The sequence below is a fragment of the Arvicanthis niloticus genome, chromosome 4 (genome assembly GCF_011762505.2).
Source record: "Arvicanthis niloticus isolate mArvNil1 chromosome 4, mArvNil1.pat.X, whole genome shotgun sequence".
Lineage (NCBI taxonomy): Eukaryota > Metazoa > Chordata > Mammalia > Rodentia > Muridae > Arvicanthis > Arvicanthis niloticus.
In genome coordinates, this window is record NC_047661.1 from 131937716 (window position 1) to 132009804 (window position 72089).

Consider the following 72089-nt stretch of genomic DNA (forward strand, 5'->3'; position numbering starts at 1 on the left):
ATGTTGTTTATATACCTTATTGTAAAATTCAGGCTTACTGACTCCAGACAAGGTTGCATCTGGACCTCACATCTATAAACATTCTTTCCAGTACCTTGTTTTTCCAGAATTAGTTTTCTTTCAATCTTTCCAATATGCTGGCTTCCTTCTAGTACTCACCCTTCTCTTTATACACACATGACATTTTCTTAAAATGCTTAAACATTTGAAATCATTCCTTCTTTTTCTATGTTCACAGAAGGATGAGCAGAAGGCCCACACTTCCTCTTTGACCCTTTTGAACATAGGAGTAGATGTCCTTGTCAACAGCACCCATAATACAGTAAGTGTCTGTTCCTGCTAATATGATCACAGTCACCCATGTCCACAGCCCTCTTGGAACCTCTCATTTTATTTCACATCGTGGGATCTGAAAGATGCAATGGGTTAGTTCACTGCTGTAAAACACACTCACAACTGAAACCTGAGTCTTCCCTGTTTGCCTTCTCTTTTTTCCTCACTAATCCAAGAAAGCTGGAGATTTATTTTAATGTTTACATAGTTTTGTCATTTTCAGAATGTCTTATCATTAGAATCAAACAGTGTATTACTCTTTCAGACTAGATTCTATCATCTTGTTATATGAATTCCTGTTCCTTCTCTGTCTTTTCATGGCTTAATCAATCATTTGTATTTAACAGCATATTCCCATTGCGTTAGATTCACAACAGTATATATCTGTCTGCTGAAGAAAGTTTTGAATTACTTAGGTTTATATTTCTGAAATATTCAGTCACTGTCACCCCTGCATCTTGAAATTATCCAGCTCAAGTCAGCTTCTTGCTTCCCAGTCTAAGTGAGGCCTCCCTGCACCACACTTGGAGCACTGAGATACTACCCGTAGTCCCATGGGAAAGAACTTCCTCACTGAAGCTGCTACTAGTTGCAAGTCTGGCAATCCCAGCTCAATAACTCAGGTAAAGTTAAAAGGAGAGAGGCGACTCCATCATGTTTTCCTCTGACCTCCACATTCATCACACATCCTCCTGCACATATACACACAGACAGACACACATACCACATGAAATCACAAGAGCAAATTAAATATATTTGGAAAAAAATTGTTATTTAATAGTTATGAAAAACAGAAAATGTTGCTCCTATTAAAAGGTAATATTTTTTATGGGCTGAATACATTGTATATTGTTTTGAGCAGGTTCAAATGTACCCATCCTTACAAATATTTATCATATCTTCATTAAAAAAACATTCTAGAATAGTTTTTTTCTGCCTACTCTACAGTGGATATTCCTACACCCATACATGGCAATGTCAAGTTGACTCGGGAGTGTAAAACTAAGTAAAAGGGACATGAATTTGTGAGGGTGGAGTTTGTGAGAACTGTGAGGAGTTAGAAGACAGGGACAGTCTAGGACTGGATCCAATCAAAATACATTATACATGTATATAAAATTATAAATAAGAAATTTAAAAGAGAAAAAGTAAAATAAAAAGTTGTTTCTTTGTACATTTTGGAGTTCTGTGTATACAAAGAACTCAAGAAATTAGACTCCAGAAAAGCCAATAACTCAATAAAAAAAATGAGGTACAGAGCTAAACAGAGAATTCTCAACTGAGAAAACCCCAATAGCTTAGAAGCACTTAAAGAAATGTTCAACATACTTAATAACCAGGGAAATGCAAACCAAAACAACTCTGAGATTCTACCTTAAAACAATTATAATGATTAAGATAAAAAAACTCAAGCAATAGCACATGCTCATGAGGATGTTGAAAAAGAGGAACACTCCTTCATTGCTGGTAGAATTGCAAACTGGTACAACCCCTCTGGAAATCAATCTGGCTGTTCCTCAGAAAATTGGAAATAGTTCTACCTGAAGACCCAGCTATACCACTCCTGGTCATTTACCCAAATGATGCTCTACCATATCAGAAGAGCACATGTTCCACTTTGTTTGTATCAGCCTTTTTTCTAATAGACAGAAGCTGGAAAAAAACCCAGATGTCTCTAGGCCACAGAATGGAACAGAAAATGTGGTTCGTTTACACAATGGAAATTTACTCAGCTATTAAAAATGAGGACATCATGAATTTTGCAGGCAAATGGGTGGAAGTAGAAAATATCATCTTGAGTGAGGTAATCCAGACCCCAAAGGACATATATAGTATGTACGCACTTATACGTAGATATTAACCAAAAAGTTCAGAATACCCATGATACAACTCACAGACCATATGAAACATAACAAAAAGGAACAAGTGTACATACTTCAATCCCACTAAGGTGAACAAAATAATCAGCAGAAGTAAAGGGAGAGAAGGACCTGGGTGAGAGAGGGAAGGGGGAAGAAAAAAAGGGGGAACAAAATCAGGTATGACTGGGAGACAGAAGAGAAGCCCAGAGGGTCAGAAGAATGAACAAAACTATGTAGCAGTGTGGGGTGAGGCTGGAGGAACCTCTAGAAAGTCCCAGACACCAGGGATGTGAGAGGCTCCCAAGACCCAATGGGAATGACCTTAGCTGAAATCCCCAACAGTGGGGAGATGAAATCAAAAGAGACAACCTCCAGTAGACAGACATGGCCCCTATTTGCGACACTGGGCCATCTACCCATCTTCAAAATTCTTGACCTGGAATTCTTCCTGATAAAGGAAATGCAGGGAAAAAATGGAGCAGAGACTGAAGGAAATGTCATACAGAAACCAGTCCAACTTGGGATGCATCCCATGTATAGGCACCAAACCCAGACACTGTTACTGATGCAGTGTTGTCCTTGTAGACAGAAGACTAGCATGATTTTCCTCTGAGAGGATCTACCAGCAACTGACTGAAACAGATGCAGATACTTATAGCCAAGAATTGGACTGAGGTCAGGACCTCTATGGAAGGGTGAGGGGAAGGAGTCAAGGAACTGAAGAGAATTGTAACCCCAGAGAAAGAACAATAGTATGAACTAATTCAGACTCCTCAGAACTTCCAGAGGCAAAGCCACCAACCAAAAAATATACATGAGCTGTTATGTTGCCTCCGCTACAGATGTAGCAGAGGACTGTTTTGTCTGGCCTTAATGGGAAAGGATGTGCTTAATACTGTAGAAACTTGATGCCCCAGGAAAGGGGACTTTGGGGAGTGAGGTAAGAGTTAGGGGTGTGAGGGAGCATTCTCTCAGAAGCAAAGAGGAGGAAGGATGTAGTGAAGAACTCATGGAGGTGGCACCAGGAAGAAGGTACCATTTGGAATATATAACAATTAATAAAATAATTAATTAATAACTAATAATTAATAAAATAACCTGGCCACCAGACAGAAAAGGTGATAAGGTTGAGTGAGCCTAATCCTTGTGAAACTCAGAACTGAGAATGTCCAGAGTGTCTAACTCTATTTACTCTAGAATATATAACCAGGACACCCACTATGAAGATCATGACTATCAGTAGAGAAAACACCTGAAGTCTTTCCCCCATGCAAATAGAGAACTACTAGCATATCAAACTGAGCCAATGGGAAGTGTCTACCCTGGATCTCACCCTATTTCCAAAATGTTTATAAAGTCTATCCACACAGAATGAAGTACACAATTTATTTCACTGAGAATCTTCTAAGAGTGGTTGTTTACTGTGATGTAACTCTTTGGAGAAGAGTTTTCTCTCCTAAGGCATTCATTGCTGGACCTTAAACCTACCTGGAGGGCTGGGCTCATGCCCCTGCTGCCACTGCCTGCTGTCATTCACTACTGCCACCATCCCTGCCACTGGCATTGGCACTGCTACAGTAGCAGGTAAGACCTGGGACCTGCCCTTCATGGGCTTCCTTTCTGAGGGCTGTAACACTTTCACCATTTTCAGCCAGGCCAGAGACACAGAAAATGTGGGTTCCATGGAGAATGACATGAGGAGGAGAAGGAGAAACTGCAATTGGGATAATGGCCCAGCCTGAGACCCACTCCATGGCCAAGCACCAATCTCTGACATCTTCAATGACACTCTAGCATTTAATGAGAGAGTCTAGTATAACAGTTCTCTGATAGGCTCCACCTAGCAGCTGACTGAAGCAGATGAAAGCACCCACAGCCAAGCATTGGGTGGACCTTGGGGTCTCTTATGGAAGACTTGGGGGGAAGGTCCTGAAGAGAATATGAACTCCAAAGAAAGAGCAATAGAATCAACTAATCTGGACCTTTAGGAGCTCTTAGATACTGAGCCATCAACCAAAGTATGTACACAGATTGCACCAACGCCCACTTGCCCCCACCACACATATGTAACAGATGTGCAGCTCAGTCTCCATGTGAGTCTTCTAACAACTGGACTCTCAGATGTCCATAAAGCTGTTTCCTGTGTTGATAATCTGTTCCCCAACAGGGCTGCCTTGTCTAGCCTCAATAGGAGACAATTTGCCTAACACTGCAGAGATATGACGATTTGATATTAGTTGGTATATCTAGGTTGGGTATTGGGTTACACCTCTGATTGTAAGGGCATCTTGTTATTGATCATTACCAAATATATAAGCCTTTAATTTATCTTTAAACATTAGAATCTCAATTTTTCTACTTGGCCTGCATGTTTGGTGGGATGATCTGAGCAATGCCCAGCCTTGCAGAGATAGCATGGAAGATTGGCAGAGCCTTCTCCCATGCTGGCATGTTGTGGGTGGCAGGGCTGGTGATTCTGGCTGGCCGTTTCTAGCTACAGTACACACGTGGCCTCATGGCCTCAGAACATGGCTTGACCGCTGGTTGTTTTTAAATAATTACTTCAACAGAAGAGATTTGTTACAAAAATGGAGGCATTGATAAATATCCCTCCAATTTTATGGACAAGCCATAAAATAGGAGATGCTCCTGATAAAGAAATTTTAAAATGTTATCAAAGGCAGTGACAGATTGTCCACACTTTAGGATGTAGCAGAGTCTGACTTTTCAATTTTATCTTGGAGATCATTGCTGAAAAACCACCAAGAGCCTTACCATTAAGGTTCTTGACTGACAAAACCTATTTAAATTGAACAATGATCTATGACAAAAGAAAAATTACAGGCACTAGAACAGCTATTCCAAGAGCAGCTAGAGGCTCAATATATAGAAGAACCCACCAGCCCTTGGGATTCTCCTGTATTTGTCATTAAAAGAAAATATGGGAAATGGAGGATGTTGACAAATCTGAGGGAAATTTATAAAATCATCCAGCCAATGTTTTTTTTACAGCCTGGAATCCCATTGCCTTCCTTGTTATCTAAGGAATGGTGATATCATTCACCATTCACTATCATAGTGATTATTTTATACTTCCTTTACAACAATATGATAAAGGTTTACTTCACAGTGCCCAGATCTAACTACTCTATGCCAATAAAAATGTACCATTAGAGAGTTCTACCATATGAGATATTGGATAGTTGAATAGTCTTATGCCATTTTTTTGAGATAGGGTTTCTCTGTATAGCTCTGGCTGTCCTAGAACTCACTCTGTAGACCAGGCTGGCCTTGAACTCAGATATCCACCTGCCTCTGACTCTCAAGTGCTGGGATTATAGGAGTGAGCCACCACTGCCTGGCTTTTATGCCAATGTTTTATAAAACAGTCATAGAAAATAATTCATAAGCATTTTCCTCGATTCATAATTTGTCTTTATATAGATGATATTTTGCTGGCTGATTCAAATGAAAGTAACTTAGGAAAAATATTTAATGAAGCAAATAGAATTTTGCTTTGTTGGAGATTACAAATCATACCTAGAAATACAAAAAGAGGAGGTAAGTCTGTAAAATTTTGACTACAAAAAGTACAAATCAGGAAAAACCAATTAAGAACTCTGAATGATTTTCAAAAATTGCTGGGAGACTATCAATGGCTAAGGCCCATAACTGGATTGACTACTCAAGAGCTAAGTAATTTATTTCAAACTTTACAATTTGATAAAGACTTAAATAGTCCAAGAAAATTTTCCAAGGCTAAACAGAAATTGGCTCTGGTAGGAAAAACAAAACACTTTAAAATGCATACATAGATTGTCTTGATCCAAAAATCACTTGTATTTTAGTTATCTTGCCTTTTAATCATTCTCCCACAGGAATGCTTATGAGGAGGTTTGTATCGCATGGATTTTTATAGCACACAAACATAGTAAAAAATGAAAACTAAATTAGAAGAGGTTTCTGAACTGATTCTGAAAGGAAAAATTAGACTTTGTCAATTAGTTGGAGTAGATCCATCTGAGATTGTGAGATTACCTTTTACTAATGCTGAGATTGCATTATTATGGACAAAATATAAACACTGGCAAAAATATTGCAAATAATTTTTGGCAGAAATTAATAACAAATACTCAATAACAAATGGCTTCAGTTTATAGAAAGAACTAATTGGATTTTCCCTCATATAATAAAAGAGAGTTTAATTATTTCCTGCAGGAAGTAACCCTAAAGGTATTCAAAGAAATAAAATTTGGCAAATGAATGTGTTTCAGTTTGCAGAGATTGGAAAATTAAAATTTGTAAACTATTCCATAGATATGTATTCAGGGTTTCAATGTGCAACTGATTTAAGTTCTGAAAAAGCTGATCCTAGAATTACATATTTATTAGAAGTTATGGCAATTATGGGATACATGTACAAATTAAGATTGACAATTCTCCAGCATATGTCTCTAGTAAAATGAAGCAATTGTATATGTTATAATATAAAGCATATTACAGGTATACCACATAATCCTACAGGAGAGCTGTTACAGAGAGATCCAAGCATGCTTTAAAAGATATGTTTAACAAATAGAAAGGGATAATGCTTTATTTACTTTAAATTTCTGAATACTAACAAAACCAACAGCTGCTGAGAGACATTGGATTATGGGGAAAACTGCTGAACTAAATTAGCCTGTTTATATGAAGGATGTCCTAAATTCAAAATGAAGGGGAAGAAATATATTATGTGGGGGAGAGGTTTTGTATTTGTTTTCACATGAATGGAAAATTGGATTCCTTTTAAATTGATAAAAATCAGAATTAAAATGTATAGACCTGCTGAAGATCCTCACTGGATACATGAAATAAATCAAGGCCAACAAACCTGATAGCTATTTGATGATGTTTCTATATGGGAACATCTCTGAAACTGATTGAGATATGAAAATCTCTCAACTAGAATTTCAGCTAAACAAAGCCAATCAATCTTGTTGGCTATAGAATCCCCAGGACTTATCATGCCATCCTTTCAAATGGTATAAGTAAAAATTGTACAATCCAAAGTAACATAAAGAAAGACAGAAGCCTTACCTGTTCAGAGAGCAGAAAATCATCTTTAACTGATCTATTCACACTGCACATTCCATGAATATGCTATTGTAGAAATGTGCATTACTTGTGAAAGTTTATATGGTTACAGACACTAATGATGCCCATGCAATCCTGACAAGATTCAGACTCAAGGATGCTGAGAAGGATGCTGAAATGCTGAGACACATTCCAGAATCCTGCTTAATCCTGTCTCAGACAACCTTAATGCTGTTTCCTCAAAAATTTGCACCTAGGATAATTTCTAAATGGCTAGCTAGGTTTCCCAGCATGACGAACTGTTTAGCGAAGACTTCATTTAAGCTCTGAACTTTCTCAGGATACAGAGAGAGACTGGACAGCACATGTCACAACTAGCTTTCTTAAGACTAACCCCTATCCAAATTTTTATAAGGTTCCCAAAAGAAAAAATCAACAAAAATCAATTAAAAGAGAGGAACACCCCATTCCCAAAAGGAGGAACAGATGGTTTTTTGGTCATTCAATGGGTTATAGATATTTGTTGTCATTCAGTGTGGGTGTTTGCAGGTTGTTAGGTAGTCTTGATGAAGGAGGAGACAACATATACAAGGTGAGACTCAGGAATTTTTTTTCTCTATCCTTTCTTTCTTATGTAGGGGAAGAAGAGATCTTGAAAAGAAAAAAAGAGGGATATAGGAATAATATAGAAATAATAGGAAATGAGGGTAGATTATTGAATTTACACTTAAACTAAAGAGCATTCTATAAGTCAGTAATCTTACATTGGTTTGAATCTCCATGTATTGATGTAACATTTAAGATTATATTTGGATACATTAGTATAAATTTTTGTGTATTTATATAAAATTAAGGTTATTCTTTCATTGGTATTTTGATGAGATTACAATAAAGCTGTGGATGCTGTGGTAGTATAGCATTTTAACATTGATGATTCCTCCAAGTAATGCAAACAGTCATTTTCCTGACACATGTCTTCCTTTATCATATTCCTCACTGATCAGGAATCATATCCTTCTATTAAATTTAATTGTGAAATATTTCACTGTTTGAAGCAACTATAATCCAGATATTTTTAATTCCATCTTAGGAAATTTGCTATTTATATATTGAATTAGGGTTTTTTTTTTTCATTTCGAAATTTCAACATTTAAAACTGACAGTATGATGAGAAAGGAAGAAGGAAGCAAATCCTATCTGTGCCTATATCCATGACAAAGAATCATACTCACAAATTCTAGTAAATTAAGTCAAGAAGCATACTAAAGATGATAGCTTATTGTGGTAAAAAGTTGTGTTTATCTCAGCAATGCAAGGATGGTGCAACATACAAATCAACAGACACAGAATCCACACAAACAGAATGAGGAGTACAACCCTATAAATATCTCAGTATATGACATAAGAATACATTTGAGAAAATCCAGCAACCCCTTAAAATAGCCACAATTAGTAATTTACAGAATGTACCTAAGGAAGTTCACTTACAATGACTCAATAAAGAGCATGGTGTACAGTGAGAAAGCTAAAGCTGTCTGTCTAGGGATAGGATTGGAAGAGGATTTAGCTTTCAGTTCTTCCTCTTGGATCTGGAGGCAAACCTCAAAGCTATCATGAGGCAAAGATGAGTGTTTGATAATTTGAAAAGACATCAAAGTGTCAATATGTGCAGATGGTGTGATTTTATATGCAGAAAACAACAAACAAGTCACAAACTGACATAACTAGTAAACTGTTTCATCAAAGTTGCAGTTCTAAACTTTATATCTATTTGACTTAGAAACTTCTAATATTTGAACACAGGTGTTTTTTTTTTTTAACCTATTAAAATTTATCTAAACATTTTTTATGCAATGCGGAGCTTAAGCCTCATGTCAGTTTCAGCTGAGATCCAAATCCATGTTAAGAAATCCTACTTGATAAACAGTACTTCTGTCACTGATAAAAATCTTGTAAGAATTATTCTCAATCATGCCATTGTGCTCAGTAGATTATTTGTGGTCTTGGTAAACCTCACTGAGCTGGTAATTCCACCTCACTGAGATAAATGTATCCAAATAACTGTAGATACATTTTGAAATTGTTTAATAAGAACAGTGGCACAGAGAAGAATATCAAACAGGAATGAAACTCTGACTATTCCACCATCTGAATTCCCTAGATGAATAGAGGAGACTTTCAAACACTTTCTGAGGAGTAGTGGCCTCCCTAAGTGAGTTTCTGAGAACTGGGATTCTCGCACCCTCCCTGTTTTGCACCCCTTGGTTTCCTCATCTCATTCTTTTCATACCAGGAATTGAACCCAACCTCCACCAAGTACTCATTCATTCATTTCATCTTTTTGCTGAAATGTAAAATCAGTTTTCAAAATTGAAATAAATTTCAAATCATTTGACTCTAGACTCTAATCACATTCATAGTTCTGTGGTAGGTTTCAAGATGTAAAATTTAAAAAAAAATGTTTTATTAAGACAAATCAGACTTGATTAAGTAAACACCCTGAGCCTAGTCAATTAATGTATTGTTGGATAGAACTTTCAGATATAAAATTTTGTTTGGAAATGTTAATAACAGGATTATAAGAAATACCTTACTAGTCATAAAATAAATGAAACTGACATGGGATCTAACCATTCCTTTATAGAGTCTTTACGTGCATTGTGGCAACCTATGTTAGTACCTTTATCTCAGCTATTTCCAAGTAAATTGGTCTTGGGTTTAGCCTTTAAAATTTTGAAGTGTGGAGTCAAAAAGTCCAATGATGAATTAATTAATGCCCATACATAGCATTCACCATTAGACCTGAAGCTAAAGTGTCTGCTACCACTCCAGTGTTTTCAGCCTTAACCAGGAAAGTATAGATCTAAATTGTAAACAGATAGCCAGTATGCCATTTCAAGCTCTTAGACAGGTATCAGCCTCTAGATGTATACTTTGGAGGGAACTTTGGCAGAAAATTAAAATTTCAATCCAAAGATTTAGGTTTAGATTAAGTTAGACAATTTAAAAATGACTCAACCTCAAGAAATGACAACTGTCTAAGACAACATTGATTTCTTCAAGTAATAAGGCAATAGCAATATTGTCTGCTCCATCTCAACAAAAAGGAAGAAAGAAGTCCCAAAATGTCTGTTAAACCACAAAATAATTATTTTGCAAACAAAAAGGAAATTTTTCTAATAGCATGTTATTTCTTCTTGTTTATGCCAGCATTGTTTTGATCCTTCTTTGTTGAGAATCTTCTGATCACAGAATGTTGGTGTTTTCAAATACAGCTCAGCCTTCCCTCAACCAACAAGCAACACTAAGGCCTGACTCCTGCTCCAACCTTTAGTGCCCCTTTGTGGTATCATCCAAACAACTGTGTCACTGAGAGCTTCATGACTCTATATTTATTCCTAGATTTCAAAGGGAGGAGGTGACATTTGCTAGACATTTGTTAAAACATTTATGCGTGAACCATTGTCTTACCTTTATGACAAACCACTAAGAAATCACAGGAGTTACAGTAGATATTTCAGATGATGAACCTGAAGTTTGGCCCTCAACCAATTGACACATTTATTCACATTTTTATGTGACTGACAAATGATTCTTGGCCTAACATACAGCAATGTTAAAGGATTGAGAGTTCTGTTGAAAGACACTTGGGACTAAATAAGAATGTCTAGTGTAAATATGCTTGGTTAAAATGTTCTGTTTACTCAGTCTATTTATTTTAGCTGTCTCAAAAAGTCTAATAGCAATTATGAAAGACATTACTATGGAACTAAATCTTACCCTTTCCATTCGTATTTGAAAACAGTATGAAATTGTGAATTAAATTTAAAACCCAATAGCAATGGCCTACGGGAGGGAGTGTCCCCCAAACCAAAGGCTACTGGAGACATACTAGTTTAGGTACTTTAAAATATGTATATAATATTTGTGCATACATGTACAAATGTTTTAAATAAAATATTTGAATAAAATAAATAAAAATTTAATTTTAGTATTTGCAGTATCAATGCTACTCCTAAGGGTCATAGGCTCTTTTACAACAATCCAACTGCCAGGCCTGAGAAATGTTTCTTTGAATCACTGGTCAGAGGACTCTAAGACACATACAAAACATGGCAGCCATTACCACTGCCCTTGTTTTCCCCCAGAACTTACAGATAAGATTATGTTGTTGAAGAGACCACATACTTTGGACACAGAACTTGGAGGAAACTAACTGGAACTGACCTAGACCAGAAGGTGGTATGCAAATTGCCAAGGGAAAAAAGCAATTAAAAGCCCTACCCAGAGGTGATGCCTTTGAGTCAAAACAATGACCACTGTGGCAAAAGTTCTCAAGGGAGTAATAGTGACCCTTCTTTCTTAAGGCAACTAACTAGACTTAAGGCCTGAACAATTGGAAGAAACTCATACCTTTTTCTGCAAACCTGGCAAACCACCTGTGTCTGGTGGTATTATTGACCTAAAAGAACTTATTTCAGTATCATTATGAATCATATAATTCCTATCTGTATTCTAATTTTCCTTCTTTATTTTCAAAGAAGATCATAATTCTCACCTATTATTAAGGGAACTTCTTTTTGATTCAGAGACCACCAGAGAAATTTACAACTTATCAAAACCCACAGAACAACTAACCATGGGTTCCAACATTCAAAACAATTTTTATATCAACAGTGTAAAGAAAATGACAGAAGAGGGGGTAGGAATATTGTAAGAGTCAGAAGAACAGGATACTTGATACAAGATGGTATTTTCTACATGGGATGAGGAATTTGTAGCTATCAAAGATCAACAATACAGTTGGCTGGGCAAGTTCTACATGATGGTAACTCCAGTGGACATGCCAGTGTAGATAGAGATAGACTCATGAAGCTTAACCCCTAGATTAAGAGCTACAGCAAATAAATGGCCTCTGAGACTATCAGAGGGATTGTCAGTCCTCTTCAGGATTCAGATTCTTACTTGTTCATCCAATCCTAAGTGTTCAGCTTTAAAACATAAGAGCAACACTAAGTGTACTCAGCAGGTTGTATTTATATATACACCTGTGTGTGTGTGTGTGTGTGTGTGTGTGTGTGTACAATGTACACATGGCAATAGAACATGTCATGAAGATGAAAGGGAGTAAAGAGAACACAGGAAAGCTTAGGGAAGATAAGTGATAGAAAATATCCATGTAAAATTTCCAGAAATTAATAATGCAATATATGTGAAACTTGATTTTTTTCCAGAAGTATTTGAGGTAATTATTTCTTTTATTCCATTTCTACTGAATCAACATAAGAAAATATTAAAAATTTGTGAAGGAACACTTAACTAATGCATTGAAGATAATAGGATTTCTCTAAAATAAAAATAAACCGGATGTTAATATACTAGACATTATATGAATGCAGGCCATGTCCTGACCACACTTGATAACTCACATGACCCTGTAGAGAATGTACGCACAGCTCTATTTTGTTTTTTGAAAATGTCTAAGGATAGGCATAAAAATGCCAACGTGTGCTTCTGCCTTTAGAAATACTCTCTCAGTATCATGTTTTTCTCAAAATTTTCGACACTAAGAACCTACATATCTTTAAAAAAAAATTCACAATAGATATGTCTAACAAATAGAATATTCCAATATTCTACAGAATTGCATCAGAATTTAACTGTGTTTCAGCTAAAAATAGATATTAATCACTGTATTGTAGAACTCAGCAATACAGAGACCATAATTAGAAAGTCACTTGATGTTAGAAAGTAGTACATTGTTTTATTCAAAAATGCCAAATAAAATAGAATAAAAGCCTATGATAAACTGAATGCTAGTTTAGAAATCATAACATGCACTGCACTGATCATGTACAGGTGTTGGATACTAGGTGAAAGTCAGACTCAAATCAAAGCCCACATTTGAGAATGAATGATATAATGTCAGAGTGAGTGATATGGTGTGAGACTGAGTGATGCAGTATGAGAGTGAGTGATTCAGTTTGAAAGTGAGTGATGCTGTATGAGAGTGAGTGATGCAGTGTGAGACTGACTGATGCAGTGTGAGAGTGAGAGTTTGAGAGTGAGTGATGCAGTGTGAGACTGACTGATGCAGTGTGAGACTGACTGATGCAGTGTGAGAGTGAGTGAGAGAATTTAAGAGTGACTGATGCAATATGACAGTGAGTGATGCAGTATGAGAGTGAGTGATGCAGTGTGAGAGTGAGTGATGCAGTATGAGGAAGAGTGATGCAGTGTAAGAGTGAGTGATGCAGTATGAGGAAGAGTGATGCAGTATGAGAGTGAGTGATGCAGTATGAGGAAGAGGGATGCAGTATGAGAGTGAGTGATGCAGTGTGAGAGTAAGAGTTTGAGAGTGAGTGATGCAGTGTGAGACTGACTGATGCAGTGTGAGAGTGAGTGAGAGAATTTAAGAGTGAGTAATGCAATATGACAGTGAGTGATGCAGTGTGAGAGTGAGTGATGCAGTGTGATAGTGAGTGATGCAGTGTGAGAGTGAGCGATGCAGTATGAGGAAGAGTGATGCAGTGTGAGAGTGAGTGATGCAGTATGAGAGTGATGCAGTATGAGGAAGAGTGATGCAGTATGAGAGTGAGTGATGCAGTGTGAGAGTAAGAGTTTGAGAGTGAGTGATGCAGTGTGAGACTGACTGATGCAGTGTGAGAGTGAGTGAGAGAATTTAAGAGTGACTGATGCAATATGACAATGAGTGATGCAGTGTGAGAGTGGATGATGCAGTATGAGAGTGAGTGATGCAGTGTGAGAGTGAGTGATGCAGTATGAGAGTGAGTGATGCAGTGTGAGACTGACTGATGCAGTGTGAGAGTGAGTGAGAGAATTTAAGAGTGAGTGATGCAGTGTGAGAGTGAGTGATGCAGTGTGAGAGTGAGTGATGCAGTGTGAGAGTGAGTGATGCAGTGTGAGACTGACTGATGCAGTGTGAGAGTGAGTGAGAGAATTTAAGAGTGAGTGATGCAATATGAGAGTGAGTGATGCAGTGTGAGTGTGAGTGATGCAGTATGAGAGTGAATGATGCAGTGTGAGAGTAAGAGTTTGAGAGTGAGTGATGCAGTGTGAGACTGACTGATGCAGTGTGAGACTGACTGATGCAGTGTGAGAGTGAGTGAGAGAATTTAAGAGTGAGTGATGCAATATGAGAGTGAGTGATGCAGTGTGAGAGTGAGTGATGCAGTATGAGAGTGAGTGATGTAGTGTGAGAGTGAGTGATGCAGTATGAGAGTGAGTGATGTAGTGTGAGAGTGAGTGATGCAGTATGAGGAAGAGTGATGCAGTGTGAGAGTGAGTGATGCAGTATGAGGAAGAGTGATGCAGTGTGAGAGTGAGTGATGCAGTATGAGGAAGAGTGATGCAGTGTGAGAGTGAGTGATGCAGTATGAGGAAGAGTGATGCAGTATGAGAGTGAGTGATGCAGTATGAGACTGACTGATGCAGTATGAGACTGACTGATGCAATGTGAGAGTGAGTGAGAGAATTTAAGAGTGACTGATGCAATATGACAGTGAGTGATGCAGTGTGAGAGTGAGTGATGCAGTATGAGAGTGAGTGATGCAGTGTGAGAGTGAGTGATGCAGTATGAGGAAGAGTGATGCAGTGTGAGAGTGAGTGATGCAGTATGAGGAAGAGTGATGCAGTGTGAGAGTGAGTGATGCAGTATGAGAGTGAGTGATGCAGTGTGAGACTGACTGATGCAGTGTGAGAGTGAGTGAGAGAATTTAAGAGTGAGTGATGCAGTGTGAGAGTGAGTGATGCAGTGTGAGAGTGAGTGATACAGTATGAGAGTGAGTGATGCAGTGTGAGACTGACTGATGCAGTGTGAGAGTGAGTGATGCAGTATGAGAGTGAGTGATGCAGTGTGAGACTGACTGATGCAGTGTGAGAGTGAGTGAGAGAATTTAAGAGTGAGTGATGCAGTGTGAGAGTGAGTGATGCAGTGTGAGAGTGAGTGATGCAGTGTGAGACTGACTGATGCAGTGTGAGAGTGAGTGATGCAGTATGAGGAAGACTGAAGCAGTGCGAGAGTGAGTGATGCAGTGTGAGAGAGTTTGAGAGTGAGTGATGCAGTATGAGGAAGAGTGATGCAGTATGAGAGTAAGTGATGCAGTGTGAGAGTGAATGTCTCTACAGAAATGTTATTTCTTCATGTTTGGTTGATGGCCTGTTGCTAAATGGCTTGTGTGTGATAGCCATTCCCCTCCCAGAGTTTTTTAATGTCACAGTTTTAAACATGTGTGGTCGCTTCATAGTATTCAAGACACTATGAAGACAGAGAGACTCATTGTCATGAGCACTAAGATGACAGAAAATGTTATCTGGAGTAGTCAGGCAAAACTTCAAGAGGCTGAGGCCATAGGTAATTCTTGTTTGATTATGTGAGAGAGTGGGAGTTAATATTTCAACATGTGAAGTCATATGGCCGTGAAAACAGGTGCATCTCAGTATGTTTAGTATCTAATATGAAAAAAATAATTTACTGTCACGCCCACTCGACCAGCAAGGAAGACGCAAGCAACTGGATCCTTCTCAACAGCCTTTATTGTAGAACCACTCTTTTAGTTTTCAGGGAGAGACCTCGAATGCCCAGGGTGAACTGCTTATATACCCTCAGCCCTGGGCGGGGAAAAGCGTGTGGAGGTGCACGATTGGTCATAATTGCAGTACCTCACTAGCATACTGCATTAGCATACCCCGCTCAGGAGGGGGTGATTGGTCAGGATCTCAGGATCATAGTACGCCATTAGCATACCCTGCTCAATTGGATTGTGGTACCTCATTAGCATACCCCGTTCAGGAGGGGTTTGCTACAAAATTGAGTTGACGCATGTGCAGTGCACTAGTAGCTCAGGCAGGCGCCATCTTGGTCAGCCGAGTCGGGTCAGCTGCCGCGCCGTCTTGGCCAGCCGAGTCTGGTCGGTGGCCTACAATTTACATTTTTAAAAATAAAAATCACTGACTCAAATTACCACAAAACACAAAACTTCCTATAATTTACACCGTAATTATTCTGTTTAAGGTATAGCGGTAATCTAAGAATAGTTTGTACCTCTTTATTTATTGTGAAATTATTGGTAGCTATGTGAGTCCTATGGGGTCACAATAATACTGAATACATATTCTCAGAAGAATAAATACTTCAAAACTCTTCACTTATGAGAACATTTTCACCTATAACAGAGGTTCTCAACCTGTAGGTTGCAACTCCTTTCACAGGGGCCACCTAAGACCATTAGAAAACAGATATTTACATTATAATTCATAACAGTAGCAAAATTACAGTAATGAAGTAGTTACAAAAATAATTTTATGGTTGAGTGTCATCACATCATGAAGAACTGTAAAAAAGTGTCACAGCACTTAGGAATCCTGGAAATCGCTGTGGTCCTGTAAAGACAGTGGAATATCTACTTATTCACATATAAGATGCATATCTGAAAATGTCTAATTTCCACTTCTCTCTCTGTGATAACACACATACTCTCACATTTTCACACACACATACTCATACATGAGCACACACAATACTCCTGAACAGAAACATAATTACATTTAAAAATAGTTATTTTAGTTGATTTATCATAAAACTTTAAACACTATCTGTGCTATATTCTACTTCATTTGACAAGAAATATTCCTTTTACTTTAAGCAAATACATTTCTTTGGTTTGGGCATCATTATTTTTCTGTTCATTTCTATTTAACTGGAAAAGGTGGAGCACAAACAAATGGCTGATTGAGTGTAAATACTGCTGTCATGTTATAATTCCACAGATATTTTTCTCCCTGATGGGTGAATCCAGATGTGTCCCAAACACTGTCACAAACCACAGAAAGGTTAAAGATCCTGCAATTTCTGTGTTGGGCCCTCTGTCAAGTCATGTTTACTGTCACTGAAAGGTTAGACTGGGAAGGAATGGAGGAAGGTTGAGTGAGCTGTACATGTGCCTGGGAAGTGAAAGCCCTAGCATGCCCCAGTTCTCAGCATTAATAGCCAGACAGATTCTCTGTCTGCTGTCACTTTCAGTTTCTCTAAACACATGGAGTTTTTAGGTTTGAATCTTAGACAAACATTCTCATTCTGGTACTAAGATACAAATCACTTGTAGATAAGTTTCCATGGCAGGTGGGCATTTCTCAATCTCACTATCTACAAACCTTTCTGATATAACAGTTATGCTGCATGCTTTTATAAGAATGGTTATAGTGGGGAAAGGGGCAGTCAGAAACTATGAAACTGATCTGACTCTTGTTTCCAGGTAAACATATATTGAATAGATATTTCCAAACACAAACCAAAACAATGGTAGTTTGCCATCTCATGCCTTGGTTAAGATTTGCAAAAAGAAGAAGGTGAAAGTACCCCCATATAGGCAACAAAGGCATATTTCTGTAGTCTTCAGACACATGACGTCTTTGATCAAGCTGAAGACCTCCTTACATGATTGAACAAAGCACATGGTGATGCTGAGCATCTCAGCAGTTTTAAGTATCTCCCCCATGCTTATTTTATATACAGTCTCATTGTGTGGCCCTGGCTGACCTGGAACCTATTAAGTAGCCAAGGATGACTTCAAACTTGCACCATCTTTGGCCTCTGAGTGCTGGGATTATAGACATGGCCACCAAGCCTCACTAGTCTTAAATAAATGTTAAGACTGCCTGAGAAAAGTTAGTTGCAAATGACTTGAGACAGGAATCAAGATTCTTTTTCTAAAGTTATGAATGATTATTTATAAGGTTTATGCTTTGTGCATTGACAATTTCATTCATGCATATATTACATTCTGATTAGCCTCCCCCTCCCTGTCTTATGTCTCTTTCATCCTTCTCAATCCTCCTCCTCTGTACCAGATTTTTAATTCTATGTGAGTGACTGACCTTTGTTGATGTAAACAAGCTTATGCTCCGCTACTCCCTTTGAAAGTTGGGTACATTCTTTCTAAATATCTGCACATAATACCCCTATGTGAATTCTCTTTACACTTTCCTGAGACTTCAAAAACCTTCCTATGTCAATCAGTATTGTAGATATCCACTTTATTCTGGATTTGACCTTTTTAAGGCACAGTGCTGGGTACCTTTCAAAGGGCTTATAAGCACGGCTCCATGCTAGATGCAGAGGTTATACTGCCACTGAGAGGAAAACAGTCTATGAGAGTTAAGTCTGAACTGACAAGAGAAACATGGCTTAGATACATTTCCATCATGGACCTGGAGGTTTAATGGCACAAAAGGAGGTGTCATCAAGGATTCTCATTTTTATATGAATGACCAGAAGAACAGAAAAGGAACAAGGACTCACAACTTCTGCAGCAAAGTGGGTGAGAGTTTCTTTATTATCTCATCTTAGGACCAGAGAAAGCAGCATTTATTCACTGACACCCACAAAAAATCAGATCTGCTGCTACCTGACCTCTTTACCTGCAGAAGGGAGCCAACCACTAAAGAAATCAGCATGACTTGTTAAAACATACCCCCATGTTCCAGTGTGGGTTGGATCTGCAGTGAGGTTAAAATACTGCCACCATTGACCTTTGACTCTGAAGTTCAGTTGAATCTTTTTCTTGTATAAATGGCCTTTGACATACAGTCCCAGACCAGCAGCAAGAATGTCACATGGATATATGTGGGAAGGATTCATCTCACTTTGGAGTTCTTTAGGCAGTCCCAAGGTACAAGCCAAAAATTTTAATGTGTTATCTGCTGATTCTGATGGAAGCTAATTTCTGTGAACCACTGTGAGAGAACAAGAGTAAAAACAGGGATTCTGCCTTAACTCAACATAGTGCCTGGAAGTTTGCAAAAAAGAAAATGCAAAATAATTTTAATAATACATTCTGTTAATTGAGTGTTGGTTCTCTGCCAATCTAATTTGTGAAGTCCCATTGTTTTGTCTGATAGCTGAAGACACTGAGTGGACAGTATCTAAGTACTCTGTTTACATAACAGGCTCATGACTGACATGTGAGTCCTTCTAGCTTTAGAACACAATGGGCTCCTGAGAGCTGCTCATCAGACCTCCTTCGGCTTGCTGCATATGAGATAGTTGAGGATGAAGCCAAAAAAATGCCTGGATCGTCTGGATGGTTCTCTTCTCCACTTTGCCCTCAGCACGAGGTACAGGAATACCCACACTTCAAATGAAGTAGCTTTTCTGGGAGAACCCCAGTAGCTCATCACCTATCATTCCATTTTTTATATCATTAAACAAGCTCAAAAATAAAAGGCCAGTACTCCGTGCTTAGACATCTTACAAAGAGCATCCTATGAAAAGTTGAAAGGAATAGTTGATTATTTACTTAGGAAATGGTGTGTCCACTCAGTAATATTACAAGTCCATGGTGCAAAGATTGACAGGCAAGTTCGAATATGTCACTGTTGCAGTTAGGATGCCTTTTGGGGGGTCATCCTGTTCAACGGGAACATGATGTCCATTTTAGCTGCAACCTACTGTCTGAGAAGGTTCAAACATGTAGCTCTTTGAGCCTATGAAAGTAACCAAGTGCAAGCCAATCAACTTCAGCTCCTCGGAATTATGCTAGCTTGAACCAGGAAGTGCATCAAGCACATGCTAGATCTACTTCCTGCTGCAGGCTTCGGCATTTGAAAATACAGCCTGGGATTAAATCCTTAAGCTACAATTTACTAGTTGGGCAAATATTATCAAGCCACATAGTTTGTGTGAGTTCCTGTTGTGGCCCTCTCCACTCCAAGCTTGGCGGCCACTGTTTCCCTGCCCAAGCTGCCGCTCCAGTCTGTGGGTCAGGGTCAAGAGAGAGGGGGGGGGGATTAAGGGGAAGAGATGTGAAGAATGGAGACAAGACAGAGGTTCTGATCAAGTCTCTAGTCTCCTTTGTTGAAGGGAAATCTGGGGTATTTATACGCTTTTGCCACGTGCCTTGTAGGTGAGTGGATATCACGTGCCTTACAGGTGTGGATATAATGTAAGCCTTACAGGCGTGTATAATGTGGATAGCACGTGCACCGTGCGCCTTGCAGGCTTGGATACCACGTGTGTGCGCCTTACAGGCATGTATGGTGTGGATAGCACGTGGAGAGCACGTGGATAGCACGTGAACCGCATGCCTTGCAGGCATGGATACCACATGCGCCTTGCAGCTGGGGGCAGTAAACAGCAAAACAAAATATGTTGGATATCAGAGTGTGCTTCAGCTGTTGTAGGCTGTTGAAAAACAAGTCTCATGTCAGGGTATATGGCTGAAGATGGCTGCAAAGCTGGTAGCCGCTTTCTGCTAAAAGTCGGCTCCCAACAAGTTCCATTCCTCCACTTGTCAAATGAAATATTCTCACATTTTTAACAACCTCTGCTAGGTTGCACAATCCATCATCCCCATACCTCTGCAGTTTGGATTTTTACTCAGAGATGACCCATGGCCTCTGGATAGTTAATGTCATAAAGATTATACACCCGAAGTGGTACTTTTCACTCTGAAGGCTCAGTCTTGTTGTTGCTGCAGCCTTGTAATTCTATATCTGGCCTTACAGTAGACTTATACTCGACTTATAGAAGTAGCTCTATGGTTAGATGCAATGTCAGGTCTAAGTCATTGTGGGGAAATGACCAGAAACACAGTGAAGGCTTTATCCTAGCCCCTGCTGATGTGGTTGGCACTCCTCCCTCATCTCCTTTTTTCCTTCATTTCCCGCTGAATATTGTCTTTGTCCCTCTCTTCAGAACATTTTATAACAAGCTCTTTTTCTTTAGGTTGTCAAGTTGGATATTCTAGGTTTCAATCTTGGTTCCAAAATAATTAATTCTATGACTAAAGAAGTTACTTAAGCTTTGAACCTTAGCTCTTGACAGGCTAGCCTTGATAGTAGTGGTATCTGTTAGTATTCTGTCTAAACTCCACCTCCCCAGTTACCTGGCAACAGCTAGGTATGCTCCTCCCCACAGTTACCTGGCAACCGCCAGGTAGGCCTATCCACTATAAAAGGGGCTGCTTGCCCCCTCCTCTCTCTCTTATTCTCTTACTCTCTTACCCTCTTGCCTCTCTGTCCCCTCCCCCACCTTCCTCTCTCTCCACGTGGTCATGGCCGCCTCTACTTCTCCCTCTCTTATCTCTTTCATCTTCCTCTCCCCACCTTTGCCCTTTCCCCTGAATAAACCTCCCCCCCCTTTTTGGAACCGCGTGGTCTGGAGTGGTCTGTTCTGAACTGCACACTTTTTCTTAAAAGAACTAATAGTATCAGTCACAAAGAATTATTTTAAGAACAAATGAGGGGCAATACATATTATTACAGAAGCTGAGTATGCAAGTCTCGGAAAATATTAGCTTTAAGATGTGCTCTTGAACTATTAAATAATTGTATTAACTTGATAACTATTTGAAGAAGAAACATTTTAGAGGAATAATTGAGAAAAGTCTAGGGGAAAAACTCTAGATGTGTTAAAAGGCCCTCTGTGGCTTTTAAAGAGACATTCAAGTCAACACCCAGACAAAAGGCCCAGTAAAGAGAAAAATAAAGAAACGAGCAGGAGACACTGTAGATACAAGCAAGTGGAAAGAAATGCTACTTGGAAGAAGAGCTTGGTGTGCGACAGGATGCTGTGTGCTTCCTGAGTGCACAATTAAGTCCTTCAGGGCCTGTATTTTGAGCTGTTTCTATTGTTCTTAAATGACTGTATTCTACTGTTGATATTTTGGATTTTGCCCTACTTTGTCATTTTTAAGCCTCTCAACATGAAGAAAGTGCCCCTGTTCCAGTGAACATGCCCAAGACAGGATGCTTACTAAAGGTTAGGAACTATAAACATACCAAACATCAAACAAACATCACTGAAACCTCAAAATTATTCATCAGCTATGATTTTAATTTACCAAAGCTGTTTTCTTAAATCTGTAGGCTTTGTTCACAGATGGCAATATTTAAATCACAGAGTTAACAGAAAGTGATAAGATCTTGGTAGTGTGATGCCTCCAGTAAACCAGAACTGTGCAAACTTACCAATTAAATGTGACAACTCCTTAAAGCATTTAATTCTACAAATGCAACACAACAACCCCATAGCAGGATCATCCTGAGACTCGAATTCTGATGTTTCTCTCAGCTGTTCTTCCTTAAGGTGGCACACATCAGAACTGCAAATGAAGACCAGACAGTAGAAATTTTAATTAATATCTGGATACCAGGTGCCAAAGCTTGCCCCTGTCACAGAGGGACTCACAGTGAGAATCTTCAGACCTGAGACATCCAACTGGACTGGCTTGGTGTCACTGTGCCTTTTCCTTGTTCTTGTTTGAGGAAAACAAACATTGTAGACCCCAAAACTGACTTAGAGGGTGTTTTCTTAAATCACATTTCTAGAATTTATTTTAAAATATAATTTTAAATATAATTTTCACCATTACTAGACAAGGCTTTCATCTTGCAGAATCTAATTTCTTATCCCTAAGGTATACATCAGATCCACAGAAGCATGCCAGAGAGCCTACCAAGACTTCCCTCAGTGAAGGAACTCATGGTGTTTTATCGAAAAAAATAGAAGAGAAATTTTGCTTCTTCCTTACCTACTCCATAGCTCATCCTCTACCACTGGAGTGTTCTTGTATAAACCCTTCCTAATTTCATGTCTTCTTTCTCTGTGTTACTTACTGAGTTTAATAAGAGTTACCTACCTGAGCATGTGTGCTGTGTTATTTAATGAAGTAGAAAGACTTACCATTGTTTTACACCAATAAAGATAATGACAAATTTTCCCTAAGGAATGACAATTGCCACAAGTTCTTCTGGGAGGGGTATAACCTTTGGGCCTTCCTCATTTGGAATGAGCAAGATATGGTTCTATTTTACAAATAGAGTGGATTTCATGAATAATGAAATTAACGACTATTAATCTAATATCTGTGAGACAATAATTAATAGTAGTAGCAGTAGTAATAATATCAGTATTGTTGAGCTGAATATACTAATCTTCTCATATGGAAGAGAGCTAACATGCTAACAGAATCCTAAGGGGCTCTCTGCAAGTGGCTAAGTCAGTGATTATCTCTGCTGTAAGAGTATGTGCCAGAAGCAGACAATGTGGTTGACTGGACTGTATGTCTTTCTTTTTGCAACTGGAATCAAACTCTAATGCATCAGGTCTCCTGGTCAAAGCCATGGTAACAGACAGGATTCTTTGTCCACAGGTGGATGAGTCTTTTCAGCAAGGGGTGGTACTGAACCCCATTGAACCCTAGCCCAGAAAATTTCAACTGCTATTGTACCTATTAATCTAAACAGTCTCACAGATGCCAGATGGAAGAGTAGTTCACAGCCCCTCAGCATTGTTCTCTTGCTAATGTGAATGGTAAAATTATACTGAATTTTCTATTTTGTTCATTTCTGCCATGCTAGAACTGAAATGGAAGGGGATAAAGAGTATATGGGATTATAAAAGACTCTGTTAAAAAGTAAGCATCCACATGGTAACAGCAGGCATATTATTTTAAAGCATTTCTATAGAAAAGATTTTCCCATTGTGTGTAATATTTAAACACATGCAGAAAGTAATTTTACAGAGCGTTTCCCCATAGAAAGTTGTGATCAGTGTGGTTTGTCAGGCTCTCTGAGAATTGGAAGTCTCACAGTCTGTGTGCTTCAGCTCACATGTCTCTCCTCACATTACTGCTTTTTATAACAAGGAGAGAAAGACATGTTGAACATTGTAAAGAAGTAATAAAATAGCTTTTAAATAAAGAAATATATTATTGTGGAGTTGTGTAGGCATTGTACCTGAGAAATATTTCATGACACGTTGCTGTGTCTATTCATTTGTGGAAATGTTTGAAATTGTTCAAAGGGGCTTAGTTTCCTGTTTTGGAGAAGGGTTAAGTTTAGTGTGACAGTTTGTTAAAAAAGGACAGTGTGGAAAAACGTTCTTTCACTGAATATCTCATCTCCTAATAGTATTTTTTCAGATATATTTAGACTACATACTATTTTCTGCCAAATGCAGAATCAAACATCAGCTATAGACAGTTATGATATCTGCATACATACATTCTCACTGGTGCCATTCATTCGCATCAGTTCAGAAGGAATTACTCCACTGATTTTGTCAAAATTCTTGTCTTCTTGTAGCTGTGTAACTGTAGAAGCCACCACCAGAGTCCCCAGAGTATACATGGCTGAGATAATGAGCCACTGAATGCAGGGTGTGGTGACAAAGCTTGGGTATGGTATTCAGTATGGCCATTGATGCCAACTCTGCACCCTGATGAAGTTAGTTCAGCCTCATCCGCCCAAGAGTTTAATTTTTTTTAATCAATAGAATGAGAATAACCAAGAACTTCTTTAAAAGTTAAAAATAGGCATACTCAGAGGTTAAAAAGCTATTTTCCATTAAGAATATAACATGTTGGTATTATCTATTCTAAGTTTCATAAATGTTCAAGATAATGTATTTATATTACTAAAATAAACCCTGCACACAAAAACCATGTAATTACTAAAAATGTCAGGTTTTCCCACAGGGTCCTGAGAAGTAAGTTAGATTGCACTCAGGAGCTTCCCAACTAAGATAAAATTTTTGTGTATACAGGTATATTGTAGAATTTACTCATGTCTAAATATTCTTGTTTTACTAGTATTCATATATAAATTATAAGTATATACATATTAGCTATAGTTGATAAGCTAGCTCTGTGGGTACACAACATTGCTTCTTCAGTAACTTTTCTGAAGTTGTCATTCAAATTTGCTTTTCCCTAACACAGACTATACTCATGTGAAGCCTACAGGACATTTTAGGGAAGCTCTGCTCTTAATGCTACAAGAGAATTATAATTACAAATACAAGTGTTTCTGCCACTGGGACCAACTGTCCTCTGCAGTCCTGTAAGGTAACAGGTATCACATGATCACATCTAGTTGGTTCACTGGCACTTCAGCCAGTACCATCTCAAACTTGATCTGAAGAAATAGTCCAGGGTACAGATGTGATTGTTGCAGTGGGTTTATGTCATTATCAATGAGGGCACATGAACATTAGCCAAACAGATTGACAGAAGATGAACAAGTCAACCCAATACACTGTGGGTTCAGTAGGGATCACCATCACAACAAGATTTGGATTTCCCACCTACAGCCTTTGCACTTCTACACATAAAGATGAAGAGCTTAGAATGACTTACCAGTGAAAGGCCAACTATAGTAGTTTTAAAAAACCCCATCATTTTGGAAGCCTTTTTACTCAAATTTAAGACTTCTGCATTGTACTCCTACTGTTAACTTGACATAACCTAGTTTAGTCACCTAGGAAGGGTTTCAACTGAGGAATTTCTTTGATCAGATTGGCCTCTGGCTATGTCTGTTAGAGTACTTTCTTGATCGTTAATAGATGTGGGAGGGACAGTTCATTGTAGGCAATGCCACACCAAACAGAAATATCAGTAAGACCCAAGGGATACTGGTAATATTCACCAAGGTATTTTGACACCCTTCAGGTTGATTGCTCTGTGTCTGCTTCTAAGATGTTTTTGTTTGTATACATATAAAACTATGGCAGTTCCCAAAACTTAAAACCTCCCTTTGACATTGAAAATATCTGTTTATATTTCAAAATAGTGATAAACACCTGATTCTTTTTTCCTGTTTTTATTTATTTATTGTCTCAAGGCAGATTATTTGGTTCTATTTGTATACAAACAGAAACTAAACAATACTTATAAATCACACACATCCTCCTGGAAGTTAAATTTCTGCTTTAGTTCAACACTTCTTAGATAGTAGAAAAGGTACAATTTGAGATCAGACTTCCACACAATTTTTCCATGTCATTGGCTAAGGATGTGAGGTTTGTCTCAGTCAGTATTCTAGTGGTATGAAGAGACAGCATAACCATGACAACTCTTATAAATAAAAACATTTAACTGGAACTTTCTTGATTCCAAAGTTTAGTCCTTTATTATCATGGATGGAAGCATGGTGACACGCAGGCAGAGAGGGTGATAGAGAATGGATGGAAGCATGGTGACATGTAGGCAGAAAGGGTGATAGAGAAGTAGCTGAGAGTTCTACATCTGGATCATCAGGCAGTGGGCACAGATAAAACCACTGGGCCTTGTTTGAGTATTTGAAACCCCAAAGCCCACTCTAGTGACATACTTCCTCCAACAAGACCACATGACCTAATCCTTTCAAATAGTGAAATAGGGCTCCTTATGAGTCTGTAGAGACCATTCCTATTTAAATGCCCACAGACTCTTCAATTGAGAAATAATTTATATATCCTAATAAGACCCTAAGAAAAATGTGATAAACCTGTAGTTTTCTAACTTATAACAAGAGATGAAGAGCAGAGCTAACCCCCAGTGTTTCACCATTTTTTGTGATATTAAGAAGGGCTCCTGATTCATCATCTTTAGTTCTCTGGCTTTGTGTAATAAAAATATTATACAATTTGTGACATTTTCACAGTATTTTGTTATCATCTTTAATGAAAAAATGTGGAGAAATCATCTATGTCTGTGCTATAAAGACTGTGGCACTAAGTCCACCCTGCTGTGCATTTTGGCCTCTGACACCTGCCCAATTAGCTGAGCTAGTGATTCAGACAGAGAGCATATGATCCACAGCTACAGCCCCTAGACATTTACAGCAGGAACCTTCAGAGGAGCTCTCACAACCATTGGCTGTATGATGAGCATTTTCTTCCTCCTGTATCTTTCTTCTTTCTTGCTATTGGTGAGGTTGATTTTCCTTCATAAGTGAGCCTTTGTTTCCAATGCTCCTCATTATTAGTCAAATGCAAATCAGCACAGTATCTAGATAATACAGAGATAGGTCTGTGAAAATATGGTTGTGTACTCTACCAATGCATGCACACATTATTCCTTTTTCTTTGTTTGTCTTGCCTTTATTTTTGACAATTCCATAAACATAGGCAAGCTATTGTGCTCACATCCCCCTCCTTATCTTCCCACAACTACTATCCTTTTCTCCCCAACTGGTTCCCTTTCTACTTTCATGTTTAAAAAAACTATTCAGAGTTACTGTTACATATGTGAGCAAGATTGGAGGTTATTACTAGAGCTTGGCGCTACATCACTGAGGCATAGAACTACCTCTCTCACAGTAATAAGCTCCTCAGTGAGGGGTATGGCTTCATGTGCCCCTCCTATGTGACTGAATGCTGCAGGACTCATTCAGATGTCTGAGGCTGTTGTGGTTTTATGATTGCAGTGACCAAGCCATGTCTAGAAGACAACACTCCACACTACCCTTCACATTTCCAATCATATGCACCCCCTCCTGTCATATGCACTCTTCTTCCAAGATGCGCCATGTTCCTGAAAGGGGTGATGTTGATGACTGTTTTCTGGCAGAGAATTCAACAGTTACTTATGACCAGCTGGTAAAATGATGAGTCAAAAATCTTGACATAGATTGACAGTTGCCTGAAGTGGATACATTAATCACGAAAGCATATGGCTTCCTTGGATCACACTTTCAACATTTCACATTCATTCACTTTGAAAACTGAATAATTCTGACTCACACATCTGCTTATTGGTTTCCCACATAAATGAAAACGTGTAACATGTAATACAATTACATGTTATAAATCTGCACCTAAAAGGCTTGTCATTTAAGTGTGAACTCAGAATGTACTTGAAGTCTTTGAAAATGGATGACACAATCCTGGAACCATATATTATATACTTTTGTATCTTACATATTTATTTTACTTGGATTAGTTGAATTTAAACTCTCTCTCCCTCCCCCCCCCGTGTGTGTGTGTGTGTGTGTGTGTGTGTGTGTGTGTGAAGACTCCAAAAAAAACAGCAGCTCAATTCATCTATGGAATGCTATTAATTTTCTTTGGGATACATATTTTAAACAATCTTGCTGGTTTATAGCACTTAACATCTATGTAACAAATTAAACTGTTCCCTTTCTGCTTCTTTCAAATGGATATAATTTAATTTTAAGATGCAGCTTTTATCATACAGTTTTCAGGAAGTAATTTATAAGGTCAGACTCACTCAAATCAGCACTCTTTATCAATTTACTGGAATTTTTAGTATCATGATTTTATGTTTTCCTGAACTATGTCAGTACGTTTAGTCTAAGATAATATGTCCTCTATTTTAAGGATGAGTTATAATAACCACATTTGTGCAGGTTATTTTTCTGAATGATGTCTAATAGACAGTCTTTGTTCTTTAGTGTTGCCTAGACTTCTCTTAGCTGTCCTTATTCTCACACGCTCTTAGTCACAAAGGGACAAACAGGAGGCACATGTGCCTGAAGATCCCAGGATGGACCCACCGTTTTGTATGTCAAAGCATTAATTTAAAAACAAAGTGAGGAGATAGCTCTCTTTCTAAGGTATTAATTCTAAATTTATTAGGTTAGCAGACATTTTTAGATAGAGGCATACACCCTGATTAATTTCAGAATTACTTATACAAATTGTCTTCTCTACGGCTTGAAAACAAGCAAACTTGAGTCTGATATTTGCATGACAACCTCAAATATTTTGTGGTTCTAGTCATTTGAGTATTTTTGTTACACTGAACACATTTATGACTTGCCTTCACTGCAGACATTGGTCAAATTTGTTAATGATTCTTCCTTGACATCCAGTGTGCCTACAGAGGGTCAGCCACAGACACCTTTTTCTGACTACTGAAAATTCCAGAGAACTGTAAGGTAATATGACTGGCTCTTAAATATTTCTAGACTTTTCTCTGCCATGAATAACTAAATTCCCTGCCCTTTGCCCTCTGACGTACTTTGGAACTAGATATGTCAGGGAACAGTGTATGAATTTTCTTTCTTGATTTGTGGCTTAGCTGCATCTTGTGATTCATGCTCTTACGCTCTAACCGTGTTTCACTTCTCTTCTGCTGTGCTTGTGTGGAACTCTATCTAGATCTCTCCTCCTTTCTCTTCACATTCTCCTGTGGATAGGTCTATCTACATGGATGAGCATTCCATGTCATGCTGACAAGCTGGTTAGCGTCTTTCCATTATGTGCCTCTCATTTATCCATACTCATTAAAGGCATGTGTTTCTCTTAACACTGCATCTGCATGTGCAAATTAACCCTTAGGTTTTCTTTCCTGAACACTCCATAACATTTTAGAAAAATAATAGCACTATACAGAGAGTTATGGGAATGTGTTGGGACCCAATTTAAGGGAAAACCTACTATTCTAACCATCTGTCCCATTTTAATTTCAATTGTTTGCCTAGAATCTCATTTTACCAAGAAAATATATAACAATGAACAAAAGGACCATCTTTCTACCACTAATTTATCAGCCTCCTTGTGTATCCACATTCTCAGCCAAATTCACAAGCTCACAGCACATCCATGGCATCTCTATTTAAACTCTAACCTTTTATTTGAGTTTTGAGCATAATATTACCACCAATATGCCAGCAGACTTGTTTCTGTTGTTTATGACACCATCCATACCCACCATAGGCCTGCGCCCACCTTCAAAGGAAAGAAACAGCTAGACAACAGGCCACTTTCCAAACTGTCCTTTTTGTACATCATCCCTGAGTGGTTTCTTGTGATTATCAATATTGACTGTCAAGTGATAGGATTAGAACCTTCTAGGGCTTGAGTCTCCAGGGACACTTCTAAAGAATTATCTAGATTGGGGTAACTAAGGTGAGATTACGGTTCAGGAACAGGTCTGGAAACTGGAAGGAAGGGAGAATGTGCACAGAACCCCAATAATAATAATAATCACTCTCTGCTCCTCATGTAGATATGACCATTATATCAACAAGCTTACGCAAACTCCAGCTGCCACACCTTCCTTACTATAATGGACCCAGATCTTCTGTAAGTTGCTTGAGTCAGGGTTTTTCATCACAGTATCAGGTAAAGTCAATGCAGGCTCAACCTCACTGCCCTTCACTTGCTTCACACAAACCAACCAATTCTGCCACATAGGCTGTGAAGACACCCTCATCCTGCAGCAGCTCCTCCTGGCACCCACATACCCAACAACTCAGGACTCACCTGCCTTTTATCTGAGCCAGGGTAATTCTTTCACCTCGTGAAGACAGTTCACTCCAATGCGCTCCGTATTTTTAAAGCACCCATTGCTCACATTAATCTTTCCTCCATTTCTAAATAGCAAAGGCTTAGACACTCACATGATGACTCCTTTATTATTTGTAATTAATTTTTAGATTTCTCTTCATCTAATGCAATGGTTTTAAACACTGCTTATTCATAATAGTAAATAAATAAAATTCGTAGCTACTGTGCAATGGGAAGTATTATAATTAATTTAGTGGCTCAGATTAATTTTCAGGGAAATTAATTTCACTTTTCAGATGGTTAAGCTGGATCCTAGAAAAATTTCATGTCTTGGCCAAACTGACAAAATTGCATAGTACACAGGGGCTTGTTTATGTTTATTTTAATACAGAGTTCTTAACTCTCCCTACTGCAATATGTTAAAGACTTAGTTTCACAGCCCTGACCTTTCTGTGAATCTCCAGTATCTAATTTCCTAATTTTTCACCCAATACCCACATGCATTTGAGTATTTCTAGCACATCTAACAGGTAAACACATTGACATAAATATGCACCCCACCTCTCTTGATCTGTATCTCCAAGATGATCTCTTGTAATTTTCATAGCCCTTGAACTGACCATGATTACATTCTTATCTTGTCCTCATGGATCTTGAATTTACCACAGTTTTGTTCCATCTCACCCTCATGGACTTTGAGCTACCCATGATTCTCGTTTCATCTCATCCTCATGGACATTGAACTGACCATGATCTTGTTCCATTTTGTCCTCATGGTCCTTGAACTGACCAAGATTCTACCCCACTCTCATCCCCATACACTTTGAACTGACAATGATTCTGTTCCATCTTGTCCTCGAGTCAGCACTACATGCCCTGCACCTGAACTCTGCATCCCCTGGTGCCCCTAGGATCCACATTCTTGCTTCACTTGTTCTAGGCTCATGGGTTATTCTGCACATCTCCTAAATCTCCTAAGAGTAAAATAGATTTCTAATATTCTTGTTTGTTTATCCTTTCTCTGCATGAGCTATTTTATGTTTCCTCAGACAATTATGACCATCTGACAATCTTTTTTTTTCTTATTGCCTGTCTTGCATTAAAATGTCACCTTCATTGGTCGACACAGAATTCATGGTGAGATCATCCTCTCCTTCTGCCAAACCCTCTACAGACCCTCCCTTGAACTGGCTTTATGCTGTTTGGTCTCTTCCTTCCTGCCTCAGTTTCTCCCTCTCTAAGGGTATTTATTTATCAGGAGGTTTACACAAATGCTGCTGTTTCTGCTATGATGATGCTCACAATGGCTTCCATTAAGATGTCATTCTTATATTTTTAGACAAATTTTCTTTTGATTTCAGAGATGATTTTCATCACCTACCTGGGAACACTACATCTGTGCCTCTGGTTTTATTCTTCACACATTTATGTTTAATTGTGTTTAATCGACAAACATCAGTGGATGCTTTCACACTTGTGTGTGGCAATATTACCATTATACACCGTACTTCCCAAAGGGCAGACACAGAAGTCTGCATGCAGTAGTCACTCAGACATACTCATGGCAGTGTGACTGAGAATGGCTCCCATAGGTTTATATATTTTAATACTTCTCTCCCACAGGGAGAACATTTGGGAAGTATTAGGAAGTTTGTCATTGCTGTAAGAAGTGGGCCATGGGAGTGGGAGGCTTCAGAAGCCCATGCCTGGCCATCATCTCCCTTGCTCTCTGAATCATGCCTGAGGATCAGATATGAGCTCTCAGCTACTACTTCAGCACTATTCCTGTCAGTCTGACACCTTGCTCCCTGCCATGATGGTCATGGACTCTAGCCCTCTGTACCATACGCTCCAAATAAACCCCTCTATGTGTTGTCTTGGCTATGGTGTCTTACTACAGAAATAGAAAAGTAACTAACACAATAACCCTCTTCATTTAAAAACAGTGTTTTCCAGTTGAGTCCTATAAGCTTCACTACAAATTTAGCTGTTTGGAAACATCTGTCATTATCACTACGATGAGTCACATGATAAGGTTCTTAAACGTTTATATTTTTTAATCTTTTTTATATCCATAATTTTTGACAAGAAGAAAATGTTTGAAGCTTCTTTTAATGGCTGTCAATCAATTACTTTTCCTGGTATTTTGCTTCTGTTAATTAGAACATCATTTCTCACATTATTCTTGATTAACCAGCAGGGAGTACATTAGCTTCAACATCACCTTTAAAAACCCAGAGAAGTCCAGGATTCAGAAAGGGCGCTACAGCAGTGTACCCCTAGTCCCCCCTCTTTTATCTAAAACAAGAAGGACCCTGATGCCTTCTGTTTCCCTGGGTTTGAACCTTGTGTGCTGATTTTAGCCTAGTGGATTAGATTGGCACAAAGAACAGCTGCTTTTGCCTCTGTTGGCATAAATTTAACAAGCCCCATTGTCTTATCAAAGAGGCAGAAATAGAAAACACATGAGAATGGAATTCAGTTTCATTTGTTGGACTTGTCGAATACGGGATTTTTATATGGGATTTATTTATTTATTTATTTATTTATTTATTTTTTGGTTTTTCGAGACAGGGTTTCTCTATGTAGCCCTGGCTGTCCTGGAACTCACTCTGTAGACCAGGCTGGCCTCAAACTCAGAAATCCACCTGCCTCTGCCTCCCAAGTGCTGGGATTAAAGGCATGTGCCACCACCGTCCAGCTTGGGATTTCTATATAACATAAACATATCTGTCATAAATATCAGGTGACTGCTTGTGGAAGCCAGTAGCTATGCTCTCCAGCATCACACTCTTCAAAATCTCAAATTCAGTACAATTACTGCTTTATGTATGAGTTTTACTGTGTGGTTAGCATGAGAAAAACAAACTCCATATGCAAAATGGCACAGCTATTCCACATATGTATTTAATAAGCAATTTGGTTCTATCGTTGGTGGGTTGTTTTGGGAACATTGAGGAAAAATGATAAACTGTTTCTCACTACTTTTCTATGGGAAACTCTGTTTTTCTACCTAAAGTCCTTTCCTCCTTTAAAGGAGTTGGACTCTTTTTGAAGCAGTGGATGAGTTCCTATTTTGAGGACGATATCCGAGCTTTGGCTCCTCCTAAAATGTGAGCCAATCAACTCCTTATGTATGTGATGCTCATATTTTAAATATAAACCTCTGTCTAGCAAGACTCCATAGATTGTGCTTATGTAACATATTTATTTTAATTCAAACTCAAGATACTAGGGCCACCTTTCTAGGAGACCTAAATTACACTGTAATTTAATTTTATTACCTAATAAATGGTCACAGTCTTTTAATATATGTTATCTAAGAGCTGGTGATGACAGTTTCCCTGTGAGTTTTAGAAAGCTGCAGAAAGGGTAGGACACAGGGCTCAGCCTGGAGGAAACATCATGCTGTTTCTCATATGTTTCTGCACAGGTCCCTCCAGACTGACTTCCAACATTGAAGCTACAGTCAACCTTGCTCACAGTGACATTGCTGTGGCAGGTACTGGGGAGGGTCCTATGTGTCTAGAACCTACTTCCTGCTGAATAGTGAAAGTCTCCTACTACTCCCTTTTTAGCAAAAACCAGGCATGATCAGCTAGATATCAAACCCTGCTGAGTACACTGAGGTGTTTCTTTCTTTTGTTTGTTGTTGGTTTTTTTTTGTTTTCTTGGTTTTTTTGTAGAATCAGTATAAACTTTTCATATGTCCATTTAAAGAGTCAAATCAGTGATAATAAATCAATTAAATGTGCTTTGAAAACTGTCTGTCTCTTTGACACTCCCTCCTCTCATATAGATATATAGATATAGATAGATATAGAGATAGAGATAGAGATAGAGATAGAGATAGAGATAGAGAGATAGAGAGATAGAGAGATAGATAGATTCAGCTTTTATAAAGTACAAGTTCTTCCTAACATGTAGGTCACCACAATCAGATTTTGTGTGTAGATGTTACATCCCATTGAACCAGAGTGTGGCCTTATTTTGAAGCAGACTTTTCACATCTCACATATTAAAGATCCAGAAATAAACTTATGATGAATCCAAGGATTTAGAAGAAGACCTTCTAAACAAGAAGACCTGAGGTTTTTAGGAGACACCCAGAGAAAGACAAACAAAAGATTTTTATGATGAGAAGGAAAGAAAAGGAAGCATGCTTTCATAAGTCACCATTTGAAGTAAGCCTGGAGACATCTTTCTTCAGCCCTCTAAGAAGAATAATTGTGCCAATGCTTGGTTATGAGCCTCTATCACCTTACTGTGGTGAAACAGAATTAAGCTTCTTTAATCCAACAACTTGACTGCAGCTTTGTGCATCTGCCTGGGGAAACTGAGACACCATGCATCTGACATTTTGTCTGTCTGGTTTTTGTGCTGTTTTTCTTTTCCTAAATGTTCCTCTCAGGTACACTATAGAAGTCTCAGGGAAAGGCCACTTTAATAAAATTAATATAGATAATATTTAATGTAAAACAAATGTCTTTAGGCTCTTTCACATTGATAAATAAAAACTTTGTAAGTAAAAATGCATTGTGGTTCAGTTTGGTGGGGCATGCTGAAATCTCAAAACTTGACAGTTAGAGGCAAGAGGATTGCAAGCTGAGGCCATCCTGTTGAAGAAAAGTTCTTTGTGGGTAGACTGGGAAACTGAGTGAGTTACCTGTAATAAAGAAAGTATTCTACAGACTGAGACAATTTTGGAGGCCTTGATGACTTTTAATGCATGACGTCCTGTTGTAAGCAACCCTGTCTCTCAGTGTGTAATGCAAAATCCTGCCACACGTTCTGTTTCATTTGGAGGGAAATCATTCCTGTGTTCCTTAAACAGAGCTCCAAGAAGCTCACTTTTCAAAATGAAGGTTTGTCTATGTAAAGTTGCCTGATTTGAATGCAGATCATCGTGCCTCTCATTAAAACCAATGAAACCCAAGGTAGACACTTGTGCACCCCAGGCAATGTACAACCCCAAGTGTGTTTATTTGCATCTTAGCTCTAACATCCCTCTTTTATAGCTAAGGGGAAAGCAATGGTACATGGGAAGCTTCTTCATATGGGTATTCGGCTTCTGTCTTCTTGTAGGAATAGTGACACTTGTATACAATGACACTTGTATACAAGTGACATTGTACACAATGGCACCCATAATGGTGTTTCTACAAGTGACAAGAGGCAGGTGAGTTACTGATACAAGCCAAAGTATGAGCTTTGTCTCCAAGCTTTTGGGAAACAACCTCAGCCTCAGGCATCAATAAGGTCATCCACTGGAACAGACTCTGTATAATAGTCAGATTTCAGACTGAAATGAGTGCGTCTGGTACGTATTCCAGTGCTGCCACACCCTAGTGGACAGACTCTGATACTTCTTACTCAGGACCTGTTATTAAAGATGTTATGGGGAGCACCGAGCTTTGTTAGAGGGTCCACACCTCCAGTTGCTTGCTGTAGGTCTTAGGCTACATGAAGATGTTCATGACAAATTAAAATATGTTATATTTTAATTGGGAAAGCATGTCTTCCTGACCTTGAGAGTTGGACATTTTCCTGAAATCTATCAGCCAAAAATACATCTCATTTACAATGTACAGTGCTGGAGTCTTATGCCTAACAAATGAAGTAATGCTCTAATATTTTATAAAACTATGTCTTTCTCATTTACATAGAGAGAGAAAGAGAGAGAGAGAGAGAGAGAGAGAGAGAGAGAGAGAGAGAGAGAGAATTAAAATTATTTAGGTATGAAAGATACACATTTTACCTAAGCCTGCCAACTTCCAGATTTAGCGTAATAACAACAGTGCAGAAGACAGGTTAAATAAGAGTGTAGCAGTTTTAAATGATGTGAAGATAATTGCTCCACTACATAAATATTACTTTTAACAAGCAGCTGTTTTGTTATTCACATTTTATTTGTGAATATGGCATGGCTATGAAGTGTATTTTCTTAGGGGGAAAGAAAATGTGTATGCCAGTAAAGTGAGGTCTTTAGTACAGGAAAATGAGTTTGAAGCATGAAAGGTCTCTGGCTGGTTGACTCTGCTCATCTCTATGCCCATCCACCTGACGGAAGTTTCTTTACTCACCAACTCTCTGTTGACACTTTCTGTTATTAGTATTTTGCCTGATACAAAGCAATCTCACCCTGCCCCTGCTGGCCCATCCTGAGGTCACAAATCATTTCTTTTACAAAGTGTTTATGATCAAACCAGATCAACAACCATTCCTTTACCTTTGAAGTGTTCATGCAAACTCTATTCCACATTTTTTTAAAAATGGCTCTAATTGCCACAGTCGGCAACAATGGCCACTGAGCTATGTGCACAAGGACCCATGGAGCTCTCATTTAAGGGAAAACATGAAAGTTTTCTACTTAATAAAGAAAAGACAGGACAAGTTGGTTCAGACCTGTATTGACTACATGGGTGATGGAAGCAGGAAGATCAGGGGTTCAAGGTCATCCTTGGCTACAGAACAAGGTCCAAGTCAGATTGAAATGTGAAACACTGTCTCAATAAAAAAAAAAAAAAGCAGAAAAAAGAGAGAAAGAAGTGAAAACCATGCCTGATGAGTTTAATAAGATCTTTAATCAACACAAATCTATTCATGAAATTATGAAGAGAAAAAGAAACTTGAGCAAACAGCATTTACAGATAACATCAGATAGCAAGAGGCTCATGCACTCTGTGTGAGGAGAGTCTGGTTGAGATAGACACTAAATTACAGGCAAGTTGTGTGTGGCTTGGGGTGTTTAGGTATAATACTTGCAATACAGACAGGAAGCACTGTTTAGCTAATTTTTTGTCAATATCTAGTAAAAATGGCTAAATATGCTTTTTCTCTGCATCGTTCTCAAACACACTAATTTCTTTTGACAAATGCCTTTTACTAATCAAAGCCATGTCCAAAAAAATGCAGGATCTGTCTTTGAGTCTATTTTTATAACAAATGTTCTCTAGCTTCCTTCCTGTCTTGAATGAGTTTGCAGTTTAAATGGAAGTGCAGTGAAGATCCAACAAAGAAAAGAATAATTGCTGAATTAGAACTTCAAAGTGTTAAATACATAGATAGTGTAAGAGAAAGGAAGAAAAATAAAGTCCTCTAATAAATCAGTTGGAGCAAAGTTTGGTAATTTATTGAACTATTAGTTCATGCGACAAGTGAAGATTTGTTGTGGCCCGAGCTATACCACATTTGGGGGCCAAAATGTCACAGACAGCTCTGTCAATGTTGAAACCCGCACTGCCAAAAGCCTTGGGGGCTAAATTCTTAGAGCCTGCTCTGCCCCAAGCTGCTCAGGTCTGCGGGTCAGGGTTCAACAAGAGAGAGAGTGAGGATGGACGCAAAGAATGGAGACCAGACAGAGTGTGATTCAATTCTGTTTATTCTTCAGACTCTCTTCCTAGTCCAAGTCCCAAGTCTTGAGTTCCTAGTCCCTAGTTCCTAGTCCCTAGTGCCTCCAAGCTCCAAGTTACTTCTTCCAAGTGCTAATACCTAATAATAATTCTTCTGAGTTCTCTAGTCCAAGTGTCTTCTTCCTCAATGCCTAATTCCTACTCCAAGTTGTACTGAACTCTTCTGTCTGCCTCTCGCCTTTTATGTCTCACTTCTAAGCCATGCCCTTAAGTCACACCCTTAAGTCACACCCTTAGGTCTTATCTCTAAATCTAATCTCTATGTCATACCCTTAAGTCTCAGCCCTAAATCATAGCTTTAAGTCTCACACACCCAAGAAGAGCCTGGATATCCAAAACAAGATGTTATCAGAGTGTGCTCAGCTGTTGTAGGCTATTGTAATCAAATCTCTTGTCAGGGTATATGGCTCAAGATGGCTGCAAGGATGATAGCTGCCTTCTGTCGGCTCCCCACAGAGATTGGTGTTTCTTTATTGATATTTCTACACATACATATGTCATACTTGTGTCTAAGCCATCTGCCCTGATAACTCTCTCCCTCCACTCTGTAATCAACACAAATCTTTACCCAGTATCCTTATCCTTCCTTCTTACTCCCTATTATAATTTCAAATCATCATTTACTTTTTTCTTTGTTTACCTTTTTTATTTTTATTTTATTTTATTTTATTTTTTTGCTTGCACATATGAGGGGAGATGTAGTAAATGTTTCTATGGCTTAGCACATTTTCTTCAACATGATGACCTATCATTCCATTTATTCACAAGAAAACATTACTCCATTCTCCTTTACGGCTGAATAGTATGGCACCATATTGCATATTTATATTTAATCTTCATATATGTCATGTTTTATAACCCATGCATCAGTTGACACCTAGAACATCACTGAACAGAGCATGTAGGCACCTGATTTCTACACATACTCTATTTTCTTTAGATGTATACTCAACTGTTATAGATGAATCAACTGGTACATTTATAGTTTGAGGTGGGCCGTCAATACTCCCATAGTGATTACTGGCTTTTAGTCTCAGCAGTTTTGTGTGTGAGTTTTCTAAGGGATTGATGACTTTAGTAGCTGTGGTGCAGGAGCCCTGTCCTCTTTGGTGATGTCTGCTTGGAGGAGGGCTGTGGAATGTCAATTACCAACAGGTAGTATAGCTTGTCTTACTACCTCTCAAACCTTTGAAACCCAGAAACACAAGATTGCTCATCCTGCAGCATCTGCAGTCCCATCCATTAAAATGAAAGCGGCCTTTCATATCTCATATCAGACTGCTTTCTTCTAACCCTGGGGACTCTATCTTGTTTTAGATTCTCTCCATGGCCACAAGAGCTCTTTGAGCAGATAAGCACTGGCTCATTGATATTTAGTTCACTGGCATTTTCTAAACATTCTTGAGACATAAAAGTGCTCGGACCTTTGACTTTAATGACATCAATTCCAGACAAAACTTCTCAAAATGTCCTCCTACCCCTACCGACCTGCAACAGAGAATATGGGAGCTTCTTGGTGTATCAGTGAGCAGAACCCAGCTCTGTGACCTGAACACAGTTCAGCACAGGGTCCAGGATCCTTTTTTTCTATTTTTGGTTCACCTCTTTCTTCACCCTGTACTGTTCAAGTTTACCTGTGCTCTCTCAAGCTTTTCACAAGGACCTTCAGTGCTGATCAGCAGACATCCACCCCATGTGCTACTGACCTCAACAATTCTTTATTGTGCCTCGTGTCTAATAGTGATTTTTTAAAATAAGAACACCTGTGATTTTAAGCATTGTCTTATTTTTGTTATTTGTAAAATGTGCTCTTGAAAAAAGATGGTGCTGTAGACATATTTGTCAAAGACAAGGTGAAGCTGTGTCTAACTTGCATTTTACCTTTTTAGGGCATTTCATTTATTCTGATTATATTTAAAATAACGTTCATTTTGGAGTCTAACTTTGACTCCATGTTGGAAAGTGCTGCGAGAACCGTGTCAAAAACTACAGGCTCTTCCACAATCTATGTGTGAAAGCATGATATTTCTATAAATGCCTGCCAGGAATGTAGTAAGCAAGCCTGGAACACAAACTTCACACAAGTGCTAAATTTATACCAGTGTCTAAAAGTACACACTGCCTGAAAACTCTGTGGTTCTATAATGAGCTCTATAGAACTTTAAAGGACAGAAGATACCACTGTTTGAGAAATACAGGAGTGGAATATAGAGGGGCATATCTCTTAGGTAACTGAAATTTGTTGAAGTAAAATAAAATGAATAAAGTTTAGAAAGTTAAGAAAAATACCTACCACAGGTTTCAATCTACAGTATAGATATCAGAATATTAGGAGTCCTGATTGGGGAATTACAACAGCAGAAAGTGCTTGCAGGCCTGTGAAAACCTCTACTCTTGAAACAGAGTGACTGTCACCTTGTTGCCTTTTGCCAGTAATTCTAAGCTACTCATCTTCTCAAATCACAAATGTTTTTCTATGAGCATGTTGTAGTTCCAGTGTGAAATGTTTGAACGCTGGCCCTCTAGTGTATGGTGCTGTTTGGAGAGATAAGGGGACCTGCAACATCTGAAGCTCACCTAGGGAGGGGCTCCCAGTGTTGGGTTTGAAGGTTGTGTTCTCTTCTGTCACAAACAGGCAATCATTGTCACATGTACCCATTCTCACTGTCTCCAAGGACTCCTTCCATCACCCCCTTGACATGAGTCAACATAAAAGCTACCTCCCTTAAGCTGCTTCTGTTTGGTGTTTTGTGGGAGTAACAAGAAAAAGTTTTAATATGGATCATAAAGTCTTATATGTCATATATAAATATGTGTCTCTTGGTGTGTGTTGAATTTTTAAATAAGTAAATATGTGTGTATCTGTGTTTGTGTGTTAATATACTGGAATCCTCATGGTCTTCCAGTTCAGACATCTTTTTTTGCTTGACTTTACTCTTTTACGAACCTTTTATTTCACATTGTCTAGACTCTCAATAATTTGTACAACGTCATTTCATTTTTCCCTATTTAAAATTAATCAAGTATTTTATTTAAATAAAAACAGATGAGAAACGAGAAGCCACAGCTTTGCTCTCAGATGCCCTGGGCCTCCTCCCCCTTTCTCTGCTAGTGCTGCTTCTGATTTTCAATCAGTATCAAGACTTACATGTCCTCTACTTGCCTTTAGTACTAAAGTTGGCTAAAACCCCTTAAAAACATGCCAAATGTAAAATGACTGTCATGATTTTCAGCTTGCACAAAAACTTCTCCCAATGATAACCCTGCCGGACCTGATCACGGTGCATGTTCTGCACCCCACCCTCTACTGCAAATCTATCTACTACTGGAGATCTGGAATCTTGGATCTGTTGATCTTGCATTCAGTGTGTGTGCTACAATGTGTGTCCATGTCACATAGTCAAGAGGTGTTTATTGGATAGAAAAATAATTGTATTTTGCTTTTAATGGGCCTCAGTGTTCTCATGTCTCAGTCAACCTGAACAATGAGAAAACTGCTGACAAGCAATGATCTCTCCTCTCTCTTCCTTCCAGGTTTGCTTCTTAAATTCTTGCTATTTGAAGTTTATTCTTCACAACAGTGTTTACCTTTCCAAGAAGCTTGTAACAAATGAAGAGCATTCATACTTCTTCAAGTTGAATGTCATCTTAACACATGATTCGCACACACATATATTAATCACTAAAAAAAATTTTTTTAGTCAGAAAATATTTGAAAATTGAATTCCTTTAGTGGAAAGGTTTTGATGGAGGTAAGTGAAAAAGTCCAGAAGCATCATTCCACATCAGCGGAATTACTTAAATTATTTAGACAACAAATATTTTTCCAGAATTAACTATATGCTGGAAAACTGTTCTGGACATCCTGTTAATCAACACAAATTAGAGAGGAGAGTCAGCATGCCTGAGGAACCTGCAGTTGGGAACCTTTCCTATTGAAAAGCTTTGCCTAAACAAGACCTGGACAAGGGTATACTAACATGGAAGTGAGAGATCTCATGGGTTCCCAACCCTAGACAAAGCAACTAAAGGATACTGAGAGCAGGAGAAATAGCCATCCCGAGAGAAAGAACCCTTGTTGGTAAACAATACCAAGTGGTCAACAGTGAATTTGAAGATCTATAATTAACAATAACAGGTTTGAGCAGGTTATGTTTATATATTTAGACATATATAACAATAGCAATTGAGGGAAAAAAGGCTATGAGATAAAAAAAAGAGCAAACAGAAAAGTTCCATGTGAGGTGATGGAGGTAGGAATGGGAAGGGGTAACATTAAGTACTTAGGTTTTAATCTCAAAACAAATTTTTAAAGAAGATGACTATCAGAAGAGTGCTCATGAAATTTAATTGGTTTAACAGAAATTTAAATGGTTTAAATAGGACATTTTAATTGGAATAGTAATCATTGTAGATGGAAGAAAAAGTTGTATATGTATGCATACATAGAGCAAGAAACTGTGTAATGGTAAGAGTTGTGTGGACTCGGTTATGAGGTCCACATCTTTAGGAACATGTCTTCCATTTGCCTGTGAGGCTGTTACCAGATGACACACATCTAGGTGTCTTTACTCATCAAACCCTTGAGATCCTGATTAGAATGTCAAAAGCTCTGCCATTCTAGACCCATTCTGCCCTGGACTTTGCTCTTCTCTTGCCTTAGGACTCAGTGTCAATTGGACTACCACACTTAGCAGTCTTGTTACTCAGATTCTAATATTTGACTAAGTCAACAAACCTTTGAGTAAACTTGAAATTTGGGGGTCATTGCACTTGGTTCCTTCTTTCTGAGTCTTGAAGCATCAAAACAAATGAATCCTGATGACCAGCTGGAAGTAGACACTGTGTGAAGCACTTAACGTTGACCAGAGGTCTATAAACATCCTAAGTCGGCTCTATTTAATACTGTACCCACTACACATAAGAGATACTTAATATTTATGCTCATGAATGGTACTTTGTGTATATGAATATATTTGGATCATGTGTATTCTTGGAGCCCATGAAGGCCAGGAAAGGACAACTTTGGAACTATGGTTACAGATGTTTGTGACCTTCCATGTGGGTGCTGGGAATCAAACCCTGATCCTCTGCAAGAGCAGCATGTACCCTTAACCACTGAGTCATTGCTCCAGCCCAACATTGACATTTATACTAATAGAAATTAATAAAACTGAAATCCACATCTTAGGAACATCCAGACATAACCCAAGTACTCAGTAACTGTGGGCAGCCACTGTCACAATGAGAAACTCTGGTGTTCAACTCGTCCATCATGAGGAGAATTTGTGGGGCAAGGCTGCTCTCAAACAGAACTGGGCATTCTGGGCACCAAGTGTTTTCAGAGACTGTGACTATCAAGAATAAACAATAATGAACTTGTTCTTAAATAGTTGCAGGCTCTTTAGGAAAGATGAAATTTCTCCAGGTGCTTCTTTTAAATTTGAAATTTCAACAACGAGAGCCCAAACATGTAACTTAAATTGGCCTGTTTTTTTTCTGATATCTCAATTAACATTTTATCCATTTTCAATATGTTAATGTTTCCTGTAACATAATTTTACAAAAGTGAGGGATAGCTTAGTGGCTAAGAGCACTCCTTGCTCTTCCAGGGAACCCAAGTTCCATTGTCGTCATTCACCTGAGATGGCTCCCAACCACCTGTACCTGTAGGTCCAGGTGATCTGATGCCCAATTATGTCCACCAAAGGACACTGCACACACATACACAAGAAATAAATAAAATCTAAAGAACTAATTTCATCAAACTTAAAGAAAGAAATGTGTATTGAATTGCAACTTCTTTTGTCAATGGTCCCTGCTCATTGTGAGCCTTTGTCTCGGTGGCGATACATGAATGGCTGGCTCTTCCCTTTCATCTCTCACTCCAGCCGTGCAGGTGGTAGATTGGAATTTGCTGTAATTTTAATGAACTAGAAGTAGACTATGTTACCCACACAGATAAAACAACAAAAGCAGACTTCATAAGTACTCATAAAATCATAATAGAGCATTTATAATTACGCAAGAATTCTGTGAGGGAGATTTCAGAGCATTTTCAACCATATTGAAAAGTATAACTTAACACACAGAGTGCATGAGAAAAATCAGACTTGGACTACTAAAATATGCCTTTTCCCCTCTATGGTGATATTTTAGACCAAATTTTGATTTCTATATTCAAAAGGACTGAATGATAACAGGAAATAAAATGCTTTCAAATTGAAAGCTACTTTATTAGTGGGCACATTAAGTTTTAAAAGCATACCATTAATTAAATAAAAATCCATGTCCCTCTTGCTTTTGAGTGAGAATACTTAGAGAACTAATGTGAAATTCCTTATGTTTCTGATACAGAATGCATGCCATGCACTTGCTGAGTATTCTTACCAGTTTCATTTGCTGTACCCGCTCTTCCTAATGCAGCTTATCCGAATTCTTCCCCGTCAATTTAAAAGAACAGGCTTTTGCTCTTATCTATTATGCAAAACACAGTTGTAATTCTTAAAAGCTGTTCATTATAGATTTATCACCACTGGCTTCTATTTGTCTAGACGACTATTTAAATACCCACTCCTTCTACTCCAGTTCTCAGGAACTCTTTATATTTATTTGTTTGGCACAGAGATTTCAGTTCTAGCTTCCCTTCCAGGCCCAACTTCAATGCCCAGTCTCAGGCAACCGTAGACAGCTACAATAGACAGCATCCATGCAATAGACAGACCCTCCTGGGGGTCAGTAGCTTTGGTAAAATGATTCTACGTAGTATTTCATGAACCACGAAGATGGAAGACCAATTAAGACCAATTAAAAACTAAATTTGCCTGTCCTTAGAGACACAGGGTGGTCACACCTTCCATTAAAGCATTTGAAAGCCACATCAACAGCCAAACATGAAGAAAAAGGGAGATCCGGTTATAACCAGGCTCTTCAGTCCTTCTGCCCACCCCCTCCAACAAAGCATCCTCTCTTCCCATTGAGAGCATCCACAAGGCAAAGGTGGACCAGGTCATGAAGATCTGATTAGACAATGAATGTTCTCATTGCAATATTAAGAGGGAAAGTAGGCTAGGAAATTAGAAATAGCAAAATGACGGCAGCTGCTCAACCATCTAAGCATTATTCACTAGTGCCACGAGAAAAGATAGACTGACTCTCTAAGGCTGCCATTAGGTTCCACACAACTAGGCAAGAAAAATATTAAGCGGCAGACTGATGTTGCTGTTTGATTGGTAAACACAATAAAACTCCTGCATCATACCTATGTAATGATGAAACTTAACCTCTCTCTTGATTTATTCTCCTTCTTTATGTCAGACATTCAGAATTTTAAAGGAAACAGAGAAATAACATAAAAATAGTATGCATGCTTGCACCTGATCCACTAGATGCACCCTTACCCCAGGAAGCTTTTCTCCAAATCTCCTCCGTTGTGTTCATTTCATCTTAATGTCAACATAGAGTTTGGGAATTTTCTTACATAATCAATCAAATGGAGATTTAATACCTGTTTCTTTCCTAAGCACAGATGTTTAACTAGATAAACTAATGATCTTGCCATGTCCACAGCACTGAAGAAGTCCTCATGCTCACTTAACCGAGAATCTGGTACAAACAATAATTTTCAGGAGCCAGCTAGGAAAATTATTACTTTTAGGTGCTGAAGTTCATTATGTTATCTGTTTTTACATCAAGATACTTGACAGAATTTGAATTTCTCTCAGAAAAGTGTAAGAGAAATTTTTTTTAGAATGCAAATCCATGGAGGCTATTGGAGGCTGGCAACACTGGCTTCCCAGGAGAGGGTCTTGGAGCTGTATGCATGATACAAGTTATCCAAAGTAGACCTGCAGGACTGGGGAAGGAGAAGGGAGCATGAGAGGTAGGTTCCATAGAGCCAGCACAGCCACCGTGGGCTGCAACTCAAAGGGTACAGTATGCACAGGCTATACCAGCTGGTTCAAACCTGTCTCCAGCCCCAATGGATGGAGGTGTTAAGTATGGGGAAAGCTTGAACAGGTAGGAAGCCTTGTGGTGTAACGGCTTAAACTCTGTTAAGTGTTGTCACAGCACACTATGGCACCATCTGTGGGTACAGATTCTTTTCCCGGGATGCTGTTTTCCTTCTGATGAGACCATTTTAAGAGCAGTTTAGTGTTCATTGGAATTCCCAAAGACAGAGTGCATTATTTGAAGAGTATGCAAGATGCTCATGTTTGCAATGAGTTCTCAGAACTGCCTTTATGTCAATCACACCTGTGAAAGATTTTAATTATTTTCTTTATGAAGAAAGGCCCATGAATCTCTGGTGAAAAGCACCTCAGCATCCCTCTTGTTTTGCTTATTGGGAAACAGCAGGGTGTGCTACATACCTGATATGTGCTAGGAGACTTCTCAGATGGAGGGTCACTTATCACCTTAAAAATGAAAACTTTATATTGAATTTGCATTACCAGGCAGTTAGAGAGTTTGAACACTCTTTACCAATGTTTATTGATGTTGCAAGTACTGTTTATTGTTTTTCTTTGGGAAATATCTACTTGGTTCTTCAACCTACTTGGCATTGGTGTTTTTTCTTTTTCTCTGGTTAATTTTTTGCAGTTCTGGGGAGCTTGCAGATGCTACCTGCTGCCATGTGGGTAGCTGCACTGCCCTTCCCCCAACTCTGCGCTCTGGCCATACTTTTCCTATTTATGCTGAGACCTTTTATTTCATGTTATCCCGTTTGTAGATTCTTGTGGTTATTTTCTGTGCTTTGAGAATGCTATTGCCTGTGCTTGTGTCTTGAAATATTTCAAAATTTGAGGACTTACATTTGTTTTTTTTATCTATTTTGATTTTTGAGCTAGGTTAGAGATCAAGATTTAGTCTCATTCTACTTATGGATACCGAGTCTTTCTGGATTGTGGATGATACTGTCATTGCTTCCCACTGTGTTTGTTTGTTTATTTATTTGTTTGTTTGTTTTTTGGGCAACCTTGAATGTCCATCTTACTTAAGGTAGACTCAATTTAAGAAGGCAAAGGAGGACATATGTTGGTGACAAATTGGGCACGGCAGATCCTTGTTTACTGCTGGTGAAATGTTAACTGTGCAGCCACTGTGGAAAACCAGTATGGAGCTTCAGGAAATGTTACAAATGAAACTACCATAAGAGTCCGGCCTTAATGCTCTAGCTGATGCTCAAAAACTAATTCTATGGCAAAGATATACATTTACACATTTAAATCTGTGGCTTGTGATGATAGCTGAGAAATAGAGGCAGTCTGATATCTGTCACTGAATAAAGAAACTGTGGTATATACAGAATGGCATTTTATACATCTGCAAAGAAAAATGAAATCACTGAATCTACAGTAATATGTGAGGAACTTCGGATCGGATCATTGTGTTAAGTGGATTGTGCTGGATTTGGAAAGACAACAACACATATTTTTGCTTACCAAATGAAGAGCCTCATTTGGTAAGTGTTTACATGCAAGTGTGTGTATCAGGACATGTGGTCTCAGGACCAGCAGAGTAAAGAAAAGATCTTACTTAAAGGCAAAGGATGAGACAGTTTCAATGAGAAATAACCCCTATGAACTCAGGTATTTGAACACTTGATTCTCAGTTACTAGTGATGTTTAGGGGAGGTAAGGAACTCTTGGTAGGTGGAAGTTGGCAGGGATGTTCATCACTGGAGGTAGGGAGGAGGAAGTGTAACACTAGGGGTGGTCTCTGAGGGTTTGTAGCATTCTTAACTTCCTGCTCAATGTTTGGCCCACTTGATCCTGCTGTCTGCCAGTGTTGACTCCATCCCTCTTACACCATAATATAAAATAAAGCTTTCTTCTGGTCATGGAATTTTATCATAGCACCAGAAGGTAAGTAACTCAAGGGAAAAGATGGATGGTGTTATTTGTGTAAAACGAAAGCAGACAGGATGTACTGGAACAGGGAGGACAGTAAAAGCAGATGGGGTTGGGGTATGGAGAAGGCCACCAGAAGACAAATGACTAAGAGCAGACTATGAAGAAACAATGAAGCCCACTACTCTTTTTGCTAATTTTTAAAAAGTTAGTTTAAAACTTTACATAAAAAGATATTTTATAAGCTCATGGGTCATGTCACTGATCTTTTAGATATATTTCTGGATATTTTTGTAGTTTGTGTTGTTTGGGACAGAAGTTCATTAAAACAAAATGTCTGTCTGATGCCTAGAAAGAAAAATAATGATAATAAAATGCAACTCAAAATTTACATGCCTGTCTAGATATGTGATGTCCTTAGAATATCCCCTTAGCTGTGGATTTGAATAACTAAAAATATTTCTTTGGCCTCTAGCCATATATATGTAGTCAATATCATTTGCCTTTTAAAATTCTTAACAAGGAACCCATTCATCTAATTTATACGGAAGCATTCGACAACAGCTCCAGTGTATAATCACCCACCATCAGTACAGCAAAGAGCCACTATGTATTCATCAGACACCATTATTAATCATGACCGGCTTATAATGGCTATGCTTACATCTCCCTAACAGCTTCACTCTGTCAAAGAAGTCACTGTAGCCTGAGCTAAGAATTTCATTAAGTGCCTATTTTTCAGAGGCAACCCTTGTGAAGAACATGGAAATGCATGCACGCAAGCAATATATAATTGCTCGATTATTTCACCACCACAATTCTGTTGAGAGCTGGCTTTAGGGATCCATCTTTATAATCAGAAACACAGGAGAACTCTTCAAATTTACTTCGTTTTAAAGCGCATCAAAATATCATGAAATAGAAAGAGCTTTAGAGGAACACTAATCCACTCTTAATGGGGGGTCTAGACCATCATCTCTTTAGAGATGTCCAAGCAGACAAATTGAAATGATAATTATAGATGCCAAGCAATGCTTCTTAGTCCAGTGCATCTGTAGATTTAATATAAATATGACTTTTTAATTCTAGGAGAATGGCTGATTTAAGTCAGAAGTTTGGGTTTAGAGTCCATTAGTTCATTTTATCTTCCAAACATTCAATTTGTATACATCCACCTAGGAAAATATGTCTATGTCCATCTAGTATCTTCATTTGAATATGGACACCCTTGCCAAGAATACAACATCAGTTTATTTTTATGGCAAGGATATGAGTGTGGTATATAGATGATAGGTGATAAATAGGAGATAGATATAGAGAGGATGGTAGAAATAGATACATAGATGATAAAAAATAGATAGATGATATATAGATAACAGATAGACAGATAGATGATAAGTAGAAGACTGATATAGAAGAATGGTAAAATTAGAAACATGATGATAGATAGATATTGATAGATGATAAATGTTGATGCATGATAAATAACAAGTAGATGACAGATGATGTTAATGATATATGGATAACATATTGGTGATAGATGGCAGAGAGATTGATAGGTAATAATTAAAATGGATGATAGACATAAATATATTGATGATAGGTGATAGATTATAGATATAAATAGACTGATAAATGACAGATAGATACTAAATAATAGATTAGATATAGTAACAGATACACACAAATGACACTTAGTTTCTATAGGTATCTAAATTTACTAAATAGATCCGATTTTTAAATGCTTAAAGAAAGAATTGATTAATTCAGTCTCGAATTAAAAGGTGGGAAGCAAATTAAGTTGGTAGAGTAAAGGCTGGGACAGTGTCAAGATGTAGCCCTAGAAGGTTGGTGTGGATTGGTGCTGTGAGGAATGAAGGTGATCAGCAACATTGGCTCACTGCAGTTGGGCCACACAGGAAAGGCGTGAGAAGGGTGGCAAGCCAAACTGACCGTCTATCACAGTCTGAACATAGCGGTGCATTGGAGTATGCAATACAGTGCATTGGAGTATACAATACAGTGAGAAGCCTTGCTAAGGAAATGTGAAGATTATGTATTTTTCAAATAGTGCTCTCCTCCAGGACTGAGGGACTCTGTGAGCTGTCCCAGAGCTGGTGGCTTATGCTCTTGCTCACCCTCTGCTGACTGTGTGATCACAGAAACAGGCCACTTCAAAGTGCTGTCCCAGACAAGTTCCAGTCAGTGAACCACTTCTGAACACAAAATAGGATAACATTTTTAATTTAAAGTAATTATATCAGTGAAGTCAAATCGGTAGCCCATGATAGATACAGACCTAATCCTAAGAAGTCTAACAAACCTTAATCCAGGGTAAAACAGTAAACACCCACTGATTTTAACAAATCTTTCTTTTAAAAAAATTAGTTGTTCATTTGTTATTTAACGTTAGAAAAACACTTTTATATGGATTTGACACTGATTTCCCAGTTTCAAAATATAAAGAAGGATCAAATTTTGTGACAACTACCGATCAATTCAAGGTGTTTACATTGCAGCTATAATTAAGGACAGTACATAATATACTTTGTAAAATCTGCTTTCCAATTTATGCACTGTTTAACACCAAAACCTTCTGGGTTTAACTTTCATTCAAATACATTCAAGTTATTTTCATTCCTTCTTAAACATAAAATTACAAATTATAGCCTTTTATCAATAATATTTGCATTTTAGTACTATTTTCATGAGAGGAATTGCTTCTTTTATTTGGATCAGTTCTGAAAAATGTAATCAAAATGGAAGCACTTAGAAAAATATTGTATTAATAAATTTCATAAGCACAGATATTTAAAATGTTTTGTATTTAAAGAGAAATAAAAAGCTTATAAATTTTCTTTCTGTTTTGTTTTGCTACCAATAAATCCAAATAAATGACATCATCATAGAAATCCATTTTCTGTGGAACTTAAAAGTGGTAGAAATTTGTGGAAGTTCCTTGGAATTTGGAGGAACTTGAAGAAACAAAAAGTGCTACAAGAGCTAAGTATGGCGCACACCACTGAACTTCTCAAAAGCAAGGCTGACTGTCTGTTTAAATCAAATGTATAATAATAGTAGAGCTAAAACTTTCATTCTTTTCAAGGGAAACAATCCCTTGGAATGTTTGAAAAAGAATATATTAACCTCAGAATGTGCTACTGTTGGGATTGTTTCTAAGATCAGAGAAGACGTGTTAGGACAGAGAATTGTGCTGACACCAACCATGAGTTTCCATGGTGGCATGGCTCAGCCACACTGTGGTAACTGTTGGCCTCTCCCAGGTCCCACATACCATTACCTTAGGAAAAGTGGGTTTACTTCACATATTAGCAAGTAGCTGGTACAGTCTGCTCTGACGAGTGGGTTGCTGTGAGGAGCTGTTATTGGGAAAACCAATAAATCAACCAGAGGAAATTTCAACCCTGAAGAAATTTGCAAACTTCACAGCAAGATGGGTGTGGAGAATTAAAGGAGTCATCAAAGGACCACAGTTATACCAAGCAAAAATTAGACACCATGGGTATCTAATTGATGGGTTTGTTGAGTAGTGTGTGTGTGTGTGTGTGTGTGTGTGTGTGTGTGTGTGTGTGTGTGTATTGGTGGGGTCGGGTGAGTGTGTTCCAACAAAGCAACTGTGTGTATCCTTTCCAGATGAAACAGTAATTACCATCCTGATGAAACAAGGGTACAGGCATTGAACTCAGACTGAGGAAATATTTATTATTTTAAAAAGGTTTGCCATTTACACACCATAAACAAGTACACATGTAAAATGTGGTAAAATAATGTAGCTTTCAGTTAATTCATTCTTCTTTCGGGGCTTTACACACTTTGATATGAATGGACCATGTAAATTTCTGTAGGTCACATGACATTTGCAGATCCGCTGCCATAACCTATCTTACCGTATTTTGCATCTGCTCTTACGCTTTGCACTTATAAGCAACTTTTCATATTATGTACCCACACATCTTAATATCTCAATCATAATATTCTACAGAAACAAACTTATAATCACTGGCAGCCAGGATGATTATTTTTATCATTTTTCTTCCTGTATTACCCATGACAGAGGGACACATTGGTGAACTCTCTCTCTCTCTCTCTCTCTCTCTCTCTCTCTCTCTCTCTCTCTCTCTCTCTCTCCCCCTCTGTGTGTGTGTGTGTGTGTGTGTGTGTGTGTGTATGCAGAAGCTAGAGGGCTGAAGGTAAGGATATTGAGAGGTGTGAGCCACCCAGCAGATTCTAGAAAATGAACTTGGGCCGTCCTCTGCAAAAGCAAGTACACCTACCTGCTGAGCCGTCTCCTGAGACACAGCATGTCTGTGATACAGCATCTAAAATGACATAGAAGATAAAACAACCAAGTATTTAGGAAGCAACATGTATATGAAAAGTCTATAATTAAACTATAATACAATAAATTCTAACTACCAGTACATGGAAACTAAAGTACAATACAATATATTCCAGTAATATAAAACATTTGTTTTATTTAATTAAATATTTTTAACTTATGTGGACATATATGTTTACATAGTTTACTCCTGTGCATAAAATTATGTGCAAAACTTGTTTCATAATTCTTAACTCATCCTCAGTTTATAACCCAATCCTTTTCCTTTCCAGTTTACAACTTTTTTCAAAATATTTTTAGTGATTATTTGGGAAATTGCTATTATGAACCCTAAGCACCTTACTTCCCAGTCCTCCCAGGTCCACTCTCCCACCCTTTGGATCACCCCCTCCCCCAAACCAGTTAAAAAGAAGAGGAAAATAAATTCTAATTTCTGTTTCCCATATACACAGTCCAGTGGGTCAAACTCCCAGTGGCCAGACCCATAAACAAACTCTTTCCTCACCCGCACTCTGCCAGAAGCCGCCAATATTGAAGAGCTATAATTCAGCATCTTATCACAATTTTTAAGAATTCCTTCAATGGCTTTCTCTCTAGGCTGTTACTTTTGGAGAAGAGGGTTGTGGTTGTCACAGAAGTCCTTCTTTCTCAACTGTGAGTCTGCAGTCATCAATACCACAGCAAAAGTAGCTTCCATTGCCTTTACAGTCTGTGAGAGGAGCATCAAACATAGACTTACACATGGTTTCTGGTTACAGTTTGGGACCAAGGACATCTACATGGTCTTTAGTATCAGCATGTACTGCAGACCTCAGCATGATCTCCAGTGGCAGTACAAACCATGGATATCAACATGCTCCTCTGCCTCTGCCTGGGCCATGGATGCCATCACAGCATAAGCCAAAAACATTACCATGACTTCAGGTACTCACATCAAACCAACCAACCAACTGAACAACCAACCAACCAACCAACCAGCCAACCTCACCACCACCAAATGCATAGCCCACAAGCATTAGCTTTGGACTGCAACACAGGCCACAGATATCAACACAGACCCAGACAGGGCCCTTAGCAGCAGCAAGAACCTGAACATCACCATGACCTTAGGTGGCAGCACAGGCCATTCACATTAGCATGGCTCCTGGTAGAAGCATGCCTTTCTACAGTCATCAGGGAAGCCTCAGGTGGCAGAACAGACCTGGGATATCTACATGGCCTTTGGAGGTAACTCAGGTCAGAGGCATCAAAATGGCTCCAAGCTGCTAAGACCAGGGACATCCACCAGAACCTCCAGCTTCAACATGGCCTGGGGAAGCTATACACGAATACCAAAGTTGCCTCCAGGCCAGCATGGACTATAGAGGTCTTTTGAGGAGATCCAATCCAGAACATCAGCTATTCCTCATCTTGGACATACTGTCATTGCTCAGAATGCAGGTGATCACAAGAGTGGGAAGCACGTTCAGGGGCTGTGTCTGAGTGTTAGCTCCAGGCTGCTGCACAACACGCCCTAGACCCTACTCAGCAACTGTATAATTCCCTCGTCCTCAGTGCCCAGCTGTGCCTCACACCTATCACTACTGAGTCTCCAGTTCCACCTCACCACTCCATTCCTCCACCTATCCCACCTCTCCGGCTCATATTTGTTCCTCATAGTGACATTTGGAATCTTCTGTATGTCACTCAGTATATTTCTGTTGTCAGTGTTCAAAAAGCTTTACATGCAAGTACTCATTACAATGAGTCTTTGGTCTAGTTTAAGTTTTCTGGTTTTGGACACACCATAAATACCGGACCACTGTGGAGACTCCTCTAAAATACTCTGCTATTGCCCAGAGTCAGGGAGATCTTATGGCTAGGCAGGGCGTCTGGCGATGCGTTTCATGGGCGCTCCAGACTTCCTTCTCGTAGGCCACCCAGACTGCCCTGTGCTCTCTGTCTCCCAACAGGGCAGTGACTCAGGCTTCAGCCACAGTGGCTCGGCGCTGGGCCAGCCTGTGGGCCTAGGAGTGGCCCTACGCAGTGATGTCATCTGGTACTGCAGGACCTCCTCCTTTACTACTCCAGCAGCTCTTAAATGGAGTGGATGTGTTAGATCTGAGCCTGGATGGTAGCTGAACTGGTCAGTGACGCCGATCTGTCTTCCTGGCATTGTGCAACGGTCTGTCTTCCCGGTATACAACTTTGATGACTTTTTCCCATTAAACACTGTCAGTTTATTATCAAGAGTACAGGCACTAACACTTTCAAATCTTAAAAGATCAACTGCTAGATATGAGTCTCTAGGGACATTAAAGAATTAGAAAGATGTTTTGCAAAATTCTCTTAGCAGGGAGGTGCCGATTCTCAAAAAGGAAAGAAGAAAGGAAAGAGTGAAGCTGAGGATTAGATAGAATGAGACAACTCTAAAAGCCAGAACCAGTGGAGTAGACGTCAATACCACCAAACCACTGTTGAGATTCTAACGGGGGAAATACACAGGGAATGGAGTGGTACCCCGTGACCAACATACAAATAAGCTGCTGAAACTTCCCATGTAGAATTTTAATTTTTTCCGTTTTATATAATACATGCCTTTAAAAAGGAATATCTCTGAGCATTAAATTTTTTCTCTTTATTTTCAGATAATAAATATTATATAACTGATCAGTTTATTTATGGGAACTGAATATTTAATATTTTTAACTAAAGTTAAATATCCTAAAGATTTTTATATACTCCATGTTCAAAGAGTAAAGATAGATTATTACATATTAAACATAAGCCCTATTAACAGCAGTTGTCAGTTTGCTTCAGTCTATCCTTTCTTAATTACATCACTAATTATTATTTTATGAGTTTCGGTTTATAACTTGTTGACCTCGATAAATAACACTGCGCATGTAATGTGGAGATTGGTCGTCATTGTGAACTTGACTCAATTTGTAATCATAAGAGAACTGACCTCAAGTGGGTGTGTCTGAAGCTGTTTCTACAGTGGTGTAAATAAGGGGGGAAGATTCATTCTGAAGACAGTTTGAGCATCCCAAGGCCAGGGCCCTCGACTGAATCAAAATATGATTCGCACAATTAAGGAGAAACTTGACATCTTGGTCCCTGGAGAAAAGAAACCTTTGTGAGAACGAGGTCCTTGGAGAGATCTGAGCTCTAAATATAGCTGATGAGTTACCTGGCTTGAAAAAAGTGACTAAGGGACATGGTTTTCCACGTCCAGTAGGGAAGTCACAGAGGCCACAGCATCTGTCCTAGTAGGGGAACAGACCCTCAACTTACAGTAAAGTTTGCAGCAGTAGCAAAGAAATTGCTCTGTGAAGTGCAGGAGCAAAGGAGCTGTAGAGTCTTGCCCAGGTTCCTGAGTCTCTGAATGGCCACATTAGGTTCCCTGCCAGGAGCCTCTGAAGCCATCACATGATACTGGGAAAGATTAGAACCAGACTTGCCTTTAATCCCAGCAGTCAGAAGGCAAAGACAGGAAGAGCTCTGAGTGAGACCACAGTGGTATCCTGTCTCAAAACCAAACAAAAAGTAAAGTACCCAAATGCCTTGATCACAACATTTTCTTAACAACAGATACACATAGTTAATTGTAAAAATATGTTTGTGAATATATCTTGTCAATTTTAAAGAATTTATTTTTCTCAAAGACTGATACGCTTTGCTGACCTAAAATATTAAAAATGTTTTTCATTAAAACTACGTTACTAGTTTTTTAAGTTACATAACCCAGGAAAGAAATTAGAATTATTTATGAATTACTGTAAATGCTTGGCATTTAAAAAATTGATAAATATTAAAAAGACATAAATATTCACAATAAATTAAGTGTGAGATAATCTGGGATTTGTAAAGATAAAATAACAGTATTCATGATAGAATTTATATTAGGAAACATGAGTACCTAGGAAATAAAGAAGGAAAATTATACATTCGTTATGAAAATCTCACATGAAATTACATATAAAATAATAAAATAGAGTTAAAAATTAGTAAATGTAAATATGAGTGTAAAATTCAAGTGAATTTGAAAATAAGTAAAATTACATTACTATTAGTTTTTTGTTGGTTTTGTGTTAAAAAATAAGTTAGACGTAGCTATGCTTACTAAAATACACTTCTGATTATATGATAAAATAATTATGTATTTTGAATTTAAAATAAAGTGAAACATTCATCCTTTAAATTTGTAATATATGTTTAATTATTAAAATATAAAATATATAAACACAAAAGTTTTCAATAGATAAAAAAAAGTTTTAGAAATACGAACTTTAAGATTTGGTATCTAACAAAATAAGGAAAGCTATGGCAGTCAGACAATAAAAACAAGAAAGATAGCAATAACCTTCTAAACCACAGAGGACAGAGTTGAAGCAACAGAGTAAAGATTGGGCCCAACAGTTAGCTAATGTAACCACTCTGCTCTCTCAGAAAGGGAATCAAAAGATGCAGAATGTAAATTAACCATAATTCAATTAATTTCCAGAAAATGGTTACGGAATCTGAATTCAGATTTAACTTAAATAATGAAATAAATCAAGTCAGCTTGGAGTTTTGTGTATTTACATTTTTAAAAATGATTCTGTAAGACTTATTCTTTATATCAATACTGTTCCACAATGTTCAGGCTTACAAAGGCATTGCATTGCTTGGGTGTCTTAGGGTCATGGGCGTAGCTTTCTTGACATACAGAAGCAACACTCAGAAGTCACAGCTGGAAACCAATCAGCTGCTGAGGCTTTATACTCCTTGTGAGAGTCAGACAATATGGAAAAAGGGGAATTGACTTGGAAAAAAACAAATTCAGGGTTCATAGTCTGTAGAGAACATTGATGCTAAGATCAAAGCCATGAGACAATGAGATTTGTGACTCGTTGGATATAGCACATGGTCTGCTTAATTTTACCTTCCAAACAAAGATGATAATGACACGTTTCCTATAAAGTCCCCCAAAACATTGAAATTTACACTTTTAAAGTATATAGACTTGTACACGGTAAACAGTGAGGTTTTAGAAAAGATAAGTTGTTTGGCTATTGCCGCTTTTGTAAATTACTACATAATTTCAAGAATACAATTTTGATGAATATCTAATTTAATGAGAATTTCATACAGGCAAACAATTTTCCATCCTCCCTTTGACTTTGAAGGTTTTAATGATCAAATTAACTATAAGTAATAAATGTTCATATATATTTTTCCAATTTATCATTTGGAGAAAATATAAGTTTGCAATTTGGTTTTGCAATTCTGCACCTAAATATTCTCTCTCTCTCTCTCTCTCTCTCTCTCTCTCTCTCTCTCTCTCACACACACACACACACACACACACACACACACACACACACACAAACACATCTGGAAATAGTTTACAGTCTGGATCATGGTAACTATTTTCTTTCTGAATCTTCTCAACCAAATCTTATTCTCAGCACACTTAAAAGGAATATTAATGATCTAAATTGTTGTGCTGTGGTACAAGTTGAGACTGCTTCTGTCATTTCTTCCATTTGAAACCAATCAATCATGCTCAGTATTATTTCCACTTGTAAAAAAAATACAAGAAAAGCAAGTAGTCGCACTGTATTTAACTGGATTAAATGATATGTTATTTGGCAGATGTCAGCAGGTTAAATCTGAAGGATGGTAGGTTAGCTTTCCTCACTGCTGTGCTTGGCCATTTATAACTGATGTGCATGACACTTTAGATGAGCCTGTCGTCTCTGACACTAAAGACGGGCTTTCACCAGAGTGGCCAGCGAATGAACTCTTGTCAAAATTTGATGTAATCTGCAGTTTTACAGTTACTCTAGGTCTGCTACTTGTGCCTTGTCCTAGAGTGTTTTGCATCTCTATTTATTAAGGTAAAATAAATAATTAATTCTCTTGATTAGAACTGATACCCCTGTATATTCAGTATGTGAATGTTGGGTAAATACTTCTTGAATGAGGCCAGAGGCAGTGAAGTAATGCTCTTCTGGGCTGAACATCTATGTGTTGAACTTGAAGGAAGAAAGGACATGTTTAATTCCTGATCCCTATGTCTCATATACAGCAGGTGCACAGCAAATACACTTTGAAGAATAAATAAATAAATAAATAAATGAATGAATAAATAAGCAAATAACCCAGAATAAGAAAAAGTCTGGAACTATTGAAAACATCATGCAAGATTAATTTTGTTAGGTAGAGTTTGTGTTTTCAGGGACTTTCAAAATGATATCACATAATAAAAGTATTAGAACCTTAGACCTTTATAAAGTAACTAATCCCTGGTTATGCATTTTGTGTATATAATGAAATAACAACCTTTGGAGACACATCTATTTCCATTAACATGAGAAAAACACTAACCTATTTGGCCCTTGGCCTCTGGTGTAAGTGTAAGGAGTTGCTTCTTATCTGTTCTTCTACATGCTGACCTTCAGATGACCATTCCTTGTTTAGGGCATTTGGCAAGAGCCAGAGATTTTTTTTAGCATGCACATCTTGACCTCCTGACTTAACTTCTTTGATCCAGTATGTCCTGTGCAAGGATAAAACAGTAAGGCACATGTAGCATGTGAGCATGGCTGTCAACAGGCTTTGGACTCTTCTAAGTACAAACTAGCACTGCCACGAAAAGGGTGAAGCCATAGACACTGCCCAGGACATGGCCTAAATTCATAAAAAGAAAGCATTGATGGGGACATGCTATGCCATGCTCTTGGCAGACTTGGCAGAGAAACCAGCTTTCTGAGTCCATGTCTTTCGTCATCAGAACACATGGGATATGCTAGAGTCACATACTGAAGAGCTGAGCAGTCAAATGTGCTCTATTGGAATCCTGGAAACAATATTCCTATTCATAGTGTGCCTTACATTTTTCTTCAAAATTACCAATGCCTTCCCCAAAATTCACTTTGTATTTACTAATAACTTACGGAGTACATTTTAAAAGGTCCACCACATATCACTAAACTCTTCTGATATTACTGAATTCCAAAAGGCCTTGGAAAATATTCCTGTCTTTCTTTTGTGTTTTCCCAAGTTTTTCAGGATTATAGAGATTAGTCTTCCCCTGGTGTCCATCAGAAAACTGGATCTAGAGCCCAGCCAGCTCTTTTTGAAATGCTGTGAGCGAACAGGTTATCTTTGTTACTGAGCTCTCAGCTCACAGGTGTCAGCGGGGACAGTCAGTTCTAGAAAATGCCACTATATCTGACACTAAACTAGAATCCACCTTCTTACTGGATTAGCTGGTCATGGGGATCTCTGCAGGAGATCTGAGTTAGAGCAAAAGAGCAGAACCAGGAGCCATGAGACCAGAGAACACCATCTGTTCATAAGTTGTGTGTGCATGTGTGTGCCTCCCAAGCTCTGTGTAGCTGAGTCTGCTCTTCCCCGTCTTACCTCACAATGAAGCATCACAGCGTACATCCAATTTTATGGCTCAGTGGATCAGGTCACACACAATCCATGAGGCACAAGGCAAGATGTACAGTTGTGATGTCCCAAACAGGTGTTCACTGGGTCCCCTGACCTCCAGTAACAAGGCATGGCTACATTTCAAATGGCAAATGCTTATCCTCAAACCTCATGTTTGAACTGTTTCTCCCTGTACCATGGATCTACTGGATCCTCTGGGTTAGTCATGGCTCCAATATAAAGAAAAAATCTGAAAGGAGTGGAGATAAGATTATTACAGGAACAAGATTCATTGTTAACATGGGTGTTTATTTCTGACATTCTCCTATCTATCCATGAACACAAAGTTCCATCACAGACAGTTCTAGAAGTGACAAGGACTGCAGTAAAGGCTTTTTGTTGGCTCTTTCTAGCAGGAAAGCTCTCACACTTGTAGGAAACACATGTGGATTTTTTTCCTCTGTCACATTCCTGATCTGAATACAGGGACAAAAGACATGACAAGGCTGGTGTGCAGCACCAAGGCTGTGGCAGGACTGATGTGAGCTGCATTTGTGATGATCTGACTCCACAGTTCACAGACTTCTCTTCCTTTCTACAGGAAAAAAGCATAAATTTTCATTATCTGGTAAATTCTGAATGTCGTGAGTAGCAGTTGCCCATCATAGAATGACTATTAAATGGCTACAGGCCTCTCAAAAAAAAAACTACAGAGAAGAGTCACAGGCTAATGTAGATGAAGCTGTCTTTCATTACATTTGAATTTTACATACACATGAAAGATTGTAATGGATTATAATGGACCTCACCTGTCTACACATGATTTAACCGTCTCTGTTTACATTCAGTGGGATTTATAACTATAACGAGGTCGCCACCATTCTCATTCCTTTTCTTTCACAAATGGATTATTTATCCATTTGTAGTTTTAATGAAACTTATTTTGTGTTAGTACATAAAACATAAAAATATCCACCTGAGTTGGGTCACATGTGACGTGAACATTCTATAATATCTAAAGAATATGCATCCTCAAATACTTATGATTTCTTTATGGTGAAACTTTCTAAACTCTCATGTCGTTTGGAATGCATAATGCATAATTATAATGTACAGTTGTTCCACTGAGCGACCTCATACCAGAAACCCGTGTCACCATCTGTTTGTGACTTAGAACACAGGGGGCAGCCATTCACCATTCTTTTGTTGGCCATTTGTTTCTTCTCACTTCTGATTTTTCTAGACGTTTATAAATTTAATTATCATTTCAATAAAATGATTTTATAGAATTATTTTATAGATTGTTAATTTATGTTTGAAGTGTTTGAACTGATCATAACTGACCCTTCCTTCTCCTTTAGACAAGAGTGAGCACATCCAAGGTAGTATGACCATTTCCCTCCTCCTTTATGTCATTATAATGTTTTCCGGGGTTTGTTTGATTGCTTGGTTGCTTGTGTTCTGGTATGGTGAGGTTTGTGTCATATTTTGTTTTGCCGCATGTATAGTTATTTAAGGATACCATCTGCTCACTTTGTGGAGCCACATCACCATACTGAATTTGACACAGTATTTTCATTTTCCTCTTTATCCTTTATTGATGCTTGATAGTTTAAAAGTGTCCTTTCTAGTTCCTAGATATGTGGAAATGTCGCACAGATGTTTATTTGTATTGTTGGTTTCTTCCTTTCAGTCACATGGTGGAGGATCAAGAAACAGATTGAGGCAACGAGTGCATCTGGGAATAAACTTTAAAGCTTGGCCCTGAATACTGCCTTCTACAGACAGTACTCAAGTCTGAAAGACGTCACTGCCATCAGCTGAAAAAACAGGATGATATAGGATCAATAAAGATCGCAACTGCAATGGAAGAAGGAGATGATAAAAGAGTTGTATTTGTAGTTCAATGTTGACTTAAAAATTCTATATTGTTGTCAGGTCCTGTCACCTCAGCTCATTGCTAAGAAGATGTGTGTAGCTTGGTATGAAAGCTATGCAACATACCCCCTTGATCTAAAGATGATGTTTATTTCTCCAATATGCTCTACAAAGATCTCTATTTGAAGATTTACTCTTTTCTCTTCAAACTGTGCTCTGCCTTGCCTTTTCCTCTACAGGAAACTGTTGTAATACTATTAACAAAGTACAACTAATCACTTATTTCTTTACTTAAGAGTGTTGCACATCTGATTCTGTGGGCATTTATTTCCATATTTTAGCAAAGAGAAGTTTCTTACTTTTAGTTCTGTGAGACTTTACCATTGGCTGCTTTCATTGACAATCCTACCTCTTGACTTCATTCTCACTACCACTACTTTATCATTGTTGTTGTTGTTATTATTATTATTATTATTATTATTATTATCTTTCTCCTCTTTCTTTTTGATTTCTTGATGGTAACAATTTTGACACTCACAGCAGTTTGATTTTCTTTTCTGTAATGGCACCTGATGAAGAATGCACATCTAAGTTCTAATACTTGAAGTTTATATCAGCCCAGAAATGGAACACCCACACAACCCAGTATAATACAGCATACTCCACAACAGGTAGATGATGGGGTCAACCTAGGTGTCTATCAAAAAATGAATAGATACGGGAAGTTTGACTTAGATACATAACTCAGTGATTAAGAATCAATATCAGGAAAATGGATGGAAATAAAGATCATCATGCCTAGGGAAATAAGCCAGACCAATATAGAAAATCTATACTTTGGGGGAAAGCAATATTTGAGAAGAGAGAATGGAAGAGTGTTTGAAATGAAAATGAAGACCAGTGGGAGGGCAGAATGCTATAGCAAAGAGTCACTATAATATAAATAAATAGACTCCAGGCACATGATATGCATGCATGGGGCTCCATGGTTCACAATGTGAACTTTTCTGAGAAATCGTTGCTCCCCTGTTATCAGCATCCACAAGTGTTGCAGTCAACTAACTTATGTGTTGTGTCATATAAAAGTACGATGCTATTATTATCTACACCACTACAGAGTCCATGCAGCTAGCCACTGTATGAAGCAAATAATATAAGTTTGCCTTAAACTGCTTGTCGACACTCTTAATTTGCTTTCTATTGCCGTGCTACAGACAGCCAAAAGCAACTTGGGGAGGAAGGGGTTTCTTTCAGCTTACAAATCCTTCTTCAGGGAAGTTAGGGAAGTGCTCCAGGTGGGAACAGGGTTGGGATTGGGGGGTGCTGCCTACTGTGTTGTTCCCTGTGGCATGCTGAACCTGCTCTCTTATACTTTCCAGAACCACCAGCCCAAGGACAGCACTGCCAATGTGAAGCCCACCTATCAAGATCATGCCCTACAGACTTTTCCATAGGTCAACGCGATGGAGACAATATCTCTTCCCATACATACCTAGGTTTGTGTCAAATTTGTTAAACTACCTAGCACACCATCCTTCTTACCTCTGATGTCAGTCTGAGAAGGTTTGCCCAACATCTCAACATTGTTTGAATTACATTCCATCATTACCTATGTTTCTATCACTGAATAAGTTAAACAAAACAAAAGTCTAGAAACAAACAAAAGAATGTACTTTAAAAACAGCTAACTTGTTAAGGGAATGAAATAGTTCTTGATATTTTAATTAGTGTGTCTTCTTCAGATAAAAGGTGATGTACTACAAAGTATAGATTGTAACAAGACAGTGTTTAATGAAACAAGTGAGCACCTCCCCTTTGGCTTCTCCTTATTGGGTTAATCAGTGTCCCAGAAAGCAGCATGCATCTCAGACATCATTGCTGCCACTCTGGCCCAGAGGTTTGTAACACTAATGAGTATGGATGGCATGGATGCATGACACACAAAGCTGCTTATATAAGCCCTAAATCTAGGAAGAAGAAATCAATGTGATTAGCAAAGATAAAATTAACTTGTCAATGTCTCTGCCATCTCTAATGCCCTCCATGGAAAAAAAAACCACCATGATTTTATGCACCTTTAATTCTCTGTTACTATTTATCATGAAGTGATGAAGGTCTTTGGTAACCTTATGAATAGTTGGTGGGGGATCAGGAAAATGCTACTTACTGGTCTCCAAGAATCCCTAAAACATGTACTCAGTGTGACTGACAATATTGCCCACCTACATTGACAGGGGTCCCAGCACTATAAAGACACTGCTGTATCTACTATTCTCATTGGAAAATATCATTGAAAACATATCTGCAATTCATTGTTTGGGGGGATAAAAGACTGATGAAAATTTAAATGATAATTTTGAATCAATTTGTAGGTATGCTTTTTTTCAAATTAAGAATTAATAGGCTAACAGCTGTAATGAGAAAAGCCCTGGCACAGCCTTGCATACTCCATTCATTTGGTCTTTCTTGTTCTGTCTGACATTCCTTTCTCCTTCCTTCCAGTTCTTCCTTCCTTTCTCTCTTATCTCTCTCGCTTTCCTTTTCTCTCTCCTCCAATTTCCCTCTCCTTCTCCTTCCTTCCTCTTTCCATTCCCCTTCTCTGTCCTTCTCACTTCTCTCTCTCCCTCTTTCACTGGTCCTCAAGGCTAAGTACTCACCTGAAGTTTTCTGGGTCTCTCCAGTATATCCAAAACACAGCATTTTCAACGTGATGCTGATGAGTACCGACTTCTAAACACTAAACTTCAGTTTTATGATTGTATCAAAATGGCTGAGTTCCAACATCTGGAAAATAAAAGTAGTTTGCTAGATCCTGAAGGCTTACAAACTATTTTTATTATGATATTTCTGGAAGTACATGCTGCATGCATATTCATTGCTTTGAAAACACTTCCTATTTCTATAGATTCCCTCCTCATTTGCAGGTGTGATTATGGATTCATGAATACAGCTAATCACTCCTAATGTGTCCCATACTCTAGCCACTGCATGGAAATTTTACTTGATTTTGTGATAAAATGGAGTCGTGAATGAAGCTCACTGCCTTATGTAATCTAGAATAGCCTTCAAAAATAGTGGGGGCTGTACAGAAAGTTAGACTGGTTTGACATTCATAGTTGAGAAGGATTGTGTGGAATCTTCACGCCTATTTCCATGCCCCCAGTACAGCAAGTCTCCTGCATGTCACATGTAAGCAGCAAGATTTTCAGCCACGCTCTAACATCTCCACTTTGTATTGTTTTAAAGGATGTAACCCTATGCTCATAGTTTGAAATTAATACTATTGGTATTAATATATAGAACATTTTAAACTTTACCAGGTATGATAAGATTCTTACCCCATTTCTATGAATTCCAATCAAAGCCATTGTGCAAAATTTCCAATCTTTTTATATTTCAGGAGTTTGTTTCTGAGATTTTTCAAGGAGAAATAGAAATTTACTATTCTTGTCATCTGTTGTTGAATGTATGTCAGCTAAGAAATGGCTTATAGATCAAAGCTTCTCCCTTTTCATTTCTCACAATAGGCCTGAAAATGTTCAGTACCCTAGAAATATAATGTGTCCCATAGTCTAGGAATTGGCCCATCAATGGGAATGAAAAATGAAAAAAGTTTCTAATGATTTTGTGACTTTCTCTCTAAATCCAAGATTTTAGCATCTCAACTCTGTATGGTATAAGAGATCACCTGTAGCTGGGTCCTGCCAAAAGAATACAAAGCCCTTGTCTCCAGGCTTATTAAACAGTGCTCTAGATAAAGCTGTCAGCCAGCATCAACAGTGGCTCCAGCTATCCCTCACTCAACTCAGCTATGGCTTCTCATTTTGCCTGCTTTCAGTAACTGAACTTGGCTTCCAGCTCTGCCTCTTTTAATAACAAGTATCTTGATCATGACACAGTTACCCACATTTCCCCCCACATTGCCCTTCACTTGTAATGTCCACTGCCTTCTTCTCTGTCCTGTTGTGATTTAAAAATCTTCCTGTATTCTGGATTAGCCTGACAAGGAATCACTGTTACTAGATCCCAACCACTTCCTGCCCCCAGAGAAGATGTGAGACTATGTAGAACATCTGGACCTGTATAAGACCATACATCTGCCTCACGTAGAACCCTGGTTGTTTTACTCTCCTCCTGTTAGTATATTGTGATTGTTGTATTTATTCAGATGAGCAAACCAGAATACAAGGTCAATAACTCTGAGCCGCACAGCTCACAAACAATGATGAGTCAACACTAGGCTTCAGGGAGAGCAGTTCCTGTCACTTTACTCAGTGAATGTTGGTTGGCTTGAATTCAGATGTACTTGTCAGAGAATGCACACTCACTAAAGAGAGGGCACAGCAAGACAGCACAGCAAACCAGGACCTAAGCAGTACGTTCCAACTGCAATGACAGTGGTGTCCCAGGTTAAACCTCTCTTCTAGTACTGAGGTGCTGGGACTGCTGAGGAAGACCCATGATCTCCAGAAATTTATTTTGTATTGTGCTTGTGTGTGTGTGTGTGTGCGCGTGTGCGTGTGTGTGTGTGTGTGTGTGTGTGTGTGTGTGTGTCTGTGTGATGTGTGTAGGTCAGAAGACTACCTGTATGAACTGGTTCTTGGCTTCTAATGTCTGAGCCTTTAGAATGGAACTAATCACTATCAATGAAATCATGCTATGAAGAGATTCTCCACTCATCATTTCAGACCTGCGGGTGTGGGTCCTCCTTCAAGGAGGAGCAAAACCAAGGGGAGTCCCTCCTTTACTGTTAACAACTCAGCTCCGAGACCTTGCTTAGACCGCAATAGCTGTGGTCTTGGCAATATGTTGCCATGTTTACTTTAAACATTGAGAAACTCCTAGGTACATCTTAATCTCTTAATTCCTCTGTGTTGAAAAGTGATCATTTCAGACTTTGAGAGTTTGATAGTCTGGTGTGGTGTGTCACTGTGATGTTCGACTGACAGAACAGAAGAAGGGAAGTTCGAGTATGGCCATTGATAAAGACAGAGTTACAGAGCAGGTGTGAGTTTGGATGTGAAAATTGGGTGACTGGGTACACACCATCCTTCTGTGTTTATAGGAAACTGATGTGATTTTAGGAAAGTTTCTTGAATTCTATTTCCCCTGCTTTCTAAAAATTTAAGGAGAGGGAAGGAAAAGTCTATCCTGTGTGTTTTCTGGACACTCTAAAGGATCAAGCTTTCTAAATATTATGGTCTGACATGTAGCAAGAGCTTCGTTGCCTGATGTCATTGACAGAATAGGTGTCAGCTTATTTTCTCTATTTTTTTTTTTATGTAGAGATACAACATATACAAAATCTACATATTTGGAAAATGTAACTATAAACAGTTGAACATTGTCCTGTATCACTCATCACCTGACATGACTGTCATTGTTAATACTGTGGGCAAAGCATGGCAGAAGTGGATTCAAATGTAAAAATCCAATCACTGTAGAGGCTGATAAAGACTCACCTTTGTCTGCTGTATAAAGAACAAAGTAATCCCTATGTTGAACTAGCTGTTCATGGTGGTAGGCCAACAACACATCAAGGTTGAAGGAAATCTCTGCTCAATAAAAAGTCATGACTTTAAACAAAAAAAGAGTTTATTCCATCAAAGAAATTTATAATAAAATATGTGAAAGCTCGATTTTTCACATTTCTTATCCAATGTTTCCGTAGACTGAAAATGAAGTGGAATAGTGTTAATCTCCAAAATGCTTATAGTTAACTTTTATCTACATTTTTATGCTTCTAACTAAATTTGATGTGCCCTTTCCCCAAACATCAACAAATGTCAAGTTGTTGAGAAAATCAACAAAAGGAAGCAAATAAATGTATGAAATATAAAAAATGATTGTGAGCCAGGAAATAGAAACATTTAAAAATTCGTACTATAATCTTTTCTATATAATAGAAATACATATCTATACATATAATCATATGCTTTTGACTTCTTTCATTAGGGCCTTATCTCAGCATCCAACTTTCTGAATTAGGTACAATAATGGATCCAATAGATGTAGACATCTTGTTGAATCTTGTTGAAACGTGCAGATAATTTACCTTCCTGGCTAAGGGAGTCTGCTCATGTGATTCATTGGAGCGTCTCCTGGTTCTCACAGTAAACTGTGTGGGCCTTGAGTAACTACAGGAGATTCAGGAGAGCCAGTAAAGAGGGCTGGGGCCAGAAGAGGAAAAAGCCTGGTTGACAATGGCTATATGGTCCAGGAACATAAGCAAGATTGGCAAATCACTGGCCAATAAATCGATCATCACTGCTGCCTCCATCATGGTGGAAAGAGGAGAAAAGAGGACATAAAAACTGGGAGGCAGTGAACATGGGGCCTTTTTGTTTCATATTTACAGCATTAAACAGGAAGGTGTTTTAAATCACGATGGAATAAGTGAGGAGATCTAAAGGTAATTAAGAATAAATGTATATACAAAAGAGAATCACTTGCAAGCTAGAAATTTCTATACCATCCAGAGTCACCAACATAAAATCTTATCAGAGTATAAAGATTAGTTAGTAACATTGATGTTAGTATTTTCACAAAACAGTCCTGATGAACATGCATCATACTTTTATTATTTATGTGGATACATGTTTATATGAATATATATACACAATATATATTTAAGAATGATGTAGAGACATGAGCATCAGAAGATCAAGACCATTCTTGATGATATGGCAATGTTGAACCCAGATTAAGATTTATGAAACCTTGTCTATAAATTAGTTATAATCAAGTCATGTTGCCAATTAGCTATATAAACTGCAAAGTCATTTGAGGTATAAAAAGTAGAAGACCCAGACCAATTCATGTGAGGCCTGTATGCATTTTACATACATTGTAATAGTCTGTCTTTCTGTTCCACAATATGGTACCTAAACTACTAAGCTATGTTTTGTCAATGTATTCACTATCGAAGTACACAGGGAACAGATCCAAAAGACAGTGCAAACACAGCATCAAAGTTAAAGGAACTAAATTTCAAGCAAAATACTTAGAGTAACAAAATCCCTAAGATACTTTCTGAGTTTCCCAATGTTTTCATTGTACTGAAGGGTTGTTTAGATTTCTAGGGCCCCTTATTTGTCTAGCAATGTATGAGTGGATGAGGGTTTCAACAATTTCAACCCACAGGCATGTACCCTCTGTGCCTTCATTGGGATTGAACTCATCTTCCTGCACAGAAATTCTGCAATCTGTTAGAGCTACAACTCAACACTTGTTACTGTTTTCCAACTTGATATAAAGTTCTGGCTATCCTTAAAACAGAAAATTCTCCTTCCTTTGGTCCTAAATGAAGAAATTGCATGTATGCACACACATATACCAGATTTTGGTTTTTAAACAATTCTTCATAGAAATTTGTGGATTTCAAAAGTTCTGTAAATATCTGCAGTACATTTGGAAAGATCTTCACTATGTTTCAATGATTTTGGTATTTTAATATCCTGTGCCCTAGAGAGGAGCATGATAAATACACAGATTATGAACTATTTGCATGATATTTATCATGTTCTACTCATTCCAATATATGAGGGCACAAAATTGGTAGAAAAATATATCATGTTTATGTAGACATAGGATGCAATATAACACATAAACACAGGAAATAAAAATTAGGATTTGAGCTCCAAGATTCTCTGAATTCATTACATAGTTAAGGCAAACACACCAATGTAGCCCACTAAAAGGGAAAAAATGGGTCATTAAGATTCTCTAGATCTGCACATTCGTAAGCAGTTGTCTGCTCTGAGTCATTCAGCTTGGTGTTTACCCCTCCTTGTGTCAATGCAGAGGGCTAACATTGTTCTTTACAATGAAATGTATTTTGTTCTGGTTTCTTGATTTTTACATTATCCTCTGAAATTTTCTGTTTGGTTCTTTGGGTGATAATTGGCATTCAACTTCTCCCTGCTGTCTGTGTCCCTTTCTCTCTTGTACTACATTTGGTTATGCAAAGTACAATAGGCTTAGTAATCAATATTCATAGTTTTACTTAATAAATATGGAGGACTATTAATTTGCACATAACTTGTAGATATGTTATTAAAAATAACAAGTTTTTTTTTTTTTTGTCTCAAGAATAAGCACAAATGTCTTCCCAACATTTCCTGGAATAAAATGTAGTAACTGTGGCTACAGTAACAGGAAAGGCAGGTGCCATCTAAATCTGGAAAAAGAACAGAATGAAATCTTTATCTTTAGCTGCAGTAGAATTTGCCAACAAGACCATTTTCTCCTTACCCAGATGGCATACCTCCGCACTGCAAATAAGTAGGCTTTAGCAATGAGATTAGAAGTATGTATTTTACTGTACTGAAGATAGCAAATATAGGAACCAGTAGAAAACACTAATAAGAGTCTAATTGTCAATTAATACATATTATACATAATATGTATATTTTAAAACTAAAATAATTATTTCTCAGAATTTAGTGTTTTTTAATATGTAATGCTGTAGATACAGGGGACAATAGTAAAATTCAAAAAGCCCATAATAATAACACAAATGTAAATTATAATTGAAAAGTCTTAAATTGTTAAGAGACTATCAAAAAGTATGGAATATTATCAGCTGGGGTTTGAGTAAAATCTAAATTACATAGAAAAATGTAATTGAGTAAGCAAAGTTTAAAACTTTCCGTTTTACAAGCTAAAGTGAGTTATATTCAATTACTTTATGTTATATAGAATTTAACACATATATAAATTAGAAATTCTGAAATGTGTGTGAGAGAAATTTAATACAATCCTCATCAAAATTTCAACACAATTTTTCACTGAAATTTAAAAGCAATTTTCACTTCAAATGGACACACAAGAAAACCACTATAATGAAAACAGTTCTGAAAAATAAACCAGGATAACTAAAACAGTCCTCCAGAACTGTTGCAGGTCTCACCATTCTTAATTTCAAGTTGTACTACGGAACTATAAAGAAACTAATAGCATGGCATTGGCATAAAAAATACATATCGATCCAGGGAATCAAAATAGCTTTGGACACCTGATAAAGAAACCAGAATTACATACTGAAAAAAAAAAAAAAAACAACAACAGCAGCTTCACAAATGGCACTGGTCAAACTGGATGGCTACTTGAACAAAACAGAAAAATGACAATAGATCCATATTTATTGCCCTGCACAAAGCTCACTTCATATGTATCAAGGACCTCTACATAAGACCAGATAGATACATTCACTCTGATAGAACAGAAGGTGGAAAAAACCTTGAACTCACTGGCACAGGAAAAGGGTTTCTGAAAAGATACCGGTAACAACTGAAATGTAGTCCTCATGATAATGAAAAGTTTCTGTGTAACAAAAAACTCCATTTTCCAAGTAGAGTGGCATCCTACAGAATGAGTAACATATTTATCAAATATGCATCTGGCAAGTAACAATTGCACAGAGGAAGTATACATTGGTCACCAAAGTGTTTAGTTCTTTATTTTTCCAGATTAACAGCTAAGAAGCATCATAAGGTAGTATGATCTGCCAGGAAGACTTGAGGAAGCTAGGTTGATGTTCATCATTTACAAAGTTATCTACTCCCCAAACCAGCCCTTCTTTCTCAGCTTGGTTCCAAGAGGTAGGTAACTGTATATTTCATATAAGTATCCAGACACATTTTACAGTCCCTACAGTGACTATTAAATATCCTAATAAAACTTAAGCCAACATTTTCATTTCAAAAGATATATAATACAATCAGTCTCCAAGATTTTTTGAGGCATTTACATTCATAAAAAATGTATAGAATGACAAAGAAGCTAGGAGAATTTCCTCTTTATTCCTGACATCAGTGTTGGAACACAGAGACAAATATTTCTTTCCTGTAACTTACATAGACTTGGTTCAGAATGGTCATTACTATTTCTACTAATTGCCAGGGACCAGTCCCTGCATGGTGAGAAGTATTCTTTCTTCTTGTTGTTGTTCTTCTTGTAGGTTCTTCTAGAGGCAGCATAGGGGGAAGAGCATGGGAGGGGGTGTTAAGACTTGGTCTTATGAGAGATTTAGGGTTGCTGTATAATAAAAGTTTACTTATCTATGCTAAAAAAAAGTTTACTTACTATGCCACTGTAGCTGACCTGCTATCTGTGATCCTCTGGCCAGAAACTGCAGTTTCTGGCACTTAGCACCTCAGCCCCAAAACAGCAAAGGATTAGGTAAATAGCCTTTGTACTATTTCAGCAGGAACTGCTGGGCTCTAATTTATACCTGCTAGTCTAAGGTCACAGGAAGAAAAAAACACTTAGAGAAGTTACTATAGAGTTTATTACTAAGTGTAAAAAGTTTCCTATGAAAGCTATCTAGGGGGAAAAGTGGAAAGGTCCTAAGGGGGGAAAAGAAAAAAAAATCTAATAAGGGAAAAATTCTAAGGGAAAGAATTCTAGGTAGAGAAAAAGGAAGGGAAGGGACAAAAGATGACAACTACTATTACTACTCTCTTTGTCTTTATCTTCAGTACTTACGCATCTTTCAGAGTACATGGTCACATATTACAAAGTTCATCACAAGTTCACACCAAAAATCAAATCATAAATTGAAAGAGAAGTTTACAACAGAGAATGTTTACATGCATACCCATTAGGAGTAATTATCTGGCTAAACATCCATCACCTGTCTCAGCTCCACAGGTTCACTGAAGGTTTAAAACTATAACTAAGAAATTAGTGAAGTTCTGTATAGATAAAACCCAGGCAATATTTTATCTTCTGTTCCAGCACCTATAATAAATCATTAGTTCCCTATTAGTGACCTTTGGTTAATTGTTTTACAACCTCTTGGAATGTGCTCTGAGTAGGAGAAAGTCTGGTTACTATCTAAGAGCAATTAACTGATGATACTTGGGAGACTGG

At 38.1% G+C, this 72089-nt stretch overlaps 1 long non-coding RNA gene across 1 annotated transcript; it reads right to left on the reverse strand.

Moving 5' to 3' along the window:
* Positions 1–15828: 15828 nt before the first annotated feature.
* On the reverse strand, positions 15829–55578 carry LOC143442165 (uncharacterized). The gene is made up of 5 exons (XR_013110186.1): positions 54877–55578; positions 52435–52638; positions 51865–51909; positions 22260–22393; positions 15829–16673 (listed from the first exon to the last, which is right to left on the reverse strand). It is a non-coding gene; the product is annotated as an uncharacterized LOC143442165 (long non-coding RNA).
* Positions 55579–72089: the final 16511 nt, after the last annotated feature.